At 58.2% G+C, this 66,107-nt stretch overlaps 3 protein-coding genes across 4 annotated transcripts; 2 read left to right on the forward strand and 1 right to left on the reverse strand.

The window, feature by feature from the left end:
- Positions 1–9,739: 9,739 nt before the first annotated feature.
- BTBD1 (BTB domain containing 1) lies at positions 9,740–34,815 on the forward strand (the record flags this gene model as incomplete). Of its 2 annotated transcripts, XM_084253441.1 has the most annotated exons (8): positions 9,740–10,125; positions 16,618–16,774; positions 21,365–21,470; positions 23,809–24,006; positions 27,517–27,709; positions 32,384–32,471; positions 34,050–34,196; positions 34,657–34,815. In XM_084253441.1, the coding sequence occupies 8 exons, from the start codon at positions 9,740–9,742 to the stop codon at positions 34,813–34,815; spliced, it is 1,434 nt and encodes a 477-aa protein (XP_084109567.1). The 2 variants fall into 2 exon arrangements, with proteins under 2 accessions (XP_084109567.1, XP_084109568.1); XM_084253442.1 differs by lacking the exons at positions 32,384–32,471; positions 34,657–34,815 and having other exon boundaries at positions 34,050–34,053.
- A 2,692-nt stretch (positions 34,816–37,507) lies between these two features.
- On the forward strand, positions 37,508–39,752 carry LOC311184256 (UPF0235 protein C15orf40 homolog; the record flags this gene model as incomplete). Its single annotated transcript, XM_084254110.1, has 4 exons — positions 37,508–37,673; positions 37,763–37,886; positions 38,737–38,864; positions 39,657–39,752. The coding sequence occupies exons 1-4, from the start codon at positions 37,560–37,562 to the stop codon at positions 39,750–39,752; spliced, it is 462 nt and encodes a 153-aa protein (XP_084110236.1). The 5' UTR covers positions 37,508–37,559.
- A 4,344-nt stretch (positions 39,753–44,096) lies between these two features.
- On the reverse strand, positions 44,097–45,641 carry RAMAC (RNA guanine-7 methyltransferase activating subunit; the record flags this gene model as incomplete). Its single annotated transcript, XM_084253380.1, has 2 exons — positions 44,097–44,357; positions 45,469–45,641. The coding sequence occupies 2 exons, from the start codon at positions 45,639–45,641 to the stop codon at positions 44,174–44,176; spliced, it is 357 nt and encodes a 118-aa protein (XP_084109506.1). The 3' UTR covers positions 44,097–44,173.
- Positions 45,642–66,107: the final 20,466 nt, after the last annotated feature.

Consider the following 66,107-nt stretch of genomic DNA (forward strand, 5'->3'; position numbering starts at 1 on the left):
TATGTTTTGAAAGGTGCTCCCCACCTCTAAACCAGGCCACTCATTCACCCTGTACTCCAATTCGTTTCTTCTCCTCCTTTCTCCTCCTCTTCTCGCCTCCCCTTCTCCTCGTCATCATTTCAAAAAATATATAGAGATTTATTCTCTCCGGCATATATTTTGGAGTAAGGCATGAAATATAATGTAACTGCAGTAAATAAGTAACCTACTCTGCACTGGGCCTCCTCGCGTGCCCTCCGTGCCTGTTCCGGGTCCAGCATACACAGTAGAGGGTTTCTTGAGTGTGCGTTGTTGCCAGCTGTTCCCAAAGCTCCGTGTATCAACCTGGGCGGTCCTCAGCAGACTCTGCGCAGGGGTGGACTCCTGCAAGGAGACGGCGTGCGGCCTCAGGTCTGCACCTCCATGCCCTTGAGACCCAGAGGGGCCCCAGCAGGATGTGCACCGGTGTCACAGTTCTGTAAAATTTGAAGAACTGGCCATTTTAGTGACAGGTGGTTGAGGCTGCTGCTTCTGGCCAGCCTCCCAGCAGCTCCCCTGCCCTGGCCGGCACTGGAGTGGCCTCTGGCGCTAAGGAGCAGCTGACTCCGGCTTCAGGTGGCGCTCAGGCCCCTATGCTAGGTGCTCACTGTTGGAATAGCTTCCAGAACACTCCTGCCACTGACTGCCAGCCAACGCCGTGCCATGAGGCAAAACCCTCCCAGTGGCTCCTCCAGGACAACCTGGCATGTGTGGGTGGAGGAGGAGGGTGAGGTCAAAGAGAAATAGCAGCAGGAACGAGTCTGGGAAATTCTTCCAGCCCATCGAAGTGCAGACTTGCAGAGGGAGTCCTCTCGCGTCAGGGATGCTCTGCAGAACTAACTGATGACACTGAGTTAATCAGGCCCATGGGACGGGTCGGGTCAGGCAGAGCAGAGCTGGTGGAGTTCCTGTCTGCAGGGCACGAGCCAGAAGCAGCTGTGGTGGCGACATGGAAAGACCTGGCCTCAGGGCCCCCAGCCTCACAACCCCCCCCCATCCGCCCCACGGCCCCCCAGCCCTGGCCTCGGAGCGCGTCACAGCTGGCGAGGTCTGTGACTGCAGAAACCATTGTACGCAGCTGATAACAAGCATTTCGACCCTGCCAGATGAAAAGCATGATGTTTCTGTTGTCTCTCTAGAAAGCGACATTTCAAAGTTAAGTTCGCGGGACGAGCTGGGGAGGACGCACAGATGGTGCCTGCGCCGGATGGCCCAAGCCGACCCCAACTCTGGGCTTGCGCGGCTTGTGATGTCGCTCAGCTGCTTCCAGGTACGTGATTCTTTGTGCTTTTTTCTCATCATAGGTAACTACCCTTCGTTTTTTTCTAGTAATTTCCAACACACAGGAATGTTCAAAAGACTTGCACAGTGAAGACCCACGTACCCCAATTTTCTCAGTTTGTCATCTTTGTCGTAGATGTTATTTCCCCAGTATAAGCCTCAGACCCATAAGACCCGGACACCCGCCGGACTGTGGTGCAGCCTTTATCTCGGCATAACAGTGAAAGTTCAGGTGCGGGGGCGCCGTCAACAGCAGGAGATGCTGCCACTTCTGACCGTGTGCCAGCCTGTGAGTCTCTCTCTTTCCCACATGCTCTCTCCCCCCTGCTCCCCTCTCTCTCTCTCCCTCTCCACTCACTCCCTGGGTAAATAAATCCTGTTATTGTTTCTCTCTATGAATTTGCTCTGGGTGATGTTCTGTGCTCTTCAGCCTGCAGGTAAGGACTCACCCCTGGGGCGGCCGCTTTCCTCCAGTTCTGCCATTTTTCAACTTCAGGCATGATTCTGGAAATCCACCGTCTCCGTAGTTTAGCATCTACTCTCCAAGCATTTGAAAGGATGCCCCTCCAGAGCGGCTTGGCATGGGAGGACTTCCACCATGTATTCAGAAAGAAAACAGCAAGTTTCAGAGCACTAGGTGTAGAATACCACTCTAAAATGTATTTAGGTGTGTAGTACATTTAGAGAGGTGCGCAGAGCATTTATGAAAAGTTTCAAAGTGTCCACACCAAGCGGATAATGGCAGCGACCCCGCAGAATGGTCGTGTAAGAAAGGATAAGAATTGTCGCTCTTTCCTCTGTACAGTTACCTCTTTTTTTAAACAATTTTATTTAATTTTCTATTGAGGTCTAACTTCTACAGAGTAAAGGACACAGTCTCAGGTATAAAGTTTAAAACATTTGCATGTGTGGAAGCACTTACAGCCAAGTACATTTTCTGAAGACGACACCGCGTCTCGTTCCCTGCGTGTCTCGCTGCCCTGCCTAGTGCAGAGTCCATGTCTCCTTTTTGAACCAGGATGGGCCTTTGTGACCACCTCAGCAGATCCAGCATGGAGCGAGACACTCTGTCGCAGCTAGGTCATAAACAGGGAGTGAGTGCCCCTGGTGCACGCTCGCTGGGGCACTGATCCTCAGAGCCGTGCTGTGAGGAAGCCCAGTCACATGGAGAGACTCGCATGGAGAGAAACCAAGGTCCTGGGTCCTCAACTCCGACTGAGCACCCAGTCGGCAGCAATCGCCAGCCTGCCCACCACGTGAGTCCACCCCTTGGAGTGGATCCTCTGACCCTCCGTCAAGTCACCCCAGATGACCCAGGGTTGGGGTAGACCTGAGTCTAAAATCGTCTGAGGTCTTTGTTTGCTTCTGAGTTTTGAGCTGGTTTGTAGCACACTAATGGATAACCAAAATAGCCTCCATCCATGCCCCCATCGCCAGTTCCAGATGCAGAACATTTCTGTTACCCCCAAAGGATCCCTCCTATATCCAGGATCCTAATCAGCAATTCCCTACAGGATAACTGCTGCTCTGATCTCAGCACCCCATAGCAGTTGGCCTATTGATGTGCTCTGTGTCTGGCTGCTTTTGCTCGACAGTATGTCTGTGAAGTTAATCCATATTTAGTTGTAGTATTAGGGTTTGTTCTTTATTACCCGTTGTGTAAATAATCCACCATTATGCATTTTGCTGTTGATAATCATTTGGTCCTTTATTATTTTTTAAAAAGCTGTCGTGCCTATTCGTGTGCTTTCTTTTGGTGGATGGAAGTATCCGTTTCTGTTGTACCCAAGAGCGGAGCGGTTGGGGCGGGGGATTTAAGTTTGTTTAGCTTTACTGGTGTGGTGGTTCTAAAACATATCCACACATGCTTTGCTACCACTCCCTCAAGCTGGGGGCGGGGCGGGGGCAAAAGCATATATCTCTCCCCCTGAGTCTGGACCAGTCTTGGGGTTGTGTTATTAACCAGTGGAATGCAGATCTGACCTTCCCTTACACGACTTTTGAGGTGAGGTTGGTAAAAATTCTGCGATCCCCACCTGGTTTTCTTGGAACACTTGTGCTAGGAAAGTTCTAGCCAGTATTTCCTGAAATCCTGCTCCGCCTCTTTCTCTCTGGCCCTTCTAGGCTGTCCTGTGTGCCATTCCCTTTCACTTCGTCACATAAGACTAACAGGCATGTCTTGGCTGTTGGCTTGTCATATATGGCCTTTATGATGTTGAGATATGGTCCTTGTATCCCAAGAATTTCAAGGGCTTTTATCATGAATGGGTGTTGCACTTTGTCGAAAGCTTTCTCAGCATCGATTGATATTATCATGTGGTTTTTATATTTCTTTTTGTTGATGTGTTGGATAACGTCGATTGATTTTCTGATGTTGAACCGCCCTTGTGTCCCTGGAATGAATCCTACTTGGTCGTGGTGAATTATCTTATGGATACATTGTTGGATTCTGATAGCTAAAATTTTATTGAGGATTTTTGCATCAGTGTTCATTAGGGAGATTGGCCTGTAGTTTTCCTTTTTTGTGTTGTCCTTGTTCGGTTTTGGTATTAGTGTAATGTTGGCTTCATAGAACGTGTTTGGTATTGTCCCTTCCTTCTCAATTTTTTGGAAGAGTTTGTGAAGGATAGGCTCTAATTCATCTCTGAATGTTTGGTAGAATTCAAAGGGCTGTGTGGAGATTTATTGACCTACTAAACATAGAGCTTCCATAGGATCCAGCAATCCCACTCTTAGGTATTCACCCAAAGGACACAGAAACATTAATTCAAAAGGACATCTGCACCCCTATGTTTATAGCAGCACTGTTTACAAGAGGTAAGCTTTGGAAACAACCCAAATGCCCCAAAATAGATGACTGGATCAAGAAGATGTGGTCCATATACACCATGGTATATTACTCAGCCATCAAAAAAGATAAACTCATGCAGTTTGCAGCAACATGGATGGAGCTGGAAGGGATCATGCTCACCGAAATAAGCCAGAAAGAAAAAGAAATATACCGGATGGTCTCACTCATAGCAGGAATCTAGAAAACCTAAATAAGAGACCAGGACAAAGACTAATCAATACAAAGTAAAAATCAAAATCAACAAGCAACTATAAGCCAGAGACACACTACGTGGGGGGAAGGGGCGGGGAAAGGAAGGACTAGAGTCAAAATAAGGGGGGGAGCAATTGTATGGGGAATATAACCAAAATGAAAATGCATACAGGGCCTCCCCGGTGGCGCAGCGGTTGAGCGCTGGTTTGCGAACCTGCCCGCAGCCTCTGCGGCACCGGTTCGATCCCCGGCTGCTCCCCGGCCACCGGAGGAGGGTCCCACATGGCGCGCAGACCTCTCCTGCCGCCCGCTGCTCCCCTCAGCAGTGTACTTCGGTCCTTCTGCCTGCTCTGCTCCCTGCTCTGGCTCTGGTGAATTCTCTCACCCTCCCGCGCTTCTGACTGTACCCAGTGCATGTATAAACAAAACAAGCAAATAAATAAATACATAAATAAATAAACATGCCTCTATAAAAAAAAAAAAAAAAAGAAAATGCATACATTGTGCAAAGATGAAAAAAGATGTAAGAATTATATAAAATAAAATATTTAAATAAAAAAATAAAAACTAATTCCACTAAAATCCAATTACATTTATACTACCTCTAAATGAAATGTACTGCTTTGCATATCTTAAAAAAAAAAAAGACAAACAGGCATGTGTTCTTCTTGTATTGTCTTTCAGTCTCCCTGTTTCAATTTGGATGTCTTTTACTGACTTTTCCTCCAGTTTTACTAATCATCTTATGTCTAATTTGTTATTAAATGCAAAATATTTAAGTATTCATTTGTTTGTTTTTTTATTTTATTTATTTTTTTAATTTTTTTTTTATAGAGGCATGTTTATTTATTTATTTGTTTGTTTGTTTGTTTTGTTTATACATGCACTGGGTACAGTTAGAAGTGCGGGAGGGTGAGAGAATTCACCAGAGCCAGAGCGGGGAGCAGAGCAGGCAGAAGGACCGAAGTACACTGCTGAGGGGAGCAGCGGGCCGCAGGAGAGGTCTGCACGCCATGTGGGACCCTCCTCCGGTGGCCGGGGAGCAGCCGGGGATCGAACCGGCGCCGGGGAGGCCGCGGGCAGGTTCGCAACCCAGAGCTCAACCGCTGCGCCACCCCACCGGAGAGGCCCTTGTTTGTTTTTTTTTAAATGATTTGTTTACTTATGCATTCAAGAGCTGAGGTACAGTCCAGAGATGCGGGGGAGAGGGTTGGGGTGAGAGGATTCACCAGAGACAGAGCGGGGAGCAGAACAGGCAGATTGACTGAAAACACTGCTGAGGGGAGCAGCAGGGAGACAGAAGAGGTCTGCTTCGCCATGTGCGTTGCTCCCTGGCCAGCCGGGGGGTGGGGTGCAGCAACGGTTCAATCCCCCGATACCAGGGAGGGTACCACATGGTGCAACAGACCTCTCCTGCCGCCCGCTGCTCCCCTCAGCGGGGAAAAAAATTCCCCTGTATTTTGTCAGTCTGCCTGTTCTGTTCCCTGCTCTGGCTGTGGTAAAGTCTCACCCTCCCACGCTTCTGACTATACCCAGTGCTTGTATAAATAAATAAATAAATAAATAAATAAATAAATAAATAAATAAATAAATAAATCTTTTTAAAAATTAATTTTTTTTTATTTTTTACATCATTAATTTTTAAAATATATTTTGTTTTATATATTTTTACATCATTTTTCATTTTTGCACAATGTATGCTTTTTCATCTTGGTTATAGTCCCCATACAATTCCCACCCCCTTATTTTGACCATGATCCCTCCTCTCCCCACCCCTGTAGTGTGTCTCTGGTTTATAGTTGCTTGTTGATTTTGATTTTTACTTTATTATAATTAGTCTTTTTCCTGGTCCCTTATTTAGGTTTTCTAAATTCCTGCTATGAGTGAGACCATCCGGTATTTTTCTTTTTCTTTCTGGCTTATTTCGGTGAGCATGATCCCTTCCAGCTCCATCCATGTTGCTGCAAATGGTATGAGTTTATCTTTTTTGATTGCTGAGTAATATTCCATGGTGTATATGGACCACATCTTCTTGATCCAGTCATCTATTTTGGGGCATTTGGGTTGTTTCCAAAGCTTAGCTATTGTAAATAGTGCTGCTATAAACATAGGGGTGCAGGTGCCCTTTTGAATTAATGTTTCTGTGTCACTTGGGTAAATACCTAGGAGTGGAATTGCTGGATCATATGAAAATTCCATCTTTAGCAGGTTGAGGAACCTCCAGACAGCTCTCCATGGTGGTTGGACCAGTTTGCACTCCCACCAGCAGTGCAGGAGGTTCCTTTTTCTCCACACCCTCGCCAACATTTGTTATTGCTAGTTTTTTAAATATGTGCCATTCTCACTGGTGTAAGATGGCATCTCATTGTAGCTTTGATTTGCATTTCCCTGATTGCAAGTGATGCTGAACATTTTTTCATATGCCTGTTGGCCATTCACATTTCCTCTTTGGAGAAGTTCCTTTTTAGCTCTTCTGCCCATTTTTTGACTGGATTATTTACTTCGTTTTTGTTGAGACTCTTCAGCTCTTTGTAGATTTTTGTGATCTGTCCTTTATCATTCGTGTTGTGTGCAAAAATTTTCTCCCAGTCGGTGGGGTGTCTGTTTGTTTTGGTTACTGTCTCTTTTGCTGTGCAGAAGCTCTTTAATTTGATGTAGTCCCAGCTGTTTATCTTTGCCTTTGCTATCACTGCTTTGGGTGATGAATCTTTAAAGATGTTACTGAGGTGTATGGCATGTAGTGTTTCGCCTATATTTCCTTCTATATATTTTTGGTTTCAGGTCTTATGTCTAGTTCTTTAATCCATTTTGAGTTGGTTTTTGTGCATGGTGTGAGGTAGTAGTCAAGCTTCATTCTTTTGCATGTAGCAACCCAGTTTTCCCAGCACCATTTATTGAACAAACTTTCTTTGCTCCAATGCATATTCTTTGCTCCTTTGTCAAAGATTAGTTGACCATAAATCTGTGGGTTTATTTCTGGATTTTCTATCCAATTCCATTGGTCTGTGTGTCTGTTCTGGTTCCAATACCATGCAGTTTTGATGATTATGGCTTTGTAGTATAGTTTGAAGTCTGAGAGTGTGATGCCTTCATTCCCTTCCTTTTTTTTCAGGAGAGCTTGGCTATTCGGGGGTTTTGGTGGCTCCATATTGATATTTCATCAATATTTGTTTTATTTCTTTGAAGAATGTCATTGAAATGTTTATTGGTATAGCGTTGAATCTGTAAATTGCTTTTGGTAGGATGGCCATTTTGATAATGTTAATTCTTCCAATCCATGAGCAGGGGATGTCTTTCCCTTTCTTTGTCTTCTTCTATTTCTTTTAACAGTGTTTTATAATCTGAATCATTCATAAATTAATTCCATTGTCTATTCGTTCTCCTTCTCTCTATCCTTTTTAGCATATCTCATAATTTTAATTTTTTCCCAACATTGTAGAAGAAAAATTGTTGAGTTTCTGGATGATTCATCTTTAAGCATGTCTGACAAAATTAGAAAATACTTAGAATGAATGAGAATGGATGCCATGATTTCATCTTTGATATCTTCATAGTTTTATTTCCACAATTTGGTGAATTTCCCAGTTTTCCTTTTGTTACTGATTCCTAACTTCATCCCATTGCAGTCAGGTAAGATGCAGTGTATGATATCTAGCTCTGAAATCTACTGAGTGTTAAATTATGTCCTGCCATGGTGTCTCCTGGCCACACTCAGATGTAGGCTTGAGAGGAAGGTGTGTGTTGCTGTGTAGTGTCCGGTTGGCCTATAGTATTTAAATTCCCTATTTCCTTACCTTTCTGTGGTCTGGTTGTTAAATCCGTTACTGTGAGTGGAATTTGGGAGCCTCCAACTATGAGTGTGGCGGGGTCTAGTTCTCCCTTCAATCCTGCTCGCTTTTGCGTGTGAAGTTTTCAACCATTATTTCTTCAAACAGCCTCTCTGGTCTCTTCCCCTGGCCCTCTGGGGTCCCCAAAATGTGTGTTCTTCCACCCGATGGTGACCTGCAGGTCTCTTGGGTTCTGTTTTTCTTCAACCTCTTTTCTTTCTTTACTTCAGCCTCAGTCCGGCCTCGTCTTCATGTTCGCCGGCTCCCCCTTCTGCCTGCACAAGCCTGTTTTTGAATCCTCTCCTGGATTTTTCCGTTTCCCTTACTGTACTTTTCACTCCGGAGTTTCCTTTTGGTTTCATTTTTCTTTATATTTCCCTTTCAACGTTTTTTAACCTTTCTCCACATTTTCCATTAGTTCTTTGAGCCTCTTTCATGGTTACTTTGAAGTCTAATATATCTGCTACTGGGATTTTTTGAGTGACATTTTCTGTTGTTTTCCTTTGGATGGGCCATACTTTTCTTTGGAATCCTGTTTTGTGTGTTTTTTTTTTTCCTTTAATTTTTAACTCTGAACATTGGACTCCAGTACTGTGGTAACTCTGGAAATCAGGTTTTCTCCATTCCCCGGGTTTGGGGGGCGGGTGTTGCCATTACTCTCGCCCCTAAGGCTATCTCAGCCCCTTCCGTGTCCGGGATTTATTGGGGGTGCGCGCCCGCCCTCCAACCCCGCCCACACCGGCGCGGCCCTGCCCGTCCTGCCGCCGGCGGCCCGGGGTCGGGGCCGGCCCCCGCAAAGGCGAAGAGTGAAACCTGAAGGAGGAAAACGGCGCAGCAGGGCCCCGGCCCCCAGAGGTCACTCCGCCGCCGGGGCGGGATCGCGGCCGGGGCCCGGCGTAGCGGCGGCCGCCCGGTCTTCAGGAGGCCCGGCCGCCCCGCCGCGTCCCCGTCCCCTCGGCGCTGGGCCCCGGCCCCGGCCCCGCCCGGGGTCACCACGGGGCCGCGCCGAGAGCCGGAGGGAGCCGCGGGGGCCTGTAACCCGTGGGGAGACCCGGTCCCCGGCTGGGGGCGCCGCCCCGCGAGGCGCGGACTCACCGAGTCCCCCGGCCCAGACCTGAGCGCCGCGCGCGCCCCCGGCGCGCGCCCGACGTCACGTGCGGACCCGAGAGCGCGCGGGGGGCGGGGCGGGCGGCTCCGGAAGCGACTTCCCGGAAGCGGCGTGGGACAGGGCGCGCGGGCTGCGAGCGGGGCGTGCGCGCTGGGGGCAGGGCTCGCGGGGGGCGGGGCCCCCCGGCGGGTGGCAGGACTTGTGGGGGCGGGGCTCTAGGGACGGGGGCGGGGCTCCCGGCCCGGAAGCGCGCGCCCCGAAGCGGCCGCCGGGGCCGCGGGCGGGGGCGGGGCCGCGGGGCGGGGCTCTAGGGGCGGGGGCGGGGCGCCGGGCCCGGAAGCGCGTGCCCGGAAGCGGCGGGCGGGGGCGGGGCCGCGGGGGCGGGGCGCCGGGCCCGGAAGCGCGCGCTCGGAGGCGGCGGGCGGCGGGCGGCGGCCTCTCCGCGCCACAGCCGCGCCGAGCATGGCGGCGCTGGGGCCGGCCGCCGCGGGCGAGCAGGGCCCGGGGGCCGAGGCGGAGCCGGGCGCCGCGGGGCCGCCGTCGCCGCCGGGCGCGGCGCCGGCGCTGCAGCGGGAGCCGCTGTACAACTGGCAGGCCACGAAGGCGTCGCTCAAGGAGCGCTTCGCCTTCCTCTTCAACTCGGAGCTGCTGAGCGACGTGCGCTTCGTGCTGGGCAAGGGCCGCGGCGCCGCGGCCGCGGGGGGCCCCCCGCGCGTCCCCGCGCACCGCTTCGTGCTGGCGGCCGGCAGCGCCGTCTTCGACGCCATGTTCAACGGCGGCATGGCCACCACGTCGGCCGAGATCGAGCTGCCCGACGTGGAGCCCGCCGCCTTCCTGGCGCTGCTGAGGTGCGCGGGCCGCGCCGGGGGTCGGGCGGGGGCCGCGCCGGGGGTCGGGCGGGGGCCGGGGTTGGCGGGGCCGGGGCCGGCGGGAGGGGCGGCCCCGCGCGAACGGGCAGGTGGGCGCAGCCCGGGCCCCCGGCCGCCGGGCCTCCCGCTGCCCCTCGGGGCTCGGCGGGCCTCGTGGGCGGGCGTCGGGAACCGCGAGGCCCGAGCGCCTTCGGGGACGGGGTCTCTCTCACGGGCGACGCTCGGGCGGGCGGGGGGCGGCCGGCCGCGCGGGGCCTCTGGTCGGCTTTGTGCCGCGGGGGAAAGTGACACTTTGGCGTCGCTAGCTTTGACTCAGAAGGGCGCTGAGGGAGTGTGGGGCTGGTTCCCCCCGTTTCAGAAGCGGTGCTGACCCCCCGAAAGGCGCGGGTCGTGCTGGAGGTGACCGCGCCCGGACGGAGGCGGGCGGCTCCTGATACCCAGTGGCCTCGGCCGCCCGAAGGGGCGAACCCCAGGCGCAGGCCCCCCAGGTGGGCTCGCCTCCATCGGAAGGAGCCTGAGGTGCTCACTAGGTTGCCTCCTGCTAAGGTCCCCCTCAAAAAAAAACCCTAGGAGTGGGACACTTAGGGAAAGAACAGGAGAATGTTCAGCTTCGTTGGTGAAGAAGGAAGCACAAGGGAACCCCTGCCGGCCAGTCCGGCCCCTCCAGGCTTTGGAAGAGGACCCTGAGGCGCGCTGCCCGGCAGAGACGCGGGAAGCAGCTCAGTGCTGCAGTGTTTGCCCCGAAGGCAGGAAGTGTTAAAGGAATAAACGTATTTTCTCTTCAGAAACATTTGCAGCAGGATTGTTCGTGGCCCGTGCTGGGAGGAGCTGCTAGGGGCTTGGCGGATCCGATCCGGGTGGCGGGACCCGGATCGCAGAGTCAGGGGAGTCGTGTCCTGAGCTGGGCGCTGCATTAAAGCTGAAGAGAAAGGCGCAGACAGGGCCGCTGCCCAGGGGGACGGAAGGAATGGCGCCGGATGCAGCCAGGTTGTGGGGGGCAGCGAGATGGTGCATCTTTTATCCCCTCCCTTTCTCTTGTTGGCTGTAGATTGGGTAATTTCGTTCAGTGACACATGACAGGGGGGTTACAACAAAACTGAAAGCTCCGTCTGGGTCAGTCTGGTTTCTCGTTCGGCTGGCAGTTGACTGGAAGCTGGACGTGGTCGTAGAGGTTTTCTAGACCAGTTGCAGTGATCTCTCGGTCACCCGCTTGGTGATGCCTCTCTGCTCGCTAAACCTCAGGTCCCCTCCTTGCAGTCTGGTGAGGTTTGGAAGTGGGACCCTGAGATCATTTTATTTTTAATATTCGGTAAGTTTGACCTGAATTTGAGAGCCATGGATCTAAAACCAGTGTCAGCCCCCTTTCTTTGGGGGAAAAAAAAATGGAGATGGCCAGGAGAAGAACTTAGAGGGAAAACACGTATCTCACCTTCAGGGCGAAGCTGTTACTCGATCAGCTTCCCCATCAGTAGAGAATAAGTGGATCCATCTGAGTCCTCGAACTTACTTCACGGCGTCGTCTTTCCTCCGGCCTCAGCGGGCTTTTCTGGCAGTGATGGCTGAACACGTGTTTAAACTCAGTGGGGGGGCCTCCCTGGTGTGAAGCTGTCCACGCCTCTGCAGCACAGGTTCGATCCCAGCCGCCGGCGAGAATCCCACATGGCATGGCAGACCTGTCCTGTCTCTCCCGCTGCTCCCTTCAGCAGGGTATTTCAGTCAGTCTGCCTGTTCTGTTCCCCGCTCTGTCTCTGATGAGTCCTCTCACCTTCCGCGCATCTGGCCTGTACCCCGGTTCTTGTATAAATAAATAAATCTTTAAAAAAATAAATAGGGCCTCCCCTGGTGGTGCAGTGGTCGAGTGCTGCGTTGCGAAGCTGCCCATAGCCTCTGCAGCGCCAGTTCAATCCCCGGCCACCGGCGAGGGTCCCACATGGCTCGACAGACCTCTCCTGCCGTGCCTGCTGCTCCCCTCAGCAGTGTATTTTGTCAGTCTGCCTGTTCTGCTCCCCGCTCTGGCTCTGGTATATTCTCTCACCCTCCCACGCTTCTGACTGTACCCCTTGCTTGTATAAGTAAATAAATAAATCTTTAAAAATAAATGAATGAATGAATAAATAGAAATCAACTCGGTGTGGGCCAGGCTCCTGCTTGCTGTTGTGACGAAAGGTGGCTCCCGGTCCTTGCTCAGGTAGAAAAGCAGGTCACTCCCACACTTAACGTTTGCAACTTGGATGGGTTAATATTATTTAAAAGCTGTTGAATTTGAGTTTGAAGCCCCTTAGGAAACTGCTCGTTTTGAGCCACTCTGCGCCTCCCTTGAGCGGTCCCTGGCTAGAGGTGGGCCTGAGCGTCCTGCTCCCCTGGCCGTCATCTGGTGAGCGCTGAGGACGCGGTGGAGTCGGGAGAGTGCCGGCGCTGTAAGCTGGGAGAGGCGCGCTCACGGCCTGCCCACGTCCTGGGGGAGGAACCGTGGGGGCTTGGCCAAACCACCCTTGGTTCTTGCTGGCAAGTCCCAGCTCTCTGGGTCAGCTGGGAGTGACCGACTTGGGTGGGCTTGGCTGCAGTCACTAGCGAGGGTCCATCTGTTCCTCACTGTCTCGGCACAGCTCCTGACGTCCCGCCGCCTTGTGTCTTGGTCCTTTCTGTTTGCCTCGGCCCCACCGCCCTGGGGCGGCCTCAGCGGTGAAAATCCTGCTGGTAGCAGGTATTTTCATGCGCTGCCCAGACGTTTTAGTGACTTTCTGCCCGCCGGGTGCAGACACCAGCAGGTGCCAGGTGCGGCAGGGGAGTTCCGCTTCCCCCTCACCCCCGCCTCCACCTGCTCGGCACTGGTGGCCTTTGTCCTCCCCGGGCCTCTGCCTTTGTGCTGCTTTCTACCGGCTCTCCCCCTGGGTCCTTGGATTCTGCTCCTAGAGGCCCTTGTCACACCTGCTCTCCTCGCCGCGGCCTTTCTGGTCACCTATTGCTGTGGAGCAGCTGCTTACTGACTCGACCCGTCATGTCTTTCTCTGCCTGCGGGTCACCGAGGTCAGAGGGCTCTCCCTGGTACCCCCCGCATCCTCGAGCTCAGGTGGCAGCGGCGCGGAGTTCTGGATATTCGACTGCAGTTCAGGGGTGACCGCGCGTTCTCCCCTCCGCGCTCTCCAGTGGGGTGCTGGTCCTTGATCATGTCTCAGGGCCTGAGAGCCCAGGTGCAGGAGCTGCCGCATCCTCCTCTGCATCCTCCCTCCGCATCCTCCAGGTCGGGGCCCCGGCACAGCGTCTGTTGATAAAGCAGGTCACAGGCAGCCCAGGAACGTTATGGGACAAACCTCTGTCACAGCATGAGTAACAGAGGTAGGGGTGAGGCCTCGCGCTGCCCCTCATGTGTGTTCAACCCAGGACGTTGCTTCTCAGTCACTGCATCACCAAACATACCCTTTAAGGGAAAACATCTCGCCCGTGCTTGTGTTTGCTTTTCCGGGACTTGGCTCGTGCCTGGCACCGCGCAGCCCCGTAGAATGAATGAGCTCGGGGTGGTTCGGTTTCTTCCAGAAGGTCTTGTGGTTTTTCTTATTTAAAATCAAGTTTTCACCTTTGTCTTAAGATTTTTTAATTAGGTTAAATGTAGCCTACACGTTATCTTTATAGAAAACCACTCGTAATTGGGGAGAAAACAGGGACAGTTTCATGAAATGAAGTTATTGTTTCTCTGTGCTTTGGTCGCTGGCAGTGGTGTATGAGAGCTGAAATGTTCACTTAAAGATTTATTGATGCGTACAAGAACTGGGGTACAGGCCAGAGAGGCAGGGGGTGAGAGGATTCACCAGTGACAGAGTGGGGAGCAGAATAGGCGGGTCCACTGAAGTACACTGCTGAGGGGAGCGGCGGGGAGACAGGAGAGGTCTGCTGCGCCCTGTGGGCAGCTCCCTGGCCGGGATCAAACTGGTGCTGAGAGGCGGCCGATAGCTTCACAGTGCGGTGCTTAACCCCTTCCACCACCAGGGAGGCCCTGAAATGTTCACTTTAAAGTATGAAGCGCGTGGTCACGTCAGTTTCATTTTTATGTTTTGTAAACCTTGGCTTAGTTTTATTTATTATATTGCAGTTTTAATCACTAAACAAAGTGTAGATGAAACATGTAAGTAAAATATGAACCAAGGTAATTGTTAGATTTTTAAGTTACCTTTTTTATAGAAGTGAAAATGGCCCCCCATCCTTGTTCCATGGAGGCCGTGAGCAGCCTGGGGGGTCCCACAGTTCTGTCCAGGCCCAGCCCTGTGCCCGCGCTGTGCCCTGTGCCCGCGCCGTGCCTGGTGCTGGGCGGGAGGCGGAAGGAGAGTGAGAAGACACTCGGAGTTACTGTTCTTACTGTTTAAAGTGCAGTAGTTATTTATAACTTGTCTTGCTCCAAAGAGATTTGAAAATGCCCTCAAGAAGCACAAGGGCGAGAAGTGAAACAGCCAAGTTGGAGCTAACACAGGCCGCCGCAGGGAGGCCACGCACTTCACGTCAGTGGTTCCAGCAGGTAACGCGAAGAGAAACCTGCCCCCTCATCTGCATCACGGCTGGTGCCAGGTGAGATGTCAGCTGGCTCCTCAGGAGACGCACGGCGCTTACCTCATGATGAGACCAGAAAAAGCGCCCTGGTGCGGGCCTCCCGGGAGCAGCACTAAGGCGAGCTGTGCCTGTCTCCGTCTCTAGAGAGAGACGTGTCTTTGAGCTCTTCCTTGACATCCGCCAGAGATATGTTGCCAAAGTACAACTGGCTAAAAAGTTTGAATGGGGGCCTTCTCATAAAGTATAATTAAAAAGCACAAGCTATAAAAACTCTTGTTCCTGGAATGTTCTTCCCACTCTCTTGTCATCTTTTAGATCTTACCTCAGGTAGAAATTCCTCTGTGAAGCTTTTCCAGATCGCCCTGTCAGCCCGTTACAGATTCTTCTAGACCTAGGTACTTAACAGGGCACTTGTCTCTTAAATTTGAGCTACTCAAATGCAAAGGCAAGAAATGGTTTTATCTGGAAAACAGGCCTGCTTCCACAACGGCTGGAATACTGGAGCTGGGCCAGTCCTCGGCCGTTTAATGTAGGACATGAGTGACAAGGCCCAAGAATAGCCGGCCGCACGCAGGGACGAGGTGATTCCGGGAACACCAGGGAGCGTCACGACGGGAGACGCGGGGAATGTTTGCGTCCAGCAAGCCCGGTGTGGTGTTATGGAAGAAAACAGGGATCCGAAAGAAGCAGGACAGTCTGGGCATGGGCTGGCTGCGCGGAGAGAAGAGCTGGGGGTGACAGCCAGAAAAGCCGCAGAGAGGAGACAAGTGAGCTGGCGTGAATTAATAGCTGGCATTTAGGAGGCTGACACCTGGCCGGTAGTTGGGGTCACTGGCTGTGTCTCCCCATCGGGTGCCCTCAGCCCAGCCTCCTGAGGCAGGGACTCCGGCTCACACCAGGCCCTGGGCTGAGTCACCGCCCTGCGGGCCCCGGGGGCGGGGGGGGGGGGGCATCATCCATCCCCCAGTGATGTCACCGACTCTCTCCTGACCCATCCCTCTCCCCGGACTAGAAGGGGCTGTGCCTCGCCTGATTTTTAGCTCCGCGTTCATCACACAGCGTGACGCACGTCAAGTAGGGATTGTGAGGGTGAGGGCGTAGACTTGAGGCTTGAGTGCCTAAAAGGTTTTGGAAAAAATGCCTCAGAAGGGCGTCACGCCGGGAAGCCGCAGCCCTCCCCCGTGCACCAGGCTGGGGAGCGTGAGAATGAGCGCCGGGGCGGGGCGGGGGGCTGGGGGTGTCGAGGAAAGCCAGCATTCTGTCAGGCCGCGGGGCGACGGCGGCCCCAGGGACGAAGTGGAGGAAGTTGAAAGGTCGAGGCCCGCTGTCCTGGCTCCAATATGAAAGCGGCTCTGGAAGAGGTTGGAAGTTGGTGCTTGATCCCAGGCTCACTTTACAGCCTGGGTCCTGGGAATAGTGTTCTGGCGCCTTTAGTGTCGTTAAGGCGGAACGCTCGTTCTCCGGCGCCCTCGGCTGTCCGGGGCAGCTGGCCCCTGGGGAGGCCGCGGGGGTCCGCAGTGCTGTGCTGGGACTCAGGAGAGGCCACCCCGGTCCCCCAGAGCCCCGGGCTTGGTCCTGTCTGAAGCACCCACCCATCCACCCCCGCAGCAGGGGGCCGAGTGGGGGTGCGCTGTGAGGCCAGCGTGCGCACCCTGGGCCCTCTCGTGCCCCAAGGCCAGCACCCTGGCGCGGCCATCACGCTCGTCCTGGGCAAATGGAAAGGCTGGAGATGCCTAGAATGAGACACATCCCACTCATGGGTGGGCTGTTTGGGTGTTCAGAGACGTCGCCTCAGCTCCACAGACTCACTGCAGGCCCTGGCAGGTGTGGGCGGGTTTCCACTCGCTCCTTTCACACGCCCCCAGGGGCCGCACCCGAGTGGGGGCTTCTCCAGCCCCCTGACCCTCCTGCCCTTCCCTCGTTGCCTTCCAGGTTTCTGTACTCAGATGAGGTCCAGATTGGCCCGGAGACGGTCATGACCACGCTCTACACCGCCAAGAAGTACGCAGTCCCGGCCCTGGAGGCGCACTGCGTGGAGTTCCTCACCAAGCACCTCCGGCCGGACAACGCCTTCATGCTGCTCACGCAGGTAGGAGCGGCCACCCGGTGTGTCAGCTTGCACGCGCGCATGCGTGCAGCGTGCCCTTTCCTCTAACGCACGCATCACTGTGGCGGGTGTAGGGTGTAGAGCCGCCTGGGAACCAGCTCAGATCCCGCAGCTTCAGAGGGAAACAGAGCAGAGCCTGGCGTCACCGCTGCAGAAGCGAGGCCTGGAGGAGGGTCGGGCTAGGGTCCGCCGCCGGCGGCCTGGACAGGCAGGGCGGAGCACCTGGTGCTACCTGAGCGTCATCCCCCACGTATGCTGCGTCTGGAGAGGAGACCGGGGTCTGTCTGGACTTGGGCCTGCAGTGGGCAGCCTGCCCCCAGGGTGATTAGCCTTCGGTCTGAGAGAAGGCAGGGGTCCCCTGGAAGAGTGCACTTGCAAACCGGTACACACGAGTGGACAGTCTGGGCACACCTGTGGAGCACACCCAGGCCTTGACACATGCGACTTAGCTGTCGTCAGATGCCCCGCACTTCACACTTCAAAGGGAAACGAGGTTGCTGTTTTTCTGCTTTGCTGGCGCCGTGGTGGCCTGTGGCGGCCTCTGCAAGTGCTTGCACGGCTCTAGCTGATCATCGAGGTCCTGTTGGCTGTCGCTACTGGAAATGGTCCCAGACAGCCTCCCTCTCGACCCTGTTGTTTTTCAAAAGGAAAACCTGAAGCTGGGGCCCGCCTCTCCCTGTAACACGCACCCTGTCGCCTGGACAGTGACCGCTGGCACCTCTGCTGTTTGTTTCTGTCCCCAAGACCGGAGGGTGAGCGTGCTGACGTTGGCCCCGGGGCACAGCCTTGGGCTGCCACGGGCAGACGCCTGTGCACAGCCCCCCACCCCCTTGCACACTCAGACTTCCTTCTCGTACCCCATTTTAAGGATGAAGAAGGGGCAGCTAAGAGAAATCAACCTCCAGTTTAACACCAGGCACGACCGAGGCCTCAGCCTTAAACTTAACAGCAGGTGCCGTGGGGGTGCAGAGGTGGAGCCCACCCGGTGACCTTGCGTGATGGGTGTTCCCCAGCACCCCCGCGGGCATCTGCTCATCACGGGCGCTCCAGGGTGTGGATGTTCTACGTGATCTAAGCTCACCCTCATTTTATAGATAAGAAATTGGAGACCCACAGAGCTGAGGTAACTAGAGGCCACATCAGCGCGAGGCAGTGTTCTTGGGTTTTTCCCCTTTGGAATGTGTGAAAGTCTGAAAGGGTTTAACGTGTGTAGATGTATTTTAAAGGTTGAATCATAAACCTCAGGAGCCGACGACCCTAACCAGGATGGCTCACAGGGCGTTCTGGCTCAGGGCGGACCAGCCGCTGTGGGTGCGGGGCTGGCGGGGCTGGTGGTGCCCTGAGAGGGAAAGGAACTTTCCAGGCCTGGGTGGGTATGAGGATGCATTTTTCCAGATCTTTGCTTGGTGGGGTGATGTGAACTAGCCTGTCGGTTGTCATGTGACCCTCATTCCTGCCAAGTGAGTCATTTGCACGGAGCGTGTTCACTAAGACGGGCTGTGCACGCAGTAGCATGACGTACACGGAGACGCTCACTGGCGGGGCGCCGTCCCCCGGCACTTCGTCAGAGATAGAGCCAGACTCGGGCCGCATCTTGGGAAGCTGTGTTTGGCAGCAGTAGATGCCATAGGAAACTTGACGCTGCATGCGTAACCGGAGGAGCGGCTGCAGAGTTGCTACTCTCAATAAATACTTAAAATCATTGTTTTTCCTAGGGTGGAAATTCAATTTTTTTATCAACATTAAAAATACAGTTGAGTTGGCCAATTAAAATATCTACAGATATCAGAATTATGCTTGTTAAAAATGTACCAGTTTTCACATTTAACAAATACATCTACTGTGATCCTAGATTGGATCTTCCCCTAGAAGGAAAGTGTCTTTATAGAACATGGTGTCAGTTGAGGAAACCGAAGTGCACACAGCAGACTGTGTAAAAAATACTGTATTGCTATTTCCCAAAGTTAATTCTGGGATTATATGAGAGAATGTCCTTAGGATTGCGTAAGAGAAACACACACTGAGGTGTTCCAGGGTAAAGTCCTATGATGCATGTAATTTATTCTCAGGAGGTTCAGAACCCCCTCAAAAAAGTCCACGCACATGCACATAATTATCAAATGCACCTCGCCTGCTTCCTCAGGCGCCGCTCGACTTGATCCTCCCCCAGCCCGGGGTTAGGTGGAGCAGATGTGTCATCCTAGCCACAGCCGCACGGCGGGTGCTGGCGTGCGGGGGACGGTGAACAAGGCAGGTGCGTCCGTCACATTCAGGTGGGCAGGTTTGGGTAGAAGGTGTAAGGTGCCCTTTAGGCATGTAACTTCTCTATAACTTTGAAGTTATTTCTAAATAGAAACGTGAAGGGAAAACATACAAGCGAGAGTTAATATCCTATTAATACACATTTTTATTTGTAGAGCCGGGGTTTCATTAAAATTTGACTAAAAGCAAATTAATATAAAAAGCTCAATATATAATCTGAGAAGAGTATTTTCACAAACATATGAATAACCTTTAACTTTAGAAGGTTGTGTGTACACATGTGTAAAGATTGTCAGACATCTGAGCCAATGTGTTAGCTGTTCTCCCCTCACAGAACACAAGGTAACCATTGAATTTAGGGATCTTTATCATTTGTTTGCAACATCTGAGTCACTGAATCTTTCGAAAATACATTTTACTTTAAAATTAAGCGGCGAGGGGCCTCCCTGGAGGCGCAAGGGGTTGAGCGCAGCGCTGGGAAGCTGTCCGCAGCCACTGCAGCACGGGTTCGATCCCGGCTAGGGAGCTACCCACAGGGCACAGCAGCCCTCTCCTGTCTCCCCGCTACTCCCCCCAGCAGTGGATTTCAGTAGATCCACCTGTTCTGCTCCCCACTCTGTCTGTGGGGAGTCCTCTCAACCCCCGCATCTCTGGCCCGTATCCCAGTTCTTTTTTTTTTTTTTTTAATTTTTTTTAAGAGGCACATATTTTATTTATTTGTTTGTTTATTTATTTGTTTGTTTTGTTTATACAAGCACTGGGTACAGTCAGAAGCGCTGGAGGGTGAGAGAATTCACCAGAGCCAGAGCAGGGAGCAGAGCAGGCAGAAGGACCGAAGGACACTGCTGAGGGGAGCAGCGGGCGGCAGGAGAGGTCTGCGCGCCATGTGGGACCCTCCTCTGGTGGCCGGGGAGCAGCCGGGGATCGAAACGGCACTGCAGAGGCTGCGGGCAGCTTCGCAACCCAGCGTTCAACCGCTGCGCCACCGGGGAGGCCCCCGTATCCCAGTTCTTGTATGCATAAATAAATAAATCTTTCTTTAAATAAATAAATAAATAAATAAGGGGAGTGCAATCAGCCATACCAAACTCCGAGGCTCGAAGGCTGCTGACGGCTCCCTGTTCTCTGTGGCTTCACCCACGTCCCAGCGAGCGCCTCTCCCATTTCGTGTGTGTCCGGCTGTCACGGAGCACAGCTGGCCCCGGGCGGGCGAGCATCACTGACGTGCCTTCATCACAGCTCCCTTTTCAGTTTTTAATTTTTTTTAAACCCTACTTTTAAACTTTTTTAAATTATGTGCATCCTTTTTCATGCACATTTTATAAGCTCGTTTTCTGGCTTGTGGGTTAGATTAGCTTTGTTGGCAGTGTACAGGCTCCATGTGAAGTTTGTTGGGGCATCCCCAGCCCGCCCCCCGCACTGTGTTCATTCTCCTTGTCATGTGACACTCCATCACGTGGGCTATTTGTTCTGTCCTAGGCCTAGTTTTTTCTTTTTTTTTTTTAATCCAGAAGATTTATTTATTTATGCATATGAGAGCGCAGGCACAGGCCAGAGATGCTGGGGGTAAGAGGATCCACCAGCGACAGAGCGGGGAACGGAACAGGCAGACTGACTGAAATACACTGCTGAGGGGAGCAGCGGGGAGACAGGAGAGGTCTGCTGCGCCATGTGGGTCGCTCCCTGGCCAGCCGGGCATCGAATTCGGGCTGCAGAGGCTGCGGATTGCTTCATAGTGCGGTGCTTAACCCCTTGCGCCACCAGGGAGGCCCTAGGCCTAGTATTTTCTAAAGTCTCCAAGGGGCTCATGCTTGGAAGCCCCTATACTTCATTCGCTCCCCACAGTTAGAACAGGAAAGGGGGGGGAGGTCCAATGTGTGGGTTCTGGTGTGCTGATGGCTGGGGTACACTTTAGTGAGGAGATGGTAGACTTTCGGTGCCATCAAAAACTCGAGCCGCGCTAACCTGATCTTCGCTGGCCAGTACAGCTCCCCGAAGCTACGTTTGTAAAACGAGGTGCAATTGTCTGCCATGTCTGACCCAGGGAGCCCTGAGGCCCAGCATAAGTCCTCTGCAAGGGGCAGCCAGCCATGAACACAACGGGGTTATTGGGGGTATGAATTGTGACCTCAGTGGGGTGTTTGTGCTTTGAGCTTTTTGTTTCTGGTGGAATGAAGTGTTCCGGCAAGCCAGGTTCTGTGTCTTAAGTGGCTGTTTCTACATATTTAGCAGTTGTGACCGTACCGCGTTAACGTCGATTGTGTACGTGTGAAGGGAGACTGAATATAAACTGTCCTTCTGTCTGTCCAGGCTCGATTATTCGACGAACCTCAGCTTGCCAGCCTGTGTCTGGACACAATCGACAAAAGCACCGTGGATGCCATCAGCGCCGAGGGGTTTACGGACATCGACATAGGTGAGCTCCTTTTTGTATCGTATGGAATGTGCCTTTCAAGCAGTCACACCCTACCAGCCAGCCCTGTTGGGGACCGAGCTGTTTCAAAACTAGGGTTCACCCACTTAGTTTCTCTTGAGGGTTCTGAATTTTGCAGACTAGAGCCAGCTGATGCTCCAGGGCTGTGGCTTTAAATATTCTCTTCGTCGTGATCAACAACCCAAACTGTTGTTCTCAGCCCTGGCTCAGGTACCCAGCCCTCTCCTCGACGTTTGCGTTTGGAGATTTTATAGGCATTCCAAACGGCCCAGCTCAGCTGGCAACGCCCTGCTCCTTGGCACACCCTTTCTGTTCCTCCCCAGCCTTTCTCACGGTCCCAGCATGCACCTGGTGACTCAGGCCAAAGCCAGCCTTGTTCTTGACTCTCCCTCCTCTCACCTCCGTGTGCAGTTGACCAGCAATGCTCAGATCTGCCTTTTAAATGTGGCCTGAACTGGCCACTTCTTGGCCTCTCCCTTGCCTCCGCCGCAGCTAAGCCGCTGTCCTCTCCCTGTGCTCCGCCCGCTGTGCTGTCACACACCCCTTCTCCGCGCAGAACAGATCGCAGTCAGAGCAGACCACATGGCTGCCTTCCGGCGTCTCCCACAGTGAGATCCTGTGTGGTCAGGTGGGCCGGCCTCCCCATCAGGGTGGTGCTGGCCACACCAGCACTCCCCGCCCGCAGCCCTGCATGCCGGAGGCTGCTCTCTGCATCTTGCCGGCCATGGGACCCACCCATGTGCAAAGCTGGGCCCTCGCAGCGGTGCCCTGACTTTGGCTCTTACTTTGTTCTTAGAATTTCATCAGGGGACCCCAGCCCCCAGGTGCAGACCATACCCTTCCGGGAGGAGGAGCGGCGAGCTCGTGAACAGCTGCCCGACATCCCTCCAGCTCCATCCAGCCTGGCCTCCCTCACGCTCCTCCCGGGTTGCCCTGACCCAGGACACTGGGCTGGGGCCTTCTGTTCTAGGCCCAGCAGGTGCTATCCTTCGGGCCAGAGCCCGTGTCCCGGTGGCAGCTGCCTCCTTGTAGTCGGCCAGGCTCAGGTCCGGTCCCATCGGGCCACCTCAGGCTGCTGTGGCTCCTCTCACTTATTTTATTTTTCTTGATACCTGTCATGCTCAGACATTCCCGTCTAGCTTTTGGGAACGTGACTTTGCTTGTGTGCCCTCCCCTTCTGCGCTGTGAGCTCTTGGAAGGCAGGCCCAGGTCCCGTCTCCCACTGTCCCTCGAACACCGACCCAGGTGCGCATGTTGGCCCGCAGGATTGCCCGCTGTGCCCGGAGCGCCCCCTCCCTCCTGCCGCTTGTCCCTCAGCCTGGACACACGCTCTGCTGGACACCGGCTGCGCTGGGGGCACAGTGCTCTATCACGTGGGGCCTCGGGGGATTTATGCTCACCTGGAGGCGTCCTGAGAGCCGGCCCGCCTCCCAGCCCTGCCCCCACGCGCGTGGCGTCTCTGCTGAGTCACTGGCCTGTGTTCTGAGGGAAGCGGACCTTGGTCTTCACGCTCCTCCAAGGGGCAGTCCAGAGCGCCGCTGCTTCTCCGTCTCTCCCTTGGCACTAGTTCTGGCTGCATCTTGGCCCCTGAACTCCTGAGTTGCTTGATAAACAGAATCTTAAGTCGGTGCCTTGCACAGAGTAGACTCCTATAAGCAGTTGGTGATTCGCTTCGTTTATATTAAAATCCCATGTTAGACTCTCAGTGGAAATTTCTGCTCCTGACACATCTGCCAGTGGAGGATCTGTGTGTCCACCGTCCTGTTTGCCTCAGTTGTGCTTGGTGGACATCGGGATGGAAAGAGCGCCTCTCTCACACCCTGAGGGAAAGCGGGGCCTGGCTGTCGGAGCTCTTTCAGAGCTATTTTTGATTCTGGGCTTGTGCCTCTCCTATGGGGTTTGAAATGTGAGTCCTCAGTGTCCAGAGGCAGGCCGAGCGGGTGTTCAGTGCTCTGTGTTCAGTACCCCTGAGTGGACTGTAATCTGTCATCTCGGGGATTTATGGGCAGGAGTCTTTTTTTCCTCTGACAACAATCTCGACATTTGAGTGAGTTTGACGACTGGCATGACTATGTGAGAAACCATATCTTAACATCTCCGGTGTGATGAGGAATATCTTGCATGTTCAGCCTGATCATAATTTTTTTAAGGGAAACTTTGCAGTGTAATGTCTTCCATTCTGAATATTTTTAAGCATAGAGTCTATAGGGCTGTGTAACCTGTTTTTTTTTGTGATTTCAAACAATATAATCATGTTTGTCAGGTTTGTTTTGTTAAAGAGTAAATATTCCTAACTTGAGTTACTTTTGTATTTCCTTAGACACACTATGTGCAGTTCTAGAAAGAGACACACTTAGTATTCGAGAAAGCCGGCTTTTTGGAGCTGTTGTACGATGGGCAGAGGCAGAGTGTCAAAGACAACAATTGCCTGTGACTTTCGAAAACAAGCAGAAAGTTCTGGGAAAAGCACTGTCCTTGATCCGGTTCCCGCTGATGACCATTGAGGAGTTTGCTGCAGGTGAGTCTGGACTTAACCCCTAGCTTCTCCCAGGTAGCTTTTTTTGCTGGTCAGGATCAATTTTTTTGTAAATGTTTAACTGCACTTAATATCACCATGTACAGTCCATTAATAGTACCCAAGAAGGGCCTCCCCAATGGCACAGCGGTTAAGCGCTGGGCTGCAAAGGTGCCCGCAGCCTCTGCAGCGCCAGTTTAATCCCCGGCCGCCAGTGAGGGTCCCACATGGCGCACAGACCTCTCCTGCCGCCCGCTGCTCTCCTCAGCAGTGTCCTTCCGTCCTTCTGCCTGTTCTGCTCCCCGCTCTGGCTCTGGTGAATTCTCTCACCCTCCCATGCTTCTGACTGTACCCAGTGCTTGTATAAATAAATAAATCTTTAAAAAAATAAAAAGTACCCAAGAAACCTCCTTCATGCCCCTCTAAGTCATTAACCTCACTCCCTCCTCAATTCATTGCTTTTTCCCATTTGTGAATTTAATGTAAAAGAACTCAGACAGACGTGTGTTCTTTCGTGTGTGGCTTTTCCTAACACCGCGCCTGTTAGGCTTGTCTCTGGATGGCGTGCTTTCCTTTTCAGTAGTGTATAATATTCTGTACAGGAATGTGCCATGATTTAGTGATTCAGTTCACCGCTATTTGACCTTGGCTGGCTTCTGTGTGGGAGCCATCCCAGACTCCTCATGCGGCACACCTCCCCATGCTGCAGGCTTGTTTCTGGACCACTGCAATAAAGCAAATACTGCAGTAAATTGAATGTCACAATGAAGCAAGTCACACAATTTTTTTTTGGCTTCCAGTGCATATAAAAGACACAGTTATACAATACCGTAGTGTGTCGTGTCAGGCAGCACCCCGCTGTCAAAGGAACAGGCGCCGTGGAGCAGACTGTTGTGGTGGGACGCTGCCGAGAAGGCAAAACCTGGCCTTTTTATGGATTGAGTGATTTTACAGAGTCAGTAACTGGGGCAGGAGGACAAGGAGAAAAAAGCTAGAAAGAAGCAAATGTCTGCTGAGGTTGTCTAGGCTTTTGGGGGGAGTCTGTGGATGTGGGTTAGTTTAATGGCCCGTGTTTGAAGATCGAAATCAAGCTTCCAACCCCCACTTGTAGTTCCCATCTTATTAGCAAGGCATCCGTTGATCAGTCTCTGGGATGCAAAGTTAGTTGCATGCGTATCAGTCGAGGACTCCCCAGGCATCCTGGTCACACCTCCTGACATTTACTCATCCAAGGAGATCAAGTGCCTGTTCTTGTTTAACCTGAGAGGAACTTTTGCAGGGTCGGTGTTTTGATTCTTTGCGTTTAGGTCATTGACTGACTGGGCCATATGGACTTTGGACTGAAAAGGCCAAACTGCGTGGCTGGATGGCGGCTGAAGCAGCCCTTGAAGGCTGGCGGCGCCACAGTAGTCCGCGTGCATGGCGTTATGCCTAAACACTGTCGGGAAAGCAATGCCGTCAGCCCTGAAGCAGGGGTGCTGCAGACCTTTGATTTGTAAAACACGTGCTGTCTCAGACACACCATGAGCCGAGAGGTGTCTGGCGTCCTTGGCCGCACAGTGAAGATAATGGAGAGTTTGCCCTTGGTGCCCACGCCCTCCCCCAGCCGCGTGGCCATGTCAGATTGTGCGGTTTAGTCATTGGGGGGCGGCGGGGCGAGGGCTCGTTTAACTGTTCTCAGATGATCAGTGACGGTGACCGTGGAGAACGGGGCACCCTCGCTCGTGAGATGCTTGTCGGGTCTTTGCTCTTTCTCTGCTGACTTGTTGCTGCACGTGTCTCGTCAGATGTGTGCGTTGCTGGCGCCCCAGTCCACAGCTTGCCTTTTTCTTGTGTTCGCTGTGTTGAGAGACAGAAGATCTTAATTTTAATGAAGCTAATTTCTTAACAATTTGTTAAGGAAAGAGCTTGTTAATTAGTCTCCTGTTTAAGATATTTCACCTGCACCAAGGTCAAGATAATCCATTCATTTTTCTCCTAGGAACTTTGCATCACAGGTAACTTGTGGGGCTATGGTCCTGTCGGGTTTTGGGTGGTTTTTTCCCCACATGTTTGTGTGGAGTGAGGGAGGTCAGGGTTAGTCTTGGCCCCATGACTAGGCACTGAAAGTGAAAAACTGCCCGTGCCACCGTGTCCTGCGGCCAGCCCTGTGTCAGGCCTCCGGCTGTGCGTCCATCCTGCTCCACTGGTGGGGGTTCTTATCCAGCTGATTTCTGTAGTTTTATAACAAATCTTGAAATCTGGTAGTGAACGTCTTCCAATTTTGCTCTTCAAGATTTCCTTGGCTATTGCTGATCTTTTGCATTTTCATATAATTTTTAACATCAGTTTGTCACTTTCCACCCCAGAAAGTCGCAGCATTTGGTTGGAGTTGTGCTGGGTTTAGATCAAGGCGGGGTTATCGACATTTTTATGTTGATAATAGCGAACTCCCGATTTGTCTTTACTTTTTTTAATTTAAATTAAATTAAAATTTTAAATTAAATTCTTTATGTCTTAAAGAGTTTCCCTTAATAACATTTTGAGCTCTGGTAGCAGTCTTTATGTGTTTGGTAGGCTTACTCCCCAGGAGTTACATTTCTTAAATGCTATCGCAGGAGATGCTTTTTAAATTCACATCCTGTTGGGCTCTCCACTGGCATTTGGACGTAAGTGGACGTCCATGTTGACCACGTTGCAGGTCATGGTGTGTGACCCAAGTTGGCAACTTGCCTCCTGCCCACGTCGGCCGTTTGGTCTCTCCCTCTCGGCCTTAGACACCCCCTCTGCGCGCCCTGTGGACTTCGAGGTGCTAGTGGCTTCCTGCAACCTTCATTTGCTAAGGACAGCCCCTCCTGTTACTATGAGCTTTCATCATGAGCTTTACCAGATGCTTCTCATCCTTGGAGATGTTGGTCCCTGGTTTTCTCTTAATATGGTGACCTACAATGACTCATTTTCCAGATTAACTTCCTTTCTTTGATTTTAATTTATTGGGAATTATTAATCATGTCAGTTATTATGGCTTTTTTGAGATAAATGTACAGAGCAGCAATTTTCAGCTGTATTTTTATTTATTATTATGGTTAAATATCTCTAAGTATTTAACCATCAACATTCCCGCAGGTGAACATGCAGGTGTGTGTTTAGGATCAGCCGCTGCGTCCGTGGGTGATACATAAGCGTCTTTAAAAGCCGGGTCTCCAGAGCAGCACAGGCTTCTCCCCGTAGCTCCCTATGCAGCTGCGTCCATTCCTGACCCGTTTCCGCTGCTGGAACTTTCCTCAGATGTCTGTGCTGCCCCACCTGGCCTGTCGACCCCTCGAGGGCCATCCCTGTGTGCGCTCATCGAGGCAGTGGGGGGACCTGGCTCCCTGCAGAGCCTGCGAGGAGCGTCGGCAGCGGGGCCGAGTCACTCCAGGCCTTGGCTCTCGGGTTCTGGCCGGGCGGCTGCGGGTGGGGCAGGTAACACCGCAGCCAAGGCCCCGCCAACGTCCTTCAGCCGCTCACCCCCACGTGTGCTTGTCTCCGCAGGGCCTGCGCAGTCGGGGATCCTGTCAGACCGGGAAGTGGTGACCCTGTTTCTCCACTTCACCGTGAACCCCAAGCCGCGCGTGGAGTACATCGACCGGCCGCGCTGCTGCCTGCGGGGGAAGGAGTGCTGCGTGAGCCGCTTCCAGCAGGTGGAGAGCCGCTGGGGCTACAGCGGGACCAGCGACCGCATCAGGTGCCCGGCGCAGCAGCGCGGCCTCTCCTGTCTGTCTGTGCCTTGTGTTTTCACAGCAGGGGTCAGGGGGGCAGCGGCCCCTCCTGAGTTGGGGTGTGGGAGCGCTCAGGCACCTGCTTCCCCCTGGGCGCCCCTCCCTGAGGTGAGTCTGGGCCAGGCAGCACTGGTTCAGTCTCGCTCTCATGCCTCGCCCTGAGTCTGTGTGTGCTGAGCAGGAGTTGGTTCTGCGCAGACAGTGTGTGGAAAGGGTCGCAGTACACACAGACCAGCCGCGGGCGTCGCATAGGCCAGCCGCAGGGCGCCAAGACTCTTGAAAGGTGCCACTGGGGAGCCTGCGCGCGGCTCCCGCCCCTGTGCGGCTGTCCTTAGGGTCAGTGTCCAGACAGACTAAGCAGCGGTTTTCATGGCACATGCCTGGCGGGTTGCCACTGATGGCACTTTTGTGTAAAACTAGAAACCTGTAATAAGCTTGTTTAAAAAATAGAACTCAAAGGGGAAAGAACTCTTACAAATACTGGGTAAAAATAGAAATTGAAAAATGTATTTTGGACTATCTAGTATTTGTTCACGGTGGGAACGTAACTGGACGAGCCCGGAGCCTCGCACGGGGGACAGTCATAGTGATTACCACCATACTGTTGCTTGGGATAATTTAACAGTAAATTAGGGTAGAAATAAAAGACTTAAGCATTCAATCCAAATAGCTAGAAAGTGAAAAGCGAAAGAGCCATAAGAGAAAGAGAATCGTAGAAATTAATGACTTAAAATAGCAGACTGGAAAAGCCCATAGCTGCTTCCTCAGGAAGACCGATAAAAGAAAGAAACCTCTGGCAAAGGTAGTAACATGTCAGCTCACACTTAGAAACAATAATGGGAATATCATCACATGCTGAGGAAATTTTCATTTTAATTCTGGGTTTACTTTGTGTTAATAAATTGAACATCTTGATGGAATGGATCGTTTTATAGGCAAATATAAATTATCAAAATTGAAGAAGAAAGCCCAAATAGACCAATTACCATGGAAGGAATTAAAAGTTATCAAAGACCTGTCCCTTCACAAGGTGGTTGTAACAGGTGAGTTTTACCAAACCCTCAAGGAGCAGACCATTTCCTTGAGCATTAAAAGAAGAAAATACTTCTCTTGATTATCGAAGGAAACATAACCCTTTACAGCAGTCTGATGAGACAGACGTTTTCTGGCTCGGTCTCACATAGAAGACCTTCCATGTGAGATGCTCGAGTAGCAACTGGCAGCCCCTGGAGGAGCCCGCACGCCTGAGAGCGGGTGGTGGGGACGTGCTCCTGGGCTGACGCGCACGTGGAGGGACAGTGTGCTCGCGTCAGTCGCTGTTGGAAACATGAGACGGCCCTTCACCGTCATTCCAGATAGGACTCCTGACAGCCAGGCCAGAAGAACACGCTGTTGGCGCTGTAGGCCGCGGAGCCCTCCAGCAGGCCTGCGGCCAGCCTCCTGCTCTCCCGCGCCAAGTCCTCTCGCTCTGGCCGCTGCAGCGCCCTGGAGACAGAGATGAGTGCCGGGGCCCGGGAAGGACTCCTCTCTCAGCAGACGGCGTTGCCTCCATCAGTGGTTCCCAAGACCATCCAGCCCCGTTCTCCCTTTTTGTAGCAATTGCTTTGTTTTCCTTACCGCCCTGAAAGTGAAACTCGGAGCTTGTTCTCCCCTCATTCTTTATTGCTGCAAGGGCCTGTTGGTAACGTGGAGAAGTCAGCAGGACTCAGGCCAAAGGGGGACCTGCGCAGGAAGAGGCCCCACGGTGCCCATCAACTGCCCCCCCACCCGGGACCTGAGTTCACCTCCCACCCCCTCAGCAGCCCGGCTGCCCAATGACGTCGCTTTCTGCCAGGGTTCTGCGTAAAACAAAGTGCCATCAGTCTGGTTACCCAGTTTCTGTTCCTGCGAGCTCCCCGCCTGCTAAAGTCTGTCTGTGGCCAGAGTCCACGCACACGGGCGCACTCAGTCATTTGCAGGAGGATTATGGGTTTGCTCATCCCTGCTTGTGGTGACTGCCCTCCGGGTCAGGCGTAGAGGTGCCGCCTCCCAGGCAGCAGGACCCCACCGTCACCCCTCTGTGGGGAGATCACGGCCAGGCCGCCCAGGGTGACTGTGCTTCATTTTGTCTTCTGTGGAATGAAGAATGGGGGCTGCTAGTGCTGCACCTCCCCCTGCAGCGACACCACCTGCGCAGTCTCTCAACCCTGAGACGGCCTCATCGTCTACTGCTGTGCTGGTCCGCAGCATGCTAGGACGGGTGTTTTAGGATTTAAGGTGACTGTGCCCACGGTGCTGCGGCCCTGCATCTGCTAGATCTTGTCTTGGGGACTTCGTAGGGTGCGGCCCACAGACAGCGCGGGCTGGCTGTCCAGTGTCTCCCGTTTCCGTGGCGCTGCCTCTTGGGGTAAAATGGCCACAAGAAATCAGTTTTTTAAAAAATGAGTTTATTCCATTAAACTGGAATTAGATTCCAGTCTCGGTTACAAACAAGCTTCTCGCTGATGTGAGTTCTGACACTGGAAGTTAATGAGATTGTTTGTCTTAGGGATTGTTCTAAACCCACAGTCAGCCTAGCGCTCTTGGCTCCCTGCTGGTGGTGCCCCAGCCTGTGTGCGGGCAGCATGCCTCCTCGGGGTGAACTCCTTTTGGGACCCTGGTTTACCTGAGTCACCTCAGGTCAGTGATAGTCCGTTAAGCCTGAGGGAGAGCAGAGGTTGCGGTGCGAGTGCATGACGTGGTTCCAGCCCGCCTGGACCTCCCTGGGCACATAATGGCCGCGAGCAAGAGCCGGCTTTGTGCCGCTGACCTGCATACCAGGTACGGTCAGAGTGGCACGTTCTGTTACATATTTGCCACGATTTTAAAAAAAGGCTAAAAAGTGTTTTAATTTTTCACTGACAATATTGAGTAAAAACAGATCCCATTTACAATTGTAGCAGATGATAGTGGCGGGATTAGCCTGTAAGGGAACGTGCTGTGTAGCAGGTTTCTGAGGAACTGGAGCTCCTGGACTGCAGTCAGATGCTGCGTCTCTCTTGGCCACCTCTGTGTGCTGTGCGGTTCCTTCTAGAAGTCACAGGTCTTGTGGGGGGAGGCGGTGACTGGGCAAACTCACTATAAAGTTAATTTGGAGCAGTAAGTGTTTCTCTAAATGGTGTGCATCAAACACGAGAGGTGTTGGATGTTCCATGGTCCAGGTCTGGCATGAAGGAGCATTAAGAATGTGAAGGGGAGGTTATGGCGGAGGGGGAGCGAGTCACGGCCGGGAATATGAAGGCAGAGCTTGCCGACACTGGCGGCCTACATTCATATAAATTAAAATTTTAACATGAAAAAATGCCATGAAAGTGCCGGGACAGGTGACTGGTCATCACGATGAGGATAAGCTCATGTCTCACGTGGGGTGGATCATAACTTGACTAGAAATAATTCAAAATTTTTATGTCTCAAACCAGCATAAAATGAAATAAATACTACTGAAATCCACATAAAAAGACTCAGTAGAGAAAAATGGAGAAAGAGCAAGCTTCCTTGAAGAGAAAGGCCAGCAGCTGTGAGCATTGACCAGTAAGCGAAGGCATCCTGGCTGCTGAGAGTGCGGTCTTCAGGCCTGAGGGGTGGGAGGTGGGGTTTTCCCAGAAGCCATGTGATGGTGTCTTCTAAAGCCTAAGGATACACCCTTCGCTGGCCCCTGCTCCTGTGCCGCTGTGAATCTGTCTGGGGGTGTTGTCGGGCCCTGGCGTTGCTCAGCCGCCGGCGTCCTGCGTAACAGCTGCGGCTGCCCTGCCCTGCCCAGCAGCCAGGGGTCGGCTGGATGCGGTGAACCAGTAGTAACCGTTTACCTTTTTAACAGGAAAAAGAAATGACGAGAATATATATTCTAGTAGGATTTCTGAAATGGTCACAGAAAAAAGGTTTTTTCCCATTAAAAAAAAGAACTAAAAGCAAGAGGAGGAAGTGCAGCCAAGACCTTCGCTGGAGGCCGCCTCGGTCTCTCTCATTTGTCTGCATTGTTTCTTTTCTTCTCCAGTACAACGCGTTGCTATTTTTTTTTTTATAAGAAAAGCCTCTAATACCAAAAGTAATACATTGTTAACCTGAAGGTGGTCCTCCTGTGGTGCTGGGAGCTGCCCGGCTTGGCTGCGAGCACAGCCACACAGGACGCCGCCTCCCAGAGCCGGATCCCTGGCGGCCTGTTCCCTTGCAGCCCACGGCCACGACTTGCAGCGTCTCCGCTCATCCATTCGTTACCGTGTCCTCCACTGGCCAGTGCAGGGGTGGAGAGACTGTCTGGTTGGCCAGGCTCTCCCAGGCCCGCGAGCTGGGGGAGGGCCGCGGTGCAGGTGGGGGGAATGGCCGACGTGTGGTGATGGAGGCGCAAGTGTCTGCACTAGGACACACTAACGCAGTCACCACAGCAAAGTGGGTGTTTAGGTTGAATGAATTCCTTTGATGCAAACACGCACATGCAGAAGACATGCTCCTTGAGTGCCATTTAGTTAGAATTGAGCTTTTCTTGGTAAGCGGGCGACGTTTCCGAGGAAATCTCATTTCTAAGGAAAATGAGATGTTTGAGGTAACACTTTAAAAAGTCACGAACTTGAGACTGGGTGTGTGCTCAGTCGTGTGTGACTTCGTGTCTGGCTTTTCATCCTCAGGTTCACGGTCAATAGAAGAATCTCAGTGGTGGGGTTTGGCTTGTATGGCTCGATCCACGGCCCCACAGACTACCAAGTGAACATCCAGGTACGCCCCCGCCCGCCGGTGTCCGGGAACGCACGCCGCTGGACAGCGAGGCCCAGGCCTCAGTGTAGTCAAGCAGGGAGTCAGTGTTGGTAGCGTTTTCAGCCTACAGACTTCTATTTTGCAATTGAGCTGAAAAATCTGGTTTCAGAAAGTGGGGTCCGGGGTCCTTCAGGGAAGCGTTAGCATGCACTGCTTTCCCTGGCCCTGAAAACACCTCTTCCGCCTGAGGTGCCTCTCTTGGGACTCCCCCTGCCCTGAGACTCCAGGGCTCCCACAGCCGCTGCAGAGACCCCCCTCCCCCCGGTGCTGTCAGCCACCTCAGCCTCTGGTCTGCTCTGCCCGCCCCGCCCGCGCGCTCTGCATGCAGTGCCGTTCTTCACGTGCAAGGGAGTAAACCGGCTTCAAATTTTGTTTATCCACAGGGAAAATTTAAGATAGGGATTTAATAGTGAAAACCATGGTGAGCTTTGGGATTAAAATGTACTATTAGTTTTAATAAATAGGTTCAAACCCCATTGAAGTTTGTCTGAAAGATGTGAAAACAGCTTAGCAGCTTTGTTTCCAGGCTGCTCAGGGGCAGAAACCCACAGCAGACCTCGGGGACACAGAGATTCCCGCCCTCGCTCTCCAGTAAGGGCCATTAACGCCTTTCCAGTAGGGTCGGCCCAACCCCACTCAGGCAGGCTGGAGGGGGCGAGCCCGGGGTGGGGGCGGAGGGGCAGGCCGTGGGTATTTGCAGGTGCTGCGTGGGAAGACACTGGGTAAAGGAGTAGAGACAGGGTTCTCCTCCTGCCCTGGTAGCTCGTGCCCCTCCAGATGCCACCGGGGAGGCCTGTCTGGGTCTGAATCTCAGCACGGCCGCCTTCTGGCGAGACCGGACAATCGAAGGGCCAGGACTGGCCTCGACCCCCCTGGCGGCCTCACAGCTGCGGGCCCGGGGGTGAGCCACGGCCGTGTCTCCGCGCGACTGGCTGCCGCCGGTTCTGAGTAAAGGGCTCGATCGGCCACGGTCTGCTGCATGCGGGGTCAGGTTCGTGGATGCTTTTCTCCTTGACCCCGCAAGCTCTGCCTTGAGCTTCCAAGCTGCTCCGTGAGCGACAACCCTTCACCACAAATCAGACTGTCCGTCTAGCCCCTGGCCTTGTGCCTTGCCCTGCCACAGCGGGCCCGGGCTGGACTGCCACAGGTTCCACGCCGGCCCTCCTATCGGAAGCTCCCAGTGGGTGTCCTCCTCCAGCCCAGGGCATGGCTGGAGAGACAGTGTAGATCTCACCCTGGAACGCTGCCTTTTAGGTCCCTTGAGTTTCAGTAAAGGACATCTAGACAGAAGAGGCCGCGGGAGTTCCAGCCACAGGACATGGGCTGGCCGGGGCCACGCCAGGGAATCCAGAGAGGTGGGCGCTGTGTCCTGGCACAGCGGCCAGTGCCCAGGGCGGGTGGCGCTGCCTCGGTGGCCGGAGACCGCTGCGCAGCACAGCCGTGTGATGTAGACACGGGCTTCACTGGGCCCGAGGCTTCTGTGCTTTCTGCAATGTGTGTTTCGCTTGGTTGAGCTCTATCTCTTTTTCAAAATTACAGATAATTGAATATGAGAAGAAACAAACCCTGGGGCAGAATGATACTGGATTTAGCTGTGACGGAACTGCTAACACTTTCAGGGTCATGTTCAAAGAACCTATTGAGATCCTGCCCAACGTGTGCTACACAGCCTGTGCAACGCTCAAAGTAAGAGTCACCAGTGTTCAGAAGGTTCCACCTGGTGCCCTGGGCCTTGGTTTCCTCTTGCATGTTACAGAGATCCGTTTTCAGTTGAAGTTTTGCGAGTGAGTGACAGGAAGGCCTTTTAGGAAGAGGGGAGAGGAGGTGGAAAAGAAGTGGGTGGCTCTTGTGCAGCTCTGCCCATGAGGAATGGCCCTTCGTGAGAAGCGCAGGGCGAGCAGGAGGGGGAGTGTTAGAAGATCAATAAAATAATAATTTCTTAAAACCATTTTACATTGTTATCTGACGGCTAAGCTCTACATTCATGTTTTTAATCTGCTTAGCTACAAAAAAATTCATTTTTCATTAAATGGCTTGGCTTACAATTTCCTAACAAAATACAGTAGATTATTGACCTAATTAAAACACCGTATTAAACTGAACATTTATTCAATGAAAAGGACTAATGACTTGTGTCCTCACTTAGGGTCCGGATTCCCATTACGGCACCAAGGGACTGAAGAAAGTGGTCCACGAGACGCCTGCTGCTAGCAAGACGGTCTTCTTCTTTTTCAGTTCCCCTGGCAATAACAACGGCACTTCCATAGAAGATGGACAGATACCAGAAATAATATTTTATACCTAGTTAGCATACTCCATAGCACATCTTGGTGAATAGTGCTATATAGTCTAGCCACAAAGGCATAAAAACTGGCCACCAAAAATAATTTTGAGTGTCGTGAACATTTATGATTGTAAGATGAGAAACATTTTAGTTTCTTGGAGGAGATAGCAAGTTGTTGGTTTTATCTGCATGATTGAAAGGCAGATTAGCCATTTTCTTACAACCTTGGGGGGCAGAAAACTGGGTGTGATTGTTAAAACCAAGCAGCTCTTTCGGTTTTATCTTGTTTGATTTCATAGGCCAGCTGATGCCTGAGCTTTCAGCAGTTTTATTATTGAAAGATCCTTCTTAGAGATAGACAGGTGATTTTCTGTTTTGTTAACTATTTCGAAGGTGGGATGAGATGGGCATATAGACTTAGTTATTTTGAAAGTTACGTGAGATCAGACAGGTCAGTATTCATGCAGAATTTCTATTTACTCAACTAATTTCAGAAATTAAGAAAACTGACTTTATATTTGGAGTTTTGAATATCTGATGGTTAGCATTTGGAATATTGGTAGAAATAGGCTTAATAATGCCCAAGAAATTTCCAGTGCATTTACAGAAGAGGTTATTTTGTATAACAGTATAGTACTGTGTTGCAGAGTAGAGTTTTGAGCTATAAATGGAGTTTGTACAAGTTCACAATAACGTGATATAAACCGAGGATCTAAAGGTATGGCCTAAGACTGGATTCTTTATCCCCAAACTGGATTCTGGGTTCCTGCTAACTGCACGGGGTTGCTGTCACTAGCCCCAGTGTCGGGATGAGACTGAGGGTGGCGACCCGACGGGAGGTCAGCGGGCCCACACTGAACACACTTGCCGGCCAGGACCTCAACAGAAGGCTGGACCAGCGTTCCAGCAGCTGCTTTACATTTTAAGCTGTTGAAAGAAAAGTGAGCAGAGTCGCTTCTGAAAAACACACTTTCTGTTCACCTACACAGTTCAGTGCAAGAAGTAAAACGTCTGCTGTCCAGGCCCTCCTCATGTCACAGTCGGGTCTGTCAGGATCGGGGGGAGATGCAGTGATATTTATGTACTTTTTTTATTAAGCAAATTTTTATATAAATGATGATAATATTCTTTTCTCCCCTCAAAGTGATGTTATTAAAAAACTTTGTTGTAATTAGGTTGAAGGTGTATCACTTGTGGAAGATGGTCAGGAAAAAAATCAATTTCTTTAAATAATAGAATTTTTTTCTAAATGGTGGTAATTTGGATATGAAAATTTTTCACCTAAAATGTTTCATTCTATATTTTCAAGAAGGTAGTGGGGTGTGCTGGTGCCAGAGGTGTCTTGAAATGGCTGATGGGGAAGCTCATCCTGGCACCAGGGCCTCCACAGCGACCGGCTCAAGGCCCAGCTGCGGGTGGTGTTTGGGTGCCGCCAACGCGCTGTGGAAGCCGGTGCGGGCACCACTGGGCCTTCAGCACCACGACCTGGAGGTGGGTCTGTTCTCACCTTTGTGGCACGGGACCTGCGTCCGCTGTGTGGCCCTGAACAACACGGCGCGCAGGTGCCACCGCACTGTTCACTGACTGGGGCAGCCCCTGGAATTTAAAAAATAAATACGGTTACTCCTGCGCTCCTCTTGTCATTTCTTTTCCGTCCCGGCATTGACCGATGCCCTTTGGAACAAGGGCTTGGCTGCTGCGCTTTGACTTGGGTGACCTGCCGGGGTGACCCCTGAGGACCGTGGCCTCGGCCCCCAGAAGCAGGGCCCCCTGGTGTCCCAGGCGCCCCTTGCTCGGGCAGAGCCGTGTCTGAGAGTCCTTGAAGGAGGGAGGTCGCAGACGGTCTCCCGGCAGCGGGACACTTGGGGTCTCCAGGTCACCGCTGCGGGCTGCGTGAACCCCGAAGGTGCTTGACGGTCCACTCGCACGGGAGGGGCTGCCTGTTTTTGAAAGGAGGACTCCAAGGCCAAGCGATGAGTCCGCAAGATGTCCTTGCAGGTCCCAGAGCTTTTTTTTTTAAGATTGATAATTATTTGTTTATACGAGCACTGGGGACAGTCAGAAGCGCGGGAGGGCGAGAGGATCCCCCAGGGCCAGAGCGGGGAGCAGAGCAGGCAGAAGGACCGAAGGACACTGCTGAGGGGAGCAGCGGGCGGCAGGAGAGGTCTGCGCGCCATGGGGGACCCTCCTCCAGGGGCCGGGGAGCAGCCGGGGATCGAACCCGGGCCGCAGAGGCCGCGGGCAGCTTCGCAACCCAGCGCTCAACCGCTGCGCCACCGGGGAGGCCGGGGTCCCAGAGCTTTTAAGAAAAAAACGCCGCCGGGAGCAGACGCGCAGGGCGCCCGGCCCGCCACGGCCCGCGGACCCGCCCTGGCGCGGGCTCGGGACCGGCCCGTCCCCGCCCTCAGCGGGAACCGGGCGGGCCGGGCCGAGGGGCCGCACCGCGGAGCCGGCGTCGGAGGCGGGCCCGGGCTGACAACGCCGCGGCCACCCCGCGGGCCCCAGCCCCCGCCCGGCCCTCGCGCGCCGACTGGACCCACGACCCGCCCGGCGGCGCGGGTCCCGCCGCGGCCCGAGCGCCCCCGCCGCCCCGCAGGCCGCGGCCGTGGGCCAGGAGGGGGCGCCCGCGGGCGGGAGCGGGCGCCCGGACGCGGCGTGCGCAGGCGCAAAGTGCGCTTCCGTCGCCAGGCAAGCGCCTGCCGGAAGGGCGAGGCTCGTGCGCAGGCGCGGAGGGCGCTTCCGGCGCCGGCGCCCGCCTGGCGGGCATGTGGCGGCTCGGGGGCCGGCTGCGGCAGCTCGAGGCCGGGCGGGGCGCTCGGTTCTCCGGCCGCCTCCCTTCGGCCGCCGCGATGCCGAAGAAGGCGGGCGCGGCGAGCAAGGCCAGTGGCGAGGCCGGGCGCGGGGCGCGGGGCGCGGGGCGCGGGGCGCGGGCGGCCTCTGAGGGCGCCGGTGGTGGTTGTCGTTTCAGGGCACAGGCCGGAGCGAGGCGCCGGCGCCGCGTCCCCCCGCCGGGCCCGTGGCCGTCGATGCCGGAGGCCGCGTGACCATCGCCGTCCACGCCAGGCCGGGCTCCCGGCGCAACGCCGTGACAGGTGCGGGCGCGGGCGGCGCGCCGGGGCCCCTCGGCCGGGCGGGTCCGGGGTCCGGGGCCCCCGCGTCGTCCCGCCGGGCCCCGCGTAGACCGAGTCTCCGGGGAAGCCCCAGAAACGCCACGGCGGGGTCCGCGAGGGAGGGCGGGACCCCGGGGCCCAGCCTGGGCCGCCTCCCGGCCCCGAAGCCGCCGCCGGGCCGGCCGGGCCGCTCCCTCTCGGCTGCGTGGGCGGGCGGCGGCGAGCGCGTGGGCGGGACGGGCCGCGCCCCGGGTCTCGGAACCGCGCTTGGACTCCGCTTCGAATCGCATCGTCACTTTCTGCCGCCGACCCCGGGCTCTTCCCAGGCTCTCGTTTCCTCGTTTTTTAAATGGAAAATGATGGTCTTTGTAGCGCCAGCGGTTGGGACAAAACCCTTGGAACGTGTTCTGCGCCCTCGCGGTCGGTGCATCCCGTGTGTGCAGACGCTTGTGAGCCGGCGTCGCGGGAGCGCGGGGAGGCCCGTCACCCGAGAGGGTCCGGTCTGGGGCTCCCCGACAGCAGACCTGGCCACCTGTGCGGCCGCCTCCCTCGCTGCCCCCACGGCATCCTGGGGCACGGGCATCCTCTTCAGTCTCAATTACCTGTCCGGGATGCTGCCCAGTCAGCAGGGGAGAGTGCACAAATGCTTTCCTCCCTGGATTTTTTTTCTGCACTGGCAGGGGCAGATTTATGGTGTGATTACTTCTGTCCACAGTTAAACAGGTGTTAATTGAAAACATACGTCTCAAGAAAATGCAAGCTCTTTTAGAAAACACCCTGACTCAAGAAGAAAAAGAACCCCTTGAGGTTAAATCCTCTGTCTTCATTGCAGATGTGACAGCTGAGGCCGTGGGCGTGGCCATCGCAGCCCCACCATCCGAGGGAGAGGCTAATGCTGAGCTCTGCCGCTACCTGTCCAAGGTCTTAGAACTCAGGAAGAGTGATGTGGTTTTGGATAAGGTAGGTGTCTCTTTAAATATCTTTTTTTTAAAAAAAAAAAAAAAAAGATTGATTTATTTATGCATACAAGAGCTGGGGCACAGGCCAGAGATGCGAGGAGTGAGAAGATCCAGCAGAGACAGAGTGGGGAACAGAACAGGCAGACTGACCGAAACACACTGCTGAGGGGAGCAGCGGGGAGACAGGAGAGGTCTGCTGCACCATGTGGGTTGCTCCCTGGCTAGCCAGGGATCGAACTCATGCTGCAGAGGCTGTGGATTGCTTCATAGTGCAGTGCTCAACCCCTTGAGGCACCAGGGAGGCCCTCTCTTTAGGTATCTTTAGTGCGCAGCAATTGCTTTTTGTTTTCCAAATAATCGCAAAATAAATTTTAATCCTCATATTCATTTAATCACTAAAATCTGACTTCTTCCTATTTAGCACGTATTCCTGTTTCAGGTCTCCTGCAGATGGTCCTGCTGTCCTTGTTCCTTAGTTGCCACATTTCTAGCATTTTCTCCTTTCTGAATATTTTCCTGTACCTGCTTCAGACTTAGCTGACTCAGATCTTCAGTTCTTTACTGAACAGAAACCCTCAGGTGGTCCCTACTGTGTCATCTCCATTACTGAAGCCCCAGGTTACAAATGTTCCCGGAAAGGTGATTTTAGGAAGAAAGGCTCACATGACGTCATTAATACCACGGGTTTCCAGTGTGGGGTCGCGAGCACAGCTGCAGGAGCTACCAGTGAGGCTCTGACAGCATTAGAAAGCATAGTGTGTTATCCTGCCATGCCTCTTTCATCTTGGTCCAGGGTGGCAAATCTCGTGAAAAAGTGGTGAAGCTTTTGGCCTCCACAACTCCGGAAGAGATCTTGGAGAAGTTGCAAAAGCAAGTTGAAAAAGAATAAAAGCGAGAGATGAAAAATACATCCTGGAGAAGCCGTATTATTGCTAAAAATGAAGAGCTGTTAAACAGGAAGATATATTTATTTTTTTGGGGGGGAGATATATTTAAATGTACAGAAGAACATGGGGGAAATATGTACATTTAAATAAGAAAAGGACTTGTAAAGGTGTTGTACATTACATAAATATAGGTTCCAAAACCTCTGAGCCCCGAGCGTCTTGGATGCATTAGTCGGGCTTCGCCGCACTGCAAAGTAACAGAAGCCTGAAGGGGTGCTCACGAACACCTTATTTCGCCCCTTTGGTTTGGTAAAGAGGCTCCTGGTTTCCGGAAGTTGAGCAAACCACTCAGGGTCATGTCTGCAAGAGCCGGTGCCTCCTCAGTGGGTGTTCGCCCTGATTATAAAGCGACACCCCCGGCCCTCGCGCTTGTCTTCTCTGCCTTATAAGTGGCCGTGGAAGACCCGGCACACTGCTGTGGTCGTCTTTATTTTTCAAAATGCTCACCTAAATGCAGAATTGTTTCCTGCATCTTTGTAAAACTGTTGAACAGTTTATGAGAAAATACATAACAATCAAGATTTGTGATTTTATGTTTTCTTTTGAGAAATGTTATCCTTGGATGGGAACTGCAGTCATCAAACCTGCTAGTTTTCTAGTTTTTATGAGTCTCCAAAGAGCCTTGAAAGAAGAAAGAAGAACTGGAGGCTCTTTTCAGCATTTGTGAAAGCCTGTCAGGAATCCTCTACGTTAAAGCTTCAAGGCTAATAAATTGCTTTTAAATATTCAGTGCAAGTTATGGTAATTTGGTAAGGTTAATGCCTTTGCCTGCCTGAGGAGCTGACTTGCACAGTTGTGTGCTTTGCCTAGTACATGAAACATGTGTTGGTAGACAAAACCCACAGGAAGGACCAGCAACAAAAAGATTCTTGATGGTAGAAGAGTTGGAACCGGGCCTCCCTGGTGGCGCAAGGGGTTGGGCGCCGCACTATGGGGCGGTCCGAGGCCTCTGCAGCGTGATTCTGATCCCCGTCCGGCCAGGGAGTGGCCCACATGGCGCGGCGGACCTCTCCTGTCTCACCCGCTGCTCCCCTTGGCAGTGGATTTCAGTGGACTCGCCTGTTCTGTCCCCCACTCTGTCTCTGGTGAATCCTCCCACCCCCTGCATCTGTGGCCTGTACCCCCCGCTCTTGTACGCATAAATAAATTTTTAAAAAAAGAGAGTTGGAACCGCTCACCTGGTACAGCTGTGCCCTGAATGGGGTGGTGGCCCTGAGGTCACAGTGTGCCTCCCAGTCATCTGCTCTCAAGAGCTGTTGTTTGCCCATGGCCTTGGCTCGGGAGCTTTCCCTGCTCCTTGGCACTGTCCAGCGTGAGCTCCAGGGCATACGGTGTTCACAGGGACCCCGGCCCCTGGGTCGCTTTCCCTGACAAGTAGCAGAAACCCAACTCCAGGGAGGGATTTTTTTTTGCTCGCATCCCTGGAGCCTGGAGGCAGGCTTTACCTGGGGGTGATTCAGCAGCTCGTGGACATCACAAAGGACCCCCCCTTTTTTTTTTTTTTAAGAAAATGTGACATTTGTGAAAATTTCAAAATAGCTATTTTAATCTAGCGATTCTACTCGTGACACGACAGCTCTACCTGTGAGGAAACACATGACGAGGAATGCGGTGCTGTGGGTAGGGGCAGGAGGGGCACAAAGCCCATGTGCCGACTTACAGATGCCAAGTCCATGCTGTAGGTTATTGAACTCCAATCACTAGTTTCTAACCCGTCCCACTGACCTCAGGTGGGGTCTGCTCTGCCACTCGAACACGTACGTATATGTGTGTGTGAAGTACACATGTTTGGTAAAATGAGTTTATGAACATGACATTTCTGGACATCTGTGGGTGTGGAAGCAGCGAAGCACATGGAACGGGCCGGGTGGCTGAGTGAGGCTATCCGCCCCTTTCACTGCACTTACTCTGCACACTTACTCTGAAGGAGATGTTTAAAAGAGGAAAGAAAACAAAGGAAAGGAGCTGGGCCTTGGCAATCACACCAGCGTTACCTCATTCAGGCAAAGAGGCCGGAGACCCTTTAGGGAGTTAAAAGCACCATTTTACAACTGAGGCCAATTTCCAAACAGCCTGTGCTCGAAATTTCAGCTTAACTTTTACATCACTTTCTTCCATATGTGAAGTGTTTATTTTCTAAGGGTACAACTTCCTCTCCTTTTGCCAATTCACATGTTCACAGGACACAGATCTGTAGCTCTCCCATCCTGCCCCAGCTCATGTCAGATGGGTACTAGCCCCATCGCTACGGTGCACTTAAATAAGCTCAGTTACAGGCACTTTCTCAAGGCCACACACCTGGTACCGACAGGCCTACACGCAGCGTCCCGCCCAACGCGCGTGCTGTCCCACACGCTGGTGGGATGAATTCCACTTTTTTTTTTAAAGATAGATTGATTTATTTATTTATACAAGCACTGGGTACAGTCAGAAGCGCGGGAGGATGAGAGAATTCGCCAGAGCAGGGAGCAGAGCAGGCAGAAGGACCGAAGGACACTGCTGAGGGGAGCAGCGGGCGGCAGGAGAGGTCTGCGCGCCATGTGGGACCCTCAACAGCGGCCAGGGATCGAACCAGCGCTGCAGAGGCTGCGGGCAGCTTCGCAGCCCAGCACTCAACCACTGCGCCATCAGGGGAGGCCCCCATCTGGCATTTCTTAATTATCCTGAAGAATTTTGTATTTTCTATCTCCCACGTGAAGCGGAAACCACACGTAGTCCTTCCTGCTGGCTTCTCGCACCCGGGGGCAGCCTGACCATGTGTGCTGTTGGCGGAGGGGGCCACGTAGAAACAGCTGTGTCCGCAGGGGCCTCTATCGCCTTTTCAAGCAGGGCTGCCACTTAGGCCGCGTGTGCCCCGGGTGGTCAAGCACTGCTGGCAGTCATCTTTCCTCTGAGCTGAGAGGCATCACCTGCTCTGCCTCTGCCCATGTGCCCAAGGGGCGCCTTAATTAGCATCACAGCCGCAGGCAGAGGGCCTGCAAGACCCAGCTGCTGTCCCTGCCGGTCAGGGCCTGCACTCCGTCAGCTGAGAGGCCCCCGGGCATAGTCAAGCCACCTCAACTCTGGGCTAAATATCCCTGCTGTCAAGACTCACCTACACAGCTGCCTGCGGCCAGGGGGTGCGAGAAACACCTGTTGTTACTGCTGCTTACACAAGTGACATGACGGTGGGTTGACTAGAGCCTCTAGTCAACATCAGCAGGCGTCGCCTGGCGGGACAGCTGTTGAGGAGGGGGCAGGTCTGGAGCAGGGAGTCAGCCGAGACCGAAGGCGGGTTTAGGAAAATGCCTTTCAGGTCCTTGACTTGGATGAAACTGGTCACTCTCTCATTTTAATCTTAATGTAACTTTACTCTTAATGTTAAGCCAAAGAATTTCTCTTCAGCTAGCATGGACAGAAGCTCACCTCAGCACATTAAAGAATGGACCAACAGCCAAAACCGGAGAAATTGCTCCATCTTGTATTTTATTTGATTAAACCCACTGTAAAGATCCACTAAAATGATCTGAAACAGCCATCACTCTGAGAGGGGGGCAGCGTCGCTGAACTTAGAGGAGAAAGCAGCAGAGTCTGGAGGTGAGAGAGAGAAAGAGAGTATGTGTGTGTGTGTGTGTGTGTGTGTGTGTGTGTGTGTGTAGCACTGCAAAGCCAACACACGCTGGGCACCGTGGCAGTGAGGCGTGCGGGGAGAGGGAAGGAGAGCAATGGTGCAGATTTCAGCTCGTGTACAAAGTGGATTCTGACCTGTGTGATACAGGCTGGGCGCTGCACACGATGACTCTGCTCTGGCCTTCCCCGTAGGGGAACAGCAGCTCTCCTGCCTTGGTGTGCAGTTTTATCCCACAGAACCCTCCAGGATGCTTGTGGAGCTGACTCATCCCCACGGGGTGACAACAAAGGAGCACAGTCACCTTAGAACAGGAGACCCGCTGCCTTCCGCTCTGCTGAGGGTGTCTGCACAGCACAGGGGGCGGAGCCGGGCGGCTGCGGCTGGTGGCTCTGATGTGGAAATACACCCTTACCTAACAAAGCGAAAGCAAGCGATTTCTACTTGAAAATCTTTATTTCTGTGTAAAACGATGAGAACGCCTGCACAGCAAACAAGGAAGAAGCGCGCCGAGTCACAGCACTGTGGCCTGGCGGACAGATCTGAGGTAGAGGCGAGCCAGGAGCCTGCTAGAGCGAGGGCCGAGTTCCAGCAACCACCACATCGCTCAGGGAGGGCTAAGGCTTTCCTGGTCTCAAGTTCCAAAACATTAACAATCCACTCTCTAAAGTTGGACGTGAGGCTGTGACCCACAGAAGACACACACAGACGTGTCGTGTTGACAGTAAATGCTTTTACTAGAAGCCGGAGACAGTGTCAGTAGTAACCGTAGGGTGGCCGCTGGCTGTGGCCGCGGTGTCCGTACTGCTGGGGGTAGTAAGGCTCTTGTCTGGGCTGCGGGCTGTTACCCCAGGACCGTCCGTGCCACTGATTGGATCGATTGTCACTTGGCCACCCCCGTCTGCCATCCCCACCTCTAAACTGTCTGTTATCTTGCAACCTACAACAAAACAGAAAGATTTGTAAACTTCCCTTCAAAAACCCCACAAATCTACCCCACACCCCACAAATCTACCCTGGTGCATTTCACTTCTCAATCGAACATTCCAGAAACAAGACATTTCTCTCTGCAGAATGTTCTAATACCAGTCACTCAACACTTTCCTCAGGTGAATCCAACCTCCAGGGCAGCGGGCTAAGGTAACTGACCCCACCCACAGGGCCGTTCTGAGCCAGCCGAGACCTCCTAAGCCGCACAGGAGCCCACGGGAGTTTATCCCTCTATTTCAAAATATTAAACAGAAGTAACTTCCATCTTATAAATGTCTTCCTGAAGTCAAAACAGTCCTTTCTTTATGGATTTCACACAAGGTTGTATCCCAGGACCCGGGAACACCTGCCAGAGCTGACAAGGCCGGGGGAGAGCCAGGACTAGCCCAGTGGGGCGAAAAGCACCCAACCCACAGGCAGGTGTCAAAGCTAGAGGGCAAGGAGTACCCAAGGCGGGCAATTCCTTGAAATTGGCAGGTCTCTGGACCAGAAAGCAGGTCCCCCAATGCTCTCCTGCTCCAGGGGACGGCGGAGAGGGCTGACATGAGGCAACTCAGACGCCTCCCCTGCCTGACCTGCACAGCAGGGAGCACAACAGGCGGCGAGCGACCTAGAAACTGCTGCTGGACTTATAAACCAGCACCCCGAGAGCCCTGCAAAGGGCACCCCAGAAAGGAGATGAGCCACTCCTGCACCCGGCTTAAGACCCTGTCTTCCTGTCCAGTTCTTGCAAGGACTCTGCCCGCCCAGGAACCTCCCTGAGTATGTCCCTTTATTCCACCTGCAAATAAACTTGCTTCCATGCCTGCTAAAGACATGGTTGTGAATTCTCACATCACGGTAAAGGGCCAAGGAATCCCCAAATCAGGAACCCCCAAAATCCAACAACATGGACAAAACATTAAAGCAGGTATTTACCAGACACCTACTCTGTCAGGCAGTTACTGGACACAAGGTACAGACCACAAGACACTGGCCCCACCCGCACTGGCCTTATGGGCCAGCAGATCCACGCGCCCCCCCTAGGCCGGCCCTGCGCTTGCTCTTGGCGGGACACATACCAGTTGCCTCTGTTTCTCTGGTTCCCGCCAGCCTTGCTGTTCCACTCCTCAACGACGGGAGGGTGAGACTGGGCAGCGCGTTTCAGGTAGTCCTGGTACTCTTGGTCATCTTTTGTGTACCTACTGGCAAACATTTCTTCAAAATTTGCAACAGCTTCAGAAGCGTCAGTCATTCCGAAATTCTGTACAATTTTTAACATGTTTCTATTAGAATTTTAAAAAGTAACGGTCTTATTAAATAACGAAAAACCAATAAACAATTCTAGGCAGGACATTCACAAACGTCCTTGTGTACTGCTAAACTGAAGAGATTTAAAGATTTTATTTACTTATTTTTGTGTAGAAGAACCGTGGTGCAGGCCAGAGATGCAGGGGGTGAGAGGATTCACCAGAGACAGGGGAACAGCAGGGAGAGAGGAGAGGTCTGCTGGGCCCTGTGGGTAGCTCCCTGGCCGGAGATGGAGCACAGGCCGCAGCAGTGATGGCGGCGAGACGTAACCCCCAGGCCAACAGGGAGGCCCAAGACGCCTTAAATCTGTTTTATGACGGTGTGTGCTCTACTAAAACTTTAAAACCCAATCTTTCTCCTCTGACATCCTACAATTATTCTTCTTCGGGGATTACTTAGACTTACAATACAGTGTTTGACCAAGAGGTGATACTGGAAGGTGGCTTCTGCATTAGTTTGTCTTTCCTCCAAATCCTGAAAACAGGCAAATACTTACAACGCTACCCTCACCCCAAGCTGATTCAGTGACGCCTACTGGGCAGAATCAAGGGGTCTCTGGACGCTGCCCCCTTCCGCGCCTCACTCAGCCGCGGCTGCAGCAGGCCCGACGCCCAGTGCTCAAGTCCAAGGTGAGGCTTGACACAAGCTCAGCCCAGGAACGCCGGGCCCGCGCGTCCGCCGGGGTCAGCTGGCCTGCGACCACCCCGACCTAACAGAGGGGCAGCGAGGACCCCGGGACCAGGCAAGCGCCTCGCGGCGGCCGCCCCCGCCAGGCCCGCCGGCACCCGCGGAGGACGAGGACGCCTAAGCTCCCGCCCCCGCGCCACTCACCCGGGGCTCGGGCGGCCGCGCCGGTCAAGCGTGAGGCCGCTCGGATCTGCGGGAGGAAAAACAAGCACTGAGCCCCCCGAGGCGGCGGGGCCGGGGCCGGGGCCGGGGCCGGCTCCGCGCGGGGGCCCCTCCCGAGGCGCGTTCCCGGCCGGCGGGGGCGAGGGAGCCGGGCGCACCCGGGCGCCGCAGGCCCGCGGAGCAGCGATCAGCGGCGCTCGGGCCCCGCGCCCGTCTGCAGCCCCGGCCCGCCCCGCGCGCCCGGACCGGGGGACACGCGCGCCCCGCGGCCCACGCCCGCCCGCGCCGCGGCCCACGCCGCCCACCTCTCCAAGGCAACGAGCCGCCTCCACCGCCGCGCTTCCGCTTCGCTTCCGGGGCGGGCGGGCCTCGCGAGATCTCGCGGCGGCGCGGCCGGGGGCGGCGCGTCTGGCGGGGGGCGGCGCGCGCGGGCCGCTGCTTCCGGCCGCCGCGCCCGAGGAGCCGCCCCCCCCCGCGCCTGCGCGCTGAGGCGGCCCGGGCGAGCGGACGCCGCGCGCCCGGCCCCGAGCCCGTCGGAGGCGGCTGCTCGGCCGCGTCCGGGCCGCCCTCGGGCCTGCCGCGCGCCCCGGCCCGGGGCCGGGCCCGCCTCCCGCGAGGCCGCCCGGGGCTGGGCGAGGGGGCGCTGGCGGGGCGCGCGGCCGGGCGGGGGCGGCGGGGGCGCGGGGGGCGGCGGCGCCCCGGGAACGGCCGGGTCCGTCGGAAGCGACCGGCCCGGGGGACGCGCGGCGGCTCGAGCGGCTTCGCGCGCCCGGACTCGGGGCGTCGGGGCGGGGGGCTCGCGGCCGCCTCAGAGCCGCCGCCCGCCGGGCCCGCGGGAGGGGACGGCCCGGGAGGGCGGTTGCCAGGTACCGGGTGTCGCGCCGCCGAGGGCCAGATTTTCCCTTTGGACTCACTTTTGGGGGGCAGTCGGCGCAAGCGTGGCCCTGCCCCCCGCCCCCCCCGCGCCGCCCCGGGGCGGCCGCACCCCTCGCTGGGCGGCGGGAGGCCCCTGCCGGGCCGGCCGCGCTCTGCGCTCTGCGGGCCGGGGATGCCCGGGGCCGGCCGAGGCTGCAGCGGTGGCCGGTCCCTGTGTCCGCTGCCCGCGCCCGGCGGCCTCCGGAGCAGGCCTGAGGCTTCGGGCCGGTCAAAGGGCGGCACCAGCGAACCCCGCGGGCTTCCGGCGGCCATCGGTCACCGCCCTGTCCAGCTCAGCCTGTGACCATTTTTTTGTTTGTTTGTTTAAATGATTTATTTATACAAGCGCTGGGGTGCAGGCCAGAGGCGCGGGGGGGCGGGGGGGGGGATGAGAGAATTCACCACAGACAGAGCAGGGAGCAGAACAGGCAGACGGACCAAAGACACTGCTGAGGGGAGCAGGGGGAGCAGCGGGCGCAGCAGGAGAGGTCTGCTGCGCCATGTGAGAGTCTCCCTTGCTGGGATCGGACCTGCACTGCAGAGGCTGCGGACAGTTTCACAGCATGGCGCTCAACCTGCTGCACCACCGGGGAGGCCCTGTTCCCTGCTCTTTCTCTGGTGAATCCTCTCACCCTCCCACGCCTCTGGCCTGCACCCCGGTTCTTGTATAAATAAATAAATCTTTAAAAAAAAATTCCTTGTCTTAAGAACATTAGCTTTAATTCTTTTTTTTTTAAAAAGATTTATTTATTTATGCAAGCACTGGGTACAGTCAGAAGCGCGGGAGCGTGAGAGACTTCACCAGAGCCAGAGCGGGGAGCAGAGCAGGCAGAAGGACCGAAGGACACTGCTGAGGGGAGCAGCGGGCGGCAGGAGAGGTCTGCGCGCCACGCGGGACCCTCCTCCGGTGGCCGGGGAGCAGCCGGGGATCGAACCGGCGCCGCAGAGGCCGCGGGCAGCTTCGCAGCCCAGCGCTCAACCGCTGCGCCACGGGGAGGCCCTAAATAAATAATCTTTTTTAAAAAAAATTTAAAAAAAAAGAATGAAACAGGCCCAAGGTTAAATGACTTAGTCATGAGCTTGGTTGGAAACTGGCCGAGCAGGAGTGGGGTCAAGTCTGATCCTTCAAAAAGTCTTTTTCCTCGAGGAAGTGTGTTTCTCCTTTTCCCTCCGCTGCCACCTCCGGAGCCCCAGGAACCAGCCTCTCGCTGCTGTGGCCCAGCCCCCGCTTTTCCCCTGCATGACCTCGCAGGAGGCCGCTGCAGCCGCCCTGCCACGATCCTGTCTCCTAACGGTCCCGGTCAAGAGCAGTGTCCTGCACGTCCATCTCATGGGCCCCAGCTGCAGAGAAGCTGCACAAGGAGCTTTTAGCTTCCCCTTTGGAGAGCAGGACTCCGAGTAGTACTTGTTCTAAACAAAAACAGGCTTTTAGGGCAGCACGCCGTCTGCCGTCTGCCGTCTGCCCACCTGCGGCTATGCAGGTGCTTCCTTTCACCAACTCTCTCCCTCTCAAGGCAGCAGCTCCTGCCTGCCCGTGACCCGCACCTGCCGGGACTTCTCACCGGCCTCCCTCAGCAGACGTCTCCTCAAGGCCGCCCGCCTGCAGCCATGCAGGCCTCTCTCAGCAAACCTGTCCCTTCCGGGGCAGCTCTTCCTGCCCGCTGGTGTCTATGCAAGTGTCTTTACTCTCCTCTCCCTTTTCTAATAAAACTGCTCTTTAAATATTAAAAAAAAAAGAAAAACAATTTTAGAAAGACGCTGGGCAGACAGGAAATGCTGCAATTACCGCCTCACTGTCAATCCCCTCGTGTCGTAGGTGTGTAAAGTCACAGTGGTGGCGCGTGGAAAGGGATTATCTAGTTGATGCTTTTATTTTCTTTTAACTCCCCAGGAGATGAAATGATTTCTCCAAGGTCTCAAAATTGATGAGTGGCAGAAGTGGCACGGACATTTTTCATTGCTTAAGCAGGTGCCTCGTGAATCCTGTTAGATGCCAGGCGTTGTTCTAGGCCCTGAAAGCCCTGGCAAGGGAGGGCGAATGCCCTGCGGACATGCGCTTACGTGTTAGTGGGGACAGTTGACGTGTAAATACACGGACATGGCGTGCTCTGAAGAAGGAGCTTAAGGCAGGGCCTGACGGGACCGAGCTGTCCCTTGGGGCCCCGCCAGAGTGCGTCGTGCGTTGTGCGTGGCTTTCATCTCGGCCCATTGTCCAATGAGGGGGTCCCTCACTTTTCCCTTCCATCGCCTGCATACAAATTACTTGATGGGTTTTTTTTTTAAGATTTACTTATTTATGCATATAAGAACTGGGGTACAGGCCAGAGATGCAGGGGGGCAGAGGACTCACCAGAGACAGAGTGGGGGACACAACAGGCAGATTGAAATCCACTGCTGAGGGGAGCAGCGGGGAGACAGGAGGGGTCTGCGGCGCCACGGTGTGAGCAGCTCCCTGGCCCGGGATCAAACTGGCGCTGCAGAGGCTGCGGACAGCTTCACAGTGCGGCGCTCAACCCCTCGCCCGCCAGCGAGGCCCTCCTTGATGTATTTTTAACACCCATTCCCTGCGGCAGCGAGGGAGGCTCATCTCACGTTTCCAGAGCAGCGCGGACAGCTGAGGGGCTCCTCAACCGCCCGGGGCCGAACAGCCGTGCCCAGAGCGCGAGTGCAGGCTCCAGAGTCCGTCCATCTCTGTGTCGTGTCCGTCAGGCCCCCTCCCCGCCCCGCTCGCCCCCGCCCCAGCCCGGCCGCGGGCATCCTCCGGAGCGCTGGGCCCAGGGAGAACTCGCGTGATCCTAAGCAAGACCTGAGAACTGACGGCGCGGCCCTCGGTTTTCCTGACCCGGACGGAGCCCCGTCCCCTAAGGCTGCCTTTCTCCTCCGCGGCATGGGCGGCCTCGCCTCGCTGCTCTGCGCCACAGGGCGAGTGCCAGGCTTCATGGCTGCGCGTGCTGCGGGCGCGGGCGAAGGGGGATGGCGTGTGCGCGCTGGCAGGACGGGGACATGGATGCTGCGTCCCCAAGTGACGCGCGATCTCCAGGGCGGTGGCGAGAGGCCCGTCCCCGTCGCCGTGGCGCTCAGCGCACGGATTGTTCTCGTCAGGGATGACAGGATCCAGCTCCCGCAGCAGCTTCCTCCCACCAGGGCCTCTGCCCAGGCTGCCCGGGAGCTGCAGACGGTGTTGCCAGTGGCACGGCGTGTGCTGCCGACCGGGAAGAGGCCCCAGAGGGCTGCAGACGAGCAGGCCCCGGGATGTGCAGGCCCCGGGATGTGAATCGGACCGAGTCGGCCGGGCGACCGCCCGCTCCAAAGCATGGTTGGGCGAAAGGCACTTTCTCTCCTCCCCACATCAAGGCCCAGGCGTTGGCATCTAGTGGGAGAGACTCGGGCTCTGCTGGCACAGTGTCTGCCTGTCTCTGTTCCACTTGGCAGGGCCGTCGTCGGCGTCCTCTCCCGCCCTCGGTGCCACCGCCCCGCCCGCCCCGCTGCGTCACGCCCAGGCCTGCCCCGCCGTGGCCAGCGTGCGCCCCACTAGAAAGGGCCTCTGGGAATGTGTGACTGTCCAGAGTCCACCCGCCCTCTGCCTCCCTCGAGCGCCTTCCCGCTAGGTCACTTTCCAGAATTTCCTTGCGTGAAGCCATAGTTTGGGAGCCAGAGCGTTTTCTGAGCCTTGGCAAGTGGCAGGAGTGAGTCAGGTGCTTGCTGCGGGCCTGCCCCTGCCGCGGACCTGCCTCTGCTGCCGCCCCACGCGCGAGGCCGTGGCGGTGCTGGCCGTGCTGGGCTGGGCAGAGCCAGCCTCGCCGTGGGCTCGTTGGAAAGGGCGGCTCCCGGAGCCCCACCTAAAACTGTGTGCAGGGCCCAAGCCCCCTCCACGCCAGCGGCTAAGGAGCAGAAAGCCCTGGCGGGGAGGCGAGAGCGGTCGCAGCCCCCCACCCCCGGCTTCTCGCGCGTCTCGCCCCGCCGCCGGCCCTGCTTCTCTCACTTTGTTCCTCGTCCACAGATGAACTGAGGCTCCAGCTGGTTCCCCGCTTCCCACCCCATAGCCACCGTCGGTCCCCCGCCCCGGCAGCCCTCGCTGCCCCTGTCGGGCGGCGCCCTGCTTTCTGGACGCTCCCCCACGTGTTCGTGTCTCTGCTTCCGTGTCTCCCCGGGGCTGCTCCCCCCACCTGCATGTAAACCCACCCCGGTTTCTCCAGCCCCAAGACAACTGACACCCGGTCCTGCTCGGGAGAGCTCAGATCGCCTTTCCCCGCGGAGGACACCCCACACCTGCACACGCACGCCCAGCTGTCCGTGGTCAGGTTTCCGCCCGGGACGCGTCGCCCGGCCCCCCCGGAACCTGACCTGGGGCCACAGTCAGCGTCTCCAAAACCTCCCGTTCGGTTCACGGCTGCACGGCCGCCCCACGCTCACCGCCGCCCTGACCTCGCCCCGGCCACCGCTCCCCTCCAGCCCCTGCTCGGCCCTCAGTGCGAGCTGGCGGGGCCTGCTCGGGCCGGCCGCGTGGGCTCGCCGATGGCTCCGCTACCAGCCCCGAGCGGGCAACCCCGCGTGCACGTCTGCAGCCCCCCTGGCGCGCCCGGATGAGCGCGTCCCGCTCCTGACCCGCGTGTCAGCCTCCCCGGCTCGCTCGGAGCCGGTGTCCCCCCAGATCCCCACAGCAGGAACCCGGCCTCATGCTGGACTCCACCCGCTCGGGCACACCCCGTCCCACCCCAGGTCCCGAGGACCCCGGTCCCGTCCTTCCATCTGACTCGTGCCCAGACGGGCCGGCCCCTGCCTCCCCCACGTGCAGCAGCTTCGCACCCGGCAGCGCCCTCCCCCCACGCTGGCTGCGGCCACTCCCCGCCAGGAGGCCCACGGAGAGGGGTCGGCGGCCACGCCGGACAGTGCAGCAGCGTCTGCAGCCAGACGCCCCGTTCTTCCTGACACACAAGCCTGACCACAGGCCCTTGCCCTGCCCGCCTCCCAGGGCCTCCTCCCCGCCACCCAGACACGGCCTGCACCCTCCGCGCGGCGTGGCTGCGGGGGGAGCCGGTTCTGCCTGTGCCCACTCACCCTGAGCCGGCCCCTGGCAGCCGTAGCTCTTGGGAAATAGCTGCCGCCAGGCCGGCCTTGGCCTCTGCAGCGGGAGCTGCTTCCCCTTGGCGCTCCTCGTCCGTTTGCTCATTTTCCAGAGCCAGATGCAAAGCTTCGTCCGCGAGTATTTGGTTCGGTTCAGGTAGAACTCGACAGTCCCCAGAGCCGCCCGGGCCCTGCTGTCCTGCCTCACTCCACAGCTTGTGCCGCGCCTGTTGCGGGCTATCTGCCGCGGCGGGTGGAATTTTTTTTTTTAAAGATTTATTTACTTATGCATACAAGAGCTGGGGCGCAGGCCAGAAGTAGGGAGTGGGGTGAGAGGATCCACCAGAGGCAGAGTGGGGAGCGGAACAGGCAGACTGACTGAAACTGAGGGGAGCAGCGGGCGAGACAGGAGAGGTCTGCCGCGCCATGTGGGTAGCTCCCTGGCTGGGGATCGCACTCAGGCTGTGGTGGCTGCGGAAGCTTCACAGTGCTGAGACTTAACCACCAGGGAGGCCCCCGCGGGGCCGGAAGTTTGAAAGTGCAGAGCATAATTACCTCTAGTTGAAGAGTCAAGTGAAGGGGAGCGGGAGCAGCAGGCTCAGTGAAGAGACCTGAGCAGAAAGATGGGCGCAGGGTGAGCCGAGCTGGCTGGGGGTGGGGTGTTGGCTTGTGGAGCCCCAGAAGCAGGATCTGTGGGGTGTGGGGAGGGAGGCTGCCCTTCTGCTTGGATATTCTTCAGGGAAAGAGCTCAGGTCTCCCTCCTGCAGCCCTCGGGGCTCAACTCCACCTGCCCCCCAGCCCCTCAGGCCCAGGTAACATCGTCCATCATAGTTGGGATGTGAGTTGCCCACCCCGTGGCAGGCGGGCACCTCCTCCCCCAGGGCAAAGCGTTCTCCCTACCAGGGCTCCCCTCTGCAGAGGGGCCGAGCTCGAGCTCGCGCAGGGTGGGCAGGATGGAGCCCCCAGCGGGACCCAGCTGCTGCTCTGCAGCCACGCGCGTTCCTGAACGGCAGCGGCAGAGCCGGTTCTCCAGCGCCCGGGACAGGGCTCCGAGGACAGCAGTTCCCTCTCATCCTCACCCCCCAGAAAAGCCCCTGACAGGCTGTTCTGAGCAGGGGGGGTTCTGAGGGAACACTCTGCTGTGGTCCCAGGAGGACAGTCGAAATGAGGGGGCCGGGCCTCCCCGTGGCACGGCGCGTTGAGCGCGGCGCTGTGAAGCTGTCCCCAGCCTCTGCAGCGCAGGCTCGATTCCCAGCCGGCCAGGGAGATCCCTGCATGGCGTGGCAGGACCCCTCCTGGCTCCCCGCTGCTCCCCTCAGCAGTGGATTTCACTGTTCTGCTCCCCGCTCTGTCTCTGGTGAGTTCTCTCCCCCTCCTGCATCTCTGGCCTGTACCCCAGTTCTTGTAGAAATAAATAAATCTTTAAAAAATTAAAATTAAATGGTAGTTTCTGGGCCTCTCAGGCTGGAGCAACGAGGCCTGAGCTGAAGGAGGACAGGCCCTGAGGAGCGCCTGCCCCGGGGGCCCTCTGCCTCGCAGGGGGTGGGGGTGGGGGGCGGCCAGGCCTGGGGTCTGCTGGGCTCAGGCGGCTGCTGAGACTCAGCCTCTGCACTTCGCTCTACTCCTGGAGCAGAGAAGAGCAGCCGGGGGAACAGGGGGCGCCCCACGCCCTGCATCTGCTGGCTCACCGGGCCCCAGGGCGCCGGCCAGAGCACAGAGAAGTCCTTGGCTGAGAAAGCACTGGGGGCAAAGCTAATGATTAAAACTTCAGCGACTGGACTGCTGCCTCGGCCTGGCCGGCGCTCTGAGGCCCGCGGCTGGTCAGTGCGGCGCGCTGGGCCCGGCCTGGCCTCGGCAGAGGCGGCGACTCACACCTGGGCGGCTTCCAGGTGCAATCTACTTGAGCTTGTAGTTACGTTGCCCGCGGCTGGAAGGGGCATCGAGGCGGAGCAGGCCACGGCCACCTCAGCCCATGTCTTCCGGCGCCGGCCGCCACCTCGAGCCACCCCAGGGAAGTTCTTGGGGGAGGGCCCAGGAGCCCCTGTCCGGGCGGAGGGGTGTGCCCTGTGCCCCTGCGGAGGGGCCAGCACCCAGGTCCTGACCCCCTGCACCGCGGCGTGAGGGCGCGCCCAGGCCTCGCGGACACATCCAGAAGCCAGAGGCTGGGCTCCTGCCGCCTGGATCCCACGCTGCGCGGAGGCAGACGCCGCCTCTGGCCTGGACTCATGCCGGCTGCCCTGGCCTGGACCTGGCCCTGACCCGCCCGGTGGGCGCTGGATGCTGAACTCTGCCAGGGAGGAGGCTCGTCGACCCTTCTCGTCGTCAAACGGGAGCTACAGACGTCCAGACGGCCTGAGCCCGCCCAAGGAGCTGTGAGGCCGCGAGCGCTCTCGCCCACCCGCCCAGGGGAGCACCAGGGCCCAGGCGGCCCCAAGGAGCCGCGGGGCGGGGGTCACACCAGCCGCTGTGGGGAGGAGGCCTGGAGTTGAGGCAGAGAGATGGGGGCTCAGGGGCCTTGACAGCCCGGGGCGCCCATGGTCTGTTTCCGGGGAAGGGGGCCCGTTGGGGAGGGAGGAGGCCTGTCTGGCAGAGCCCGCGGGGGGCCCTCATCACAGGCCACTCCGGCCCTCAGACCCCTGCTGCCCAGAGCTCCTTGGCTCCTGGCCCCCCAGGCCCCGGCAGACGTGCCTGTGAGAGGCCGAGGGTCCTTGCTCGGACGCAGCCCCCGCCCGTGGCCTCCGTCATGGTCACGGTGCTGGGCCCCGACTGTCCCGGCGCTTGTGGGCTCTGCAGGCCCTGCGTGCCCAACAGGCCTGCACCCTGGCCCGACAGCCCACCCCCCAGCGGCTGCGGGCCTCGGCAGCCCCTTCCTGCGGCGAGCGCCCGCGATCCAGAGGCCCCGTCCTCGTGGAGAAGTGACCGTCCCGGCTGCAGGAGAGAGCCGCCTGGGGTGGGCCTCAGGCCCGCGGGTGGCTGGCGGCAGAAGGGCGGGTGGAATTTCACCTCGGGGGCACCGCGGTGTCCAGTGTCTCCCTGTAGACGCCTCGAATTGGAGGGTGACCCTTCCCGGCTTCTTTCCACAGCGCGGCCCCCGGGGCGTCCGGAGAAGGTGACGTTGCCTGTTGTCTGTCCGTCCCTGAGAGTACCTGACCGGTGCCCCCAGGCTCTTGGTTTCTAAATCAGGACTCACTGTCACCCCTTAGCCATGGGGACCCAAGCCAGGGGCCAGGGAGCCAGAAGCTGGACCAACTGGGTGGGCCTGGGCGGGAGCAGGCCTGCGTGTGGCGCTGGGGGCGGAGGGGCCGCCTGTGCGGGAGGGGCTGCGGGCGTCCTGGGGCGCCAGGGGCTGGAGCTGCAGGCCCCACCTATGTCGGAGGAGCCTGGGCCCGCACAGCCCAGCAGCCAGGCGCCCACGGCTAACGGACTGTGCTTCCCTCTCCCCACACCGCCAGGCAGGCAGACCCCCACCCACACCCGGCTAGTGGCCTGAGACCCACGGGGCAGGGGACGTCCTGGGGGCTCCTCCTCCGGTGCCTGTTTCCTGTCCTGCCTTTGGCTGGCTGGTCCCGTCCTCCTGTGCTCGCTCACCCTGGGGCTCGGCCTCTGGCCCTGAACGTATCTCCCTTGTGGCCAGCCTCCCCCTCCTTCCCAGAGGGGGTCCTAGAAGAGGCAGGTGGGTGGTGCTGGTGCTCGGGGCCTCCTGGGGTAAAGCACAAGCCGAGCAGCCTCCTCAGGAAGCTGCCCCGAGCTGCCCCAAGGGCCCAGGAGCTGGCTCAGGGCTGGAGAGCCCCGGGCCTGGCAGGTGAAGGGACAGGACTCCGAGGGGGGAGACATTTCCATGAGATCAGACGGGGCCAGCAGGCCATGTGGACAGAGAGCAGGTGCCTTGGCGGGCCCGCTAGGGAGCTCTGCCCCGCCCCCCACCCCTGGTGCAGGCAGCAGGGGGACCCTGCGTCTCCCAGGACCCTCACGTGGCTCTGCTTTGACGGAGCAGCGAGGTATTGACTTGATCCAAAGTCCTTCACACTAACTGTCCCGCCACAACTCCAAAGTAGCAGGAAGGAAACTTCTGGAGACCCCGAGGGGCCAGCTGTGGAAGAGGTGGTTGGAAATGGCCAGAAAAAGGCGTTTCTGGGTCAACTGCCAGATCAGGCTGCTCTGCCCAGAGGGAGCCTGAGGGCTGGGCCAGCCTGGGAGCCGTGCCATCTCCTGGGGCTCAGGGAGGAAGGCTGGGGGGCCGTGGCGGTGCACAGGGGCCCTGCTGGGAGCCCGGCAGGCGGGGGTGGGGGGCAGGGGGGCGGGGGAGGGGATAGACAGGGGTGGTGGGGTGGGGGGGCACGCGGGGCGGCACTCCCGTGGGAGGCGGCTGGCTGTGTCTGGCAGGTGCCCACAGCAGCCATCTGGCCAGTCTGGCGCGCCGTAGGCATCAGTCAATATTTGGGCGCTGACGTGGATTGCAAACCCACTGTTCCCGCTGCGCAGGGCTTTGTGTGTTTATGCTCTGCTTTCAGTTTTCAGGTAGTCGCGTCGTTAAAAGAAAGACACTTGGTCCGACACTCGGCCCATCCAGCCCCTGGGGTGCGGGCACCTGGCAGGGGCCGCTCCCGGGGCCCAGGCTGCCTGTGCTCCGCCCTCTTGCTGCGCCCGCCCGCCTGGCACTGCCGCCCGGCCTCTCCGCGGGCCCACGCGCCTCCCCTCCTCCTGCCCGGCCGTGCTGCCACCCCGGGGCCCAAGCCCTGGGCAGGCTCGCCATCTGCCCTGCGTCTCCAAGTGGGAACCCGGGCCCTCCTCCTCCGTCTCGCGCTCCCGGCCCCCGGCTCTGGCCCTGACCCCGACCCCGTCCAAGCCAGCCCTTCCCAGCTCTTCCAGGTGCCCCCGGGCGTGTCCCCTGCCCGCCGGCCAGATGCCACTGGCCCACAGAGCTCAGCCCCCCAAGGGTGGCCGGCCTTAGAGCCACTCCTCCTGCCCCCTGCGCAGGCCCCGCGGGCGCCTCGGGTTCCTCATTCCCCGCAGAGCCCGAGTCACTGTACGGTCAAGGCCGTGAGGGGAGGGCAGGGAACGCCCGTGTGGGGGCGACAGGGGCGAGATGGGGGTCGGCACGGGTGGAGGCCTCGGGCACATGAAGGATCTTGGACCCGACACCGGGCCTGGTGGACGGGGGTCATCAGAACGCACCTGGCAGCGTGGGCAGGAGGCCCGGAGGGGCAGAGACTGGGGCCGGGGTCTGAGACAAGGGTTTCGGCCAAGCAAGGCCCCCCTTCTGGGCTTGTGCCCAGCGCTTTCTGCCACCCCAGCAGGGCACACGGCACCTGCCCTCCAGGTCTGCTCAGCTGCGGTAACGGCGTCAGACAACCACACGGCACCGCCGCGCCGCGGAGACTGCCCGGCTGTGACCTCCGGGGCCACGCCCGGCCAGTCCGCCCAGGCCCCGCGGTGCACGCGACGCCGGCCTCCGCCTCTCGCCCCTTCCCTCCCTCTGTCCGCCGCCCGGCTCCCGTGAGAGCCCCGTGCCCGGGCGCCATGGCGTCACGGTCCCCGGCCGGCCGGCCGCTCCCAGGAGCGCTTCCGCGGGGATGCCGCAGCGGCTCTCCCCGCCGCTAGGCTGGGGTCCCGGGGCCTCTGGAGCGAGCCCAGATCCTCAGGCCTTCTCAGGCCCCGTCCCCCGCCCCTCACCACGGCCTGGCTGACCTCCCTGCGTGCTGACCCCCTGACCGCCCCGCCCGCGGGCTCTCCGGCTCCGGCCCACCGCGGCCTTCGCACGGCCTCCTGGCCTGGGGCCGCCGCCCCCCCGGCGGACACCTCCTTGCTCTTCTGTCTGCACCTGCGTGTCCCCGCGGGAGGCCACGCCGCGCCCCGCCGCCTAGAGGAGGCGCCTCTGGCCCACCCAGGCCGGTTGACAGGGGCACATTCGAGGGGCGTCTGACCGATCCCCCCACTCTCCTGTGCGCCACGTTTCTGTCGCCCTGATGTCACCTCACCCCCGACACGGCCCCAGACACGGCGGAGGGAGCGCCGAGGTTTGTGGGAAGAATAAACGCTCTCGGCGTCCCTGCACAGGCCTCAGGGCGGGCGGGCTGCTGCGGGCCCGCGGGCGGCCGTTCCGTGGCTGGCTGGAAGGCCTTCGTGTCCGATGCAGCCGGGAGCACAGACCTTTTATGGCCAGAAGGGAAAATGCTCGAAATCCCCGCACCCAGCAGCTGAAATCCTGACGCGGCGAGCCTAATTCTGCCACACAAAGAAAAAAGTAGAGCGGTGCCAGGCTCGAGTCGCCCGGGTGGTCGTGGGCAGCGCCGCCTTCAAAAATAGAACAGACGGAAACGTCCGGATGCTGCGCAGGTGAGGGGAGAGCTTTGTGCAGCTCCCTTTCATTTCTGCAGAGGACCTTTGTTCCCGCGGCGCGTGGCCTCACTGAGCGCGGCCCCAGTGGGCGGCGACCGAGAGCTGCGCCGTGGGGACAGCGGTGCAGGCGCCCTCTGGAGTGGCTTGTGGTCACTCGCGGGTCACTGCCGGCCCCCGCGCTGGCCTGTCTGACGTGTGCCCAGGAGACCCCCAGGGCTCCTTCCTCTTCTCATCGACTTTTACCGTAGGGCAGTTTTAGATGAACAGAAAACTCGCCAAGGGCATGAGAGGCTCCAGATGCCCTCCCAGCACCCCCACATGCGACCCGGCTGCGCCACCCGCACCGGGGGTCCCCCCCAGGCTCAGTGCCCTCCCCGGTGGTGCCCTTCTTGAGCTCCCCGTGGGCTTCACGCCCTGGTGGCCGGGAGGGGCACAGGTTGGGCGTTTGTAGAATATTCTTCAAGGTGGCTCGGTGTGTTTCTCATGATTTCTCAGACTGTGGGCTTGGGGAGGAGGCACCGCCCCGCCGCAGAGCCTCCCGGGGTCTGTGCCCTCAGCCTGGCGCATCCCCACCGTCCAGCCGGGGCTGCTGGGCATGGCAGGCTCTGCCAGGTTTTCCACCAAAAAGTTGCTGTTTTTCCTTTCCACGCTGGGTTCTTTAGAAGCAAGTCATTAAGCCGCTAGGACCAACCTGCTTGGAGAGAGGGGGTGTGGGGTGCCGGCTCCAGCTCCCGCTGGATGCCCACTCGCTCTCTCCTCCCCACTCGAGTCAGCGTGGCCTCTGGGGTGCTCCGCGCCCCCTCCCCCGGTGACCCGTGCCCACGGCACTTCAGTCCGTGGCTCAGACGTTGCGGCTGTGGCCACTGAGGCCCGCGGGGCAGCGTGCCCCCCTCTGCCTGTCCTTCCCTTCCTGGAGCTCCGGCTTCCCTCCTGGTACAGGGCGCTCAGCCATCCCTGCCTTTCCCTGCCCGGGGCTGCTCGTGGCCCAGGAGCTGCGCCTGCAGGGCTGAGGAGCAGGACGCTGACGGGCGCTGAGGCCCAGTGGCGGGAGGCCGGAGAGGAGGAGCCGGTGCGCGGAGCCCCTGGCCTGACCTGCCGGGCTCATGCCCCTCACGCAGCCCGTTGGCCTCTGCAGCCCACACGGATACCGAGCGAGCGCTGCCCTCGGGGTCTGGCCTGTCTGGCCTTCCCGGCCTCGGGGCGGGGCGGGGCGTCCTGCCTGCTGACCCGGCTCAGTATCTACCTGTCTCCGGGGTCCCGGCTCCACGCCACCAGGGGCCTCTGGGGCTGGGCTCCCACCCCGCCTGCGCACACGCGCTCTCGCGGGCAGCAAGCGTCCTTCCCGCTGCCTCCTTTAGACAGCGGCGCCCACCAGGACAGAGTCCCCTCAACTCCCCGCTGCTCCCCCCAGGGTCCTGCCTCCCCGGCCTGGCCCCTCCGTCCCTCTAACTCACATCTCCGCTCCCCTGCGAGGACACACCGTCTCGAGGCCTAACATGCCCCTGCTGGCCTTGCCGCCTGCAGCCAGCGCGGCCTTCTCCCCTCACGAAGGCAGAGCCTTCACCACCACCTGCCTTGACGACGGGCCCAGATGCTGCTGATGGCGGATTTCCCTCAGGAAAGGGCACCATATTGGCTGCGATGGGGGGGAGGCGGAGAGGGGGTGACGCGGCCCCTCTGGGGGGAACTCCCAGATGATGAAATACTGCCAGTAGGGACGGGCGGTGCCGAGACAGGCTCCGGGTGTCTGGGAACCCTCAGAGGCTGGCCGGGGCCTGGGCCTGGAGCGGTGGAGGGAGGGGGAGGCCACTCCCCGCTGGTGCAGCCCCACGCGGGGAGGGGAGGGCAGCTCTTCCCAATCCTGTCTGGTCTGCCCTTCCCTCCTCGCCCAGGGCCACACCCGGCTCCTCACGGGCACCCAGCCTCATGCGACTGGCAGGCGCACGCCTGTCCCTGCTGCTGTGTGCCCAGTGATTCACCGGCCTCGCCCGTTCGCCTGCTGCATCTTCCCAGGGCGACGTGGGTGTGCCCTCTCCACCCGTGGAGCCAGGAAGCCCCCAGCCAGGCTTGGGCCCAGCAGAGCAGGCCCTCCAGGACCGGCCAGACCCCACCCCACTGCCACTCGGCTCCTATGGAGCGTGTGTAGGACCAGGTTCTGGTCAGTTTGGCCTGAACAGGCTCTCCTGTGCTGACAGACCCGTCCGTTTGCGTGTCTGTGGTCTGGTCCCTTCGCTCGTTCAGTCATTCAATAAACATTTACGAAGGACCTTCAGGCAGTGACAGGCACAGGAGGCGCAGGGAGGAGCCAAAGGCCCGACCCGCAGAGCGTGCACAGATGTCTGGGAGAGCGTGAGCTGCCGTGGGAGAAGGGAGCAGACTTCAGTGCGCTGGGGTGGGAAGCGCTTCCACTAGGAAGTGGCCGAAGGCCAGTAGCGAGCACCTACGCCAGGGATCCGCGGGGGACCCGGGCTGCGAGCAGATCCTGCCCAGGCCTGCTTTGGGGAGGAGGGCTAGCCCTGGGGGGGTTTGGGGGGAAGGGCGCTGGACAGCACGGGCACACAGGGAAGGGCCTCGGGCACACGCCAGGGACATGGGGAGGGAGCTCCTGGACCACGAAGCCACCAGATGGGCCAGTGTCGGGGGCACTGCCAACCGCAGTGCTGAGCGCAGCCCGGAAGGGGTCAGCAGGTGACGCTGTGGCCGTGAGCCGGGAGCAGCGGTGGCCCGGCTGCGGGGAGGGTCCCCGGCTCTGTGCTGGGGGGCCGGGGCCTGCGGCCTGGAGTTCTCGGCAGGAAGCGTCCCCTGGAAGGCCCAGAGGAGGGCGGCAGGCTGGGTGGCCCCGCGGCAGCAGAGCCCGGGGGGGGAAGAGCCGCTCCCAGTGGCCCACTGTGCCATCCCCACCCTCCTTCCAGCACAAAGCCCGAGCCTCTGGCTGAGAGCCCCAGCCCCTCGCTCGGGGCGCAGGTCCTCCCTGCACGTGGCTTTGGGGCACCAGCCGGCAGAGGAGGGTGAAGGCTGGGGTGTCCCCAGGAGGGGCGCGTCGTGCCCACCCCGCCTCTGCAGCCCGGCTCCGACCGCGGGCGTGACCTTGTGCGAGTCCCTCGCCGGGACTCAGCGCCGCCCAGGTCCCTCCGGCTGGGGGCGGGGGCGCCCACGCCGGGCAGAGGCCGGCGCGCGCCCCCCGCTTCCAGCGCGCCGAGGCCAGCCGGCCCGGGCGGCGGCGCGCAGCCCCCCGCGCCCCCGCGCCCCGCCGCCCCCCCGCGCCCCGCCGCGGCCGGGGCCCCGGGGTTACGTAAGGAGGGGCGGGGCGCGGGAGCGAGGGCGCCGCCCGGGAGAGCCGCCCAGCCCCGGCGCCCGGCCCCCGCCCGCCCGCGCCCGGCGGCGGCCCCGCGCTCCCGGCATGGAGCGGCGCCGGGGCTGACCGCGCACGGGCCCCGCCTGGCCGCGGGGAGCGGCGGCCGAGCGCGCGGACAGCCAGCGAGCCGGGCCCGTCGGAGCGGCCGCCAGCAGCGCCGGAGATGGGGTGAGTGAGCCGCGCCGCGCGCGCCCGCCCCGGAGCCCCCGCGCCCGGGCGCGCGCCCGCAGCCGCCGCCGGCCCCGCGCCTCCGCCGGGCGCGCGGGCTCCGGGCCGGGTCCCCGCCCGGGCGCCCGCCTCCCTCGCCGCGCCCCCCGCGCCCCGCGCCCCCCGCGCCCCCCGCGCCCCGCGCCCCCCGCGCCCCCCGCGCCCCCCGCGCCCCGCGCCGAGGTGTCGCCGGCTCCGCGCGGCCCGGGGTGGGGATGGAAGTTTCCCTGGGCCGGGGGCGCCCCGGGTAGCCGCGCCCGCCCGCAGCCCGGCGCCGGGAGGATGGACGGCGGCCGGGGGCCCAGGTGAGGCCGCGCGCCGAGCCCTGGACGGGCCCGCAGGGACGCTGGGCCGCCTGGCCGGCTCCGCTCTGGCCCGAAGTGCTGGACGGGCCGGCGTGGCTCCGCGGAGCGGGGGGCGCCCCGCGGGGTCCGGGGCGCACTCGCGCGCACGTGGTGCTGGTGCGGGGGGTGGGGGGGGGAGCCGCGCGGCCCGCCCGGAGCCGGTGCCCGGGCCGCTCTGCCGGCCAGGAGGGTCCCCTTTGCCGGCCAGGAGGGTCCCCTTTGCCGGCCAGGAGGGTCCCCTCTGCGGGCCAGGAGGGTCCCCTCTGCGGGCCAGGAGGGTCCCCTCTGCGGGCCAGGAGGGTCCCCTTTGCCGGCCAGGAGGGTCCCCTCTGCGGGCCAGGAGGGTCCCCTCTGCGGGCCAGGAGGGTCCCCTCTGCGGGCCAGGAGGGTCCCCTCTGCGGGCCAGGAGGGTCCCCTCTGCCGGCCAGGAGGGTCCCCTCTGCGGGCCAGGAGGGTCCCCTCTGCGGGCCAGGAGGGTCCCCTCTGCGGGCCAGGAGGGTCCCCTCTGCGGGCCAGGAGGGTCCCCTCTGCGGGCCAGGAGGGTCCCCTCTGCGGGCCAGGAGGGTCCCCTCTGCGGGCCAGGAGGGTCCCCTCTGCCGGCCAGGAGGGTCCCCTCTGCCGGCCAGGAGGGTCCCCTTTGCCGGCCAGGAGGGTCCCCTCTGCGGGCCAGGAGGGTCCCCTCTGCGGGCCAGGGGGCGAGGCCCGGCGGGGTCGACTGGGGGAAGCGCGGCCGCAGCCTGGCGGGCGTGGGGGTGTCGCGGGCGCCGGGCGAGCGCACCTGAGCTGGCTCTGCGCCCCCTGCGCTGGGCATGGCTTCCTGGGGTCCTGGGGGCCAGAGACTTGGGGCGCCCCAGCTCCTGCTCTCCCGTGGGGGCTGGTGAGGAGGGGAAGGGGCGGCCCCTCTCCGCGGCCCGGCTGTGCCCCCGTGAGTCTCTGGAGTCGGTCACGGTCACTGGTCCCCCCTCCTTGGGGGAGCCCCACAGAGCCCCCCGGGAGCAAAGGCAGCGGGGCCGGCGGGGCGCCCTCCCCTGGAGGCTGCCCCAGCAGCGGTTTCTGTAACAGCCCCAGGGACCCCGAGGCAGAGCCGCTGCTCCCCGAACCCGGGGTCTCGAGGCCTCGGGTTTCATGCGGAGGAAACACCCCAAACATTTGTGGGAAGACGGGGTCGCGCGCCCGGGGCTGGCGGTGAGGCTCCCGCGCTGTCCCGAGGAGGAGCAGGCGCGGCGGGGCCGTGGGGATGGGGCAGCCCGAGGACGGGGAAGCGTTTACTCAGGAAAGCTTCGGGAAACGGCAGAAGATAGTGTTTGTTGGGGGGAGGCCCGAGGGGCGGCGGGGCCCGGGCCGCGGGGACCGGGTCTGGGGCGGCTGTGCCGGTGGCCCCGTGGCCGTGTGTCCCGCCGGCCCGCCCTGTGCTGCCCGCGGCGCCCGCCTGTAAGTTGAGAGGGGCCGAGGCTGGGGGTGGAGGAGCCGTTTTGACTGAAAATAGAACCCGTGTCATCCTTTCCGCGCGAGCCCGGCGGGGGGGAGCGCGGGGCCAGGGACTCCGCCAGGCTGTGCTGCGTGGACGGGGGTGGGGGGCTCCGTGGTGGGGGCTCGCTCCTTCCCGGCCCCGCTCGGGGCACCGGGCACGCCCCGCCTCTGGCCGCTGCAGTGACCGTGGGTGCCTGTGCCCCTGAAAGCCGTCCTTACTCCTTGGGGTGTGAACCCGGGGGTGGGGCTGCTGGGGCTCACGGTGGACGGGCTGGTTCCCTTTTGAGTTCAGGGCCACCTGCGGCTCGAGGCCACCCCCTGGGCGCCTGGGCCTTTGCGTCTCACCCACATCCTCTCCCCTCCATCCCACTTCCTTGCTCCCCTTCATGTGAAAACACGTCAAGGTCCAAGCCCCACCGCCTGCCCCGCCCCCCGGGGAGCCCCCAGACCCTCTCCCGCCTCCCCTCCCTGGAGCGGCTTCCGCCACCGCGTCCCCGGCACCAGGTGTTGGGGCCCTGTGTGGTGCCGGCGCCTCTCACCCCCCCCACCCAGCCTGCCCGCGGGTCCGGGGTTCTGCCTCGGGGCTCTCTGGCTGCATCCCCCCCCCATCCCAGCTCCCCCGCTAGGCCTGACCCGGCACCTCCTCCTGGGGTCGCCCCAGCTTCCACTGTGGGGCCTCGCGGCATCCCCCCAGGCCGGAGCCCCAGTGACAGGCGTTGGCGTGGCACAGCGGGTCCCATCCCTGGCCTCTTTAAACCCCCCTGCTGGACACGGGGTGGCCCAGGCCCAGCCAGCCGCGCTGCTCCTGGCTGCCCTGGGCGGGGCCGGCTCCCACAGCAGGCCTCGCACTGTGACCCCCTCCGCCCCGCCCGACACCCGGCTCTCAGGTGTCCGCGTCAGGCCCCCTGCCCAGTCTCCCCACCTCCCCGAGACTAGCTCCACGCCGCCCCCGCCCTTGCTGATGTAGCCACCCCTCGTCCCTGCAGCCCTGCCGGCCCGCGGCCATTGCCGGGCCGCTGGCTCCGTCTCCGTCTCCCCACCTGTGCCCGCGTGGACGGGCCTCCCCTCTCCGCGGTGCCTCTGGTGCCTCGCACAGGCCGGGCCCCCGCCCGGACGCACTGTGATCCGGCGCTGGCTCGAGGGTGGGCAGTCTTTCCGGACGTGGGCCTGGACATCGTGATAAGCCCAGCTCCTCTGCTCGGCTTGCTCAAGCGACATAGAAATGACACCAGACGCGTGTCCTTTGCGCTGAGGGAGCCTCCGGCTGCCATGAGGCCCCGGGTAGAGTCCGGGCCGCTGTGCTGCAGCCGGGCTGTGGCCGGCCCCGCCCGGCCTGTGCTGGGGCTTCTCACCTGCCCGTGGTGTCCGCGGCCAGGCCTGCCCACCCCTGCTCTGGCCACGAGCTTCCCCTTCACCGCCCAGTGTCCAGCTGCCCTGACTCGGCGCCCAGGGTGCCTGCACCGTCCACGCTCCTCTGCCGCTCACGCCTTCCACTCTGACTCCCCTCCGTCCCGGCCTACCCACCCACCCAGCACCCGGCAGGGCTGCTCGTCCTTGGGGTGTGGCCCCTAATATGGGCGCCTCTCCGAGATTCTGCGGCGAATGTGTATCTTTGGTTCTATTGTGGGTTTTCAGACTGACTTTCCGGGGTTCACGGTTCCCCTCTGTCTGTGAGGAGATTGGAGCGCGCTTCGGGGGGCGGTGAGGCGCGGGGTCCTGCCCTCGTGGGTGTGTGCTGTAGGACGGAGGTGAGTTTATTTTTATTTTTATTATTTTAAAGATTTATTTATGCATACAAGGCCTGGGGAACAGGCCAGAGGTGTAGGGGGTGAGAGGATTCCCAGAGTGGGGAGCAGAACAGGCAGAT

The sequence above is a fragment of the Talpa europaea genome, assembly GCF_964194135.1.
Source record: "Talpa europaea genome assembly, chromosome: 14".
Lineage (NCBI taxonomy): Eukaryota > Metazoa > Chordata > Mammalia > Eulipotyphla > Talpidae > Talpa > Talpa europaea.